The sequence below is a fragment of the Trichosurus vulpecula genome, chromosome 2, assembly GCF_011100635.1.
Source record: "Trichosurus vulpecula isolate mTriVul1 chromosome 2, mTriVul1.pri, whole genome shotgun sequence".
Taxonomy (NCBI): domain Eukaryota; kingdom Metazoa; phylum Chordata; class Mammalia; order Diprotodontia; family Phalangeridae; genus Trichosurus; species Trichosurus vulpecula.
This window is the reverse complement of record NC_050574.1, coordinates 51,173-123,261: the sequence shown is the minus strand read 5'-3', so window position 1 is coordinate 123,261 and position 72,089 is coordinate 51,173. Positions and strand designations below refer to the sequence as shown.

Genomic DNA, 72,089 nt, shown 5'->3' with positions numbered 1-72,089 from the left:
AAAGCAGATCAAAAGAACCTGTGCTTGCAGCATTCTTGTTGTTGGGCTTGTGTTGGTCTTTCACCCCCACAGCAGCTGCTAGATGAATTGTTGCAACAGTATGCAAGACACAGCAGTTAATAACTATGGTAATCTTCTATTTGATAAATCCAAAGTCTCCACCTTTCAGGAAGAGAGCTCACTATTTAACAACAACAACAACAAAAATGCTGGGAAAACTGGAGAAAAAGTACGGCAGAAACTAGGCATAGACCAACATCTTACACAAAATACCAAGATAAAGTCAAAATGGGTGTAATGACTGATACTATAAGCAAACTAGGAGAGCAACGAATAATTTACCTCTCAGATCTACTGAGAAGGAAGAATTTATGACCAAAGGAGATAGAAAACATTATGAAAGGCAAAATGGATGATTTTGATTACCTTAAATTGAAAAGTTTGTGCACAAACAAAACCAATGCAACCATTATTAGAAGGGAAGCATAAAGCTCAAAAAAATTTTTACAACCAGTATCTCTGATAAAAGCCTCATTTCTAAAATATATAGAGAACTGAGTCAAATTCATGACTACAAGTCATTCCCCAATTGACAGATGGTAAAAAAATATGAGCAAGCAGTTTTCAGAGGAGGAAATTAACACTATAGTCAAATGAAAAAGTGCTCTAAATCACTATTAGAAATAGGCAAATCAAAATGACTCTGAGGTACCATATTACACCTATTAGATTGGCTAACATGACAAAACAGGAAAATTATAAATGTTGGAGAATATGTGGGGAAATTGGAACACCAATGCATTGTTGGTGGAAGAGTGAACTGATCCAACAATTCTGGAGAGCAATTTGAAACTATTCCCTAAGGGCCATAAAATTATGCATACCCATTGACCCAGCAATACCACTTCTATGTCTGTATCCCAAAGATATCATAAAACTGGAAAAAGGACCCATATGTACAAAAATACCTAGAGTAGCTCTTTTTGTGGTGGCCAAAAATTGGAAAGTGAGAGGATGTCCATTAACTGGGGAATGACTGAGCAAGTTGTAGTATATGAATGAAGTGGAATGCTATTGTGCTATAAGAAATTATGAGCAGAGAGACCTCAGAAGAACCTGGAAAGTCTTATATGAACTGATGCTGATTGAGGTGAGCAGAACCATGACAAAATTGTACACAGTAACAGCCACACAGTGCAATAACTGTGCTTTATGGACTTAGCTGTTCTCATCAGTGCAATTATCTAAGGCAACTCCAAAAGACTCATGTTGGAAAATTCTATCCATATCCAGGAAAGAACTTTGGAGTCAGAATGCAGATAGAAGCATACTATTTGCTCTCCTTGTCTGTTCTTGTTTTGTTTCTTCTTTCTTATGGTTCCTCTTATTAGTGCTAATTCTTTTTTATATCATGAATAATGTGGAAATATGTTTAATATGAATTTATGAGTAGAGTGTATTTCAGATTGCATGCTGCCTTGAGAAGGAAGGAGGAAAGGGTGGGGGAGAAAATTCAAAATTCAAAATCTTATGGAATTGAATGTTAAAAACTAAAAAGAAAATATGGAGAATTTTTTAAGAAGTATCATTAAGCAAAATTAAAAAAAACCCTTATGAATGTAATAAAAGTGGAAAGGCTTTTCCACAAAGGTGCCTTCTTATAGATTGGTTTAAAATTGGAGAAAGAGTACAACAAGGCTGTCTATGGCCACCTTATTTATTTCACATACACAGAGTACATCAGGTTAAATATTGGCCTGGCAAATCAAAAGACAGAATTCAGAATGCTGGGAGAAATGTTACACTGTCCCTGGAGTCAAGAGGACTTGAGTTCATGTCTGACCTCAGACACTTTTCCTATCTCTGTGACCCTGGGCCAGTCATTTGACCTTGACTGGCTTAATATCAAATATGTGGATGATTACACTCTGATGGCAGATGAAGAAGAATTAAGAAGCCTCTTGAAGAGGTTAAAAGAGGAAAGCGTTAAATCTAGCTTGAAGCACATTAAAATAAAAACCTAAGATCATGGCAACAGTTCCATTACCTCATGGTAGAGAGAGGGAGAAGAAATAAAGCAGTGTCAGATTTTATAGTCTTGGGCTCAAAGATCACTGTTAATGGCAACTGCAGCCATAAAATTAAAAGATGCTTTCTCCTTGTCAGTAGAAAGGAAAACCACATGTGACATTGAACATTGTCCCATTATAATTTAGTTTAGGACAATCTCAGTCCCATTGGATCTACAGTTGGGAAAGTGTTATTGAGATGAATATGGCAATTTTCTATGAGTTTACCATAAACAGACAGGTGCATTGGACACAGTGAGCCTGGTTGCTAAAGGTGCCAATCAAGAGCCTGCAGTGAGCCAGTCTTGCTCAGTCCCAGGTGCCTTTGCTGGTGTTCTCTGACCTTGCTGAGCTGTGGCCCAAAACAGCCTAGTGGTTAACTGTTCCTGCAAAACATCCTGTTTCTATGCTCCACCTGTTCTTGGGAATGACCGCCCAGTCTTCATGCTGAACCCTCTCCAAACCTCTCCTTTGTGGTTTTCAAGCATAAAATATTCTAGCCTCTCCTAGCTTGGGGGCTGTATGGAAATGGAATGATAATAGGTTTACCAATCAACATGATGGGCTTGAGCTCCCTCGTTATCCAGGAGAGGCAGAAATTAGCGAGAATTAAAATCAGCCAACAGGAGGTAGAATGAATGTTGCTCAAGCTAGAGATAGCAGCGATTCTTTGTGGCATCCAGGGAATGAGCCCAGAACTCTTCTAGTATGCCAGAAACCACAGGGTGGCTCAAGCTGGTCCATACTGGCCCCAAAGGGACAGAGCTTGGATATTCTGTTCCTGGGTACTTTGCATTCATCCTATCCTTCTTCCTGTCTTTGTTGTAAAACCATAGAAAGCACTCCCTGAGCCCTCAATCTGGGGAGCTGCCAGAATAGGTTCTCCTGTTCTCTGAGCAAGTGCATGTCCTGTACTCACCCAATACATGCTTCAGGTTTTGCACTTGAACTATGCCTCCGTTCCCTCTGGTCAGTGGACAGGTACCTCAATTACTCTTTTTGCCACAATTAATCAGATCCTTTGTACTTTGTACTGGGGCGCCTCTTCTTTAGTGTCTTATTTTCTTCCTAACAAAACTTTTTGGCTTTCAATTCATCTTGGACTCGTGCATTTGGAGGTGTGGGCTTTGCACAGTTGAAATTTTTGGTGTCAGAAGTGGGATTCATCATGATGAGGAGCTTCTTCCTGACCACTGGAGGGGTGGTTCAGGTGCTTTGGTCCTGGCTTGGAGCTTTTGATGTCTAGCCTTTCATCTCCCCCCTTGGGGATCTGGTAAATGCCTCCCTGCTTGAATCCCAAGCTCCTGTCTCTTTTCAGTCAAGTTCTTTTATTAGGAGGAAAAGAGGTGTCAGAAAGGATAAAGGCCTGGCAAGGGTAATGTTGATCAATGACTAAGGCCCAAAGGGCCCAGGTGTTTGTGGCCACAGAATGGATAAATCTTTGTGGGCTCCCCAGGGCAGATACCCTGTGAGTGGGGAACTGGTAAAGACCTGATGGTGGGGTCTAGTGAAAACCTGCAGTTCAGGACTGATGAGTCCCAGAGTTTACAATTTAGTCAGGGTTCGGACCTGACTATAGCTCCAGTTTTTAATTTACGTAGTCTGCATTACTTGGTGAAAATTCAAATTCTGGAATAAAATAAGATGTTAGCCAAGTTTCTAAGGGGAACCAAACTTCCCACAAGGCCAGTAGCTGGCCATATGTCTGTATTACGGGCTCCAAACCTGCAGGTGTTTAAAAACCAGGGAAAAGGCAATCACAATGAGGAAAAAGCAACTTAGAAAAGCAAAGACCATAGATTCTTACTATGGGGACAGGGAAGATCAAAATATGAATTCAGAAGAGGACATCATTGACACCATACCCACAACTGACTTGGAAAATAGTTCCAGGAGAGATAATTTAAGAATTATTGGTCTACCTGGAAGCTATGATGAAAAAATAAAGAGCCTGGACAGTATCTTCCAAGAAATCAAGGAAAACTGCCCCAAGGTTCTAGAACCAGAAGGTAAAATGGTCATTGAAATAATCCACTGATCACCTCATGAAAGGGATCCCAAATTCAAAACACTAAGGGATATTGTAGCCAGATTCCACAATTATCAGGTCATGGAGAAAATACTGCAAGTAGCCAGGAGAAACAATTCAAATATCATGGAACTACAGTCACGATCTCATAGGACCTTGCAGCTTCTACATTAAGAGATCAGAGGGCTTGAAATATGATATTCCATAAGGCAAAGGAACTTGGATTACAACCAAGGATCAACTACTCATCAAAACTGAGGAAAATCCTTTAGTCAAGGAGATGGATATTCAATGAAATAAGGGACTTCCAGACCTTCCTGATGTGACCAGAATGGCCTTTGTTTTCTTTGGGTGGCTCAGTTTATCTCATTGGGCCTTGCTGGGTGCTGGGCCTGCTGCTCCTCTTCCAGGGCAGGAAGCCCAGAGACCATGCCTGAGAGCAGAGAACTTCCTGTGTGATGTGTCATGGGGCTGGCTGAGGGGAGGTGTTGACTTCAGAGCCACACCCTATTGGGTGTTAACCTAGTCTACGCTAGGGGGAGGGGCCAACTCAAGAACCAATTGGCCCTGGTCATTCAGGTGGCACTTGATGATGTCAAAACTCTATAAGAGGGGAGAGGACAGCTTGAAGAGCCTCTTTTCCTTTTCCGGTTGGCACGGGAACAGTGGTGAGCATGACTCTGGGCCAGTCCGAGCTCTTGGGCTGAACCTAGATGTTGGTAACTATGAATTGTATTGGGTCTGTCTGTTGATATTTGTAATTTGTTTGTATTTTGGTTTTGAAGTTCAGGATACTGGTTCTTTTCCCCCGAACTAAATGAATGTTTTGAACCTCAGGGTGCTGACTTTTTCCCCTGAAGTAAGTGAATGAATCTGTATTTGGTCTGTCTCTTGATGCTTGTCTGTATGCTCCCCTGAACTAACTGAATGCTAACTGAAATTCCCCTGAACTAAATGAATGTTGTCTGTATGCTGCCTGAATGCTGGATTAAAGTGAGCTGGTGAACCCCTTCACCGTGCTTTCCTTGTTTAAGCAGATAAAAAGAACCTGTGCTTTCCCAGCATGCCGGCAGCCTCCTGGGTGCTGGCTGTGGGGGGATCTTATGCCCCCACAGAAGCTGCTAGCTGGATTGTTAAAACACCTGATGAAAAGACCAAAGCTTGGTGGCAGAGCCAAGATGGTAGAGTAAGAACAGGGACTTGATTGAGTTCTACCCCAAACCCCTTCAAATACCTGTAAAAAATGACTCTAAATAGATTCTAGAGCTACAGAAGCCACAAATCTCCAGCCTAAGACAGCCTGGAAAGTGGACCGGAAGGGTATATCACACCAGGTTAGGAGTGGAGCACAGTCCAGCATGGGACATGCCAGCCCAGACAGGACTGGAGCAGGCCTCGGGAGACTGAATCACTGGCAGCTGTGGCAGTTTCCAGGCTTCTCAACCCACAAATGCCCAAAGACAGCATAGAACGTTGGTGGGAAAACTCTGTGGGACCTGGGTGAAAGACGCGCTTGGTCCAGCTGGGGTCCAACCCCTGTCCTGGGGTGATAGAGGTGGCAGGGGTGGTGGAAGCTGCAGTGGCTGCTTCTGGAGCTCTGGACCCACAGAGGGACAGGAATCAAGTGGCTGATACAAAACCCCTGAAGCCTGGGACAGTACACTTTTATCAAGGAAAACTGCCCTGATGTTCTAGAACAAGAGGGTAAAATGCAAATTGAAAGAATTCACTGATCTCTTCTTTAAAGATATCCCCAAAGCAAAACTCCTAGGAATATTGTAGCCAAATTGCAGAGTTCCCAGATCAAGGAGAAAATATTGCAAGCAGCTAAAAAGAAACAATTAGAGTACTATGGAAATACAATCAGGATAACACAAGATCTAGCAGCTTCTACATTAAAGGATTGGCAGGCTTGGAATATGATATTCTAGAGATCAGAGGAGCTGGGATTAAAACCAAGAATCACATACCCAGAAAAACTGAGTATAATACTTCAGGAGAAAAAATGGATATTTAATGACCTGAAGACTTTCAAGCATTCTTGATGAAAAGACCAGAGATGAATAGTAAATTTGACTTTCAAATACAAGACTCAAGAAAAGCAGGAAAAGGCAAACAGGAAAGAGAAATCATAAGGGACTTATTAAAGTTGAAATGTTTACCCAGATAGATAGATAGATGGTACAGTATGAGTTGAATATGAAGGGATGATATCTAAAAAATAAAATGAAGATGTGAGAGGAATATATCGGGAGAAGAAAGGGAGAGATAGAATGGGGTAAATTATCTCAAATAAAAGAATCAAGAAAATGGTTCCACCATGGAGGAGAAGAGAAGGGTGATGATAGGGAATGAATGAACCTTACTCTCATTGGATTTGGATTAAGGAGTGAATAACATACACATTCAATTGGGTATCTTACCCTACAGGAAAGTAAGGGGGATGATGATCGGGGCAGGGAGAGGCATAAGAGATAGGAGGGTAGATTGGGGGAGGGGTGGTCAGAAGCAAACAGGTTTGAAAAGGGATGGGGTCATAGGAGAAAATAGAATAAGTGGGGGGCAGGATAGGATGCAGGCAAATATAGATGGTCTTTCACAACATGGATATTATGGAAATGTTTTACATAACTACACACGTATAACCTGTATTGAATTGCTTGCCTTCTTAATGGGAGAGAATTTGGTACTCAAAGTTTTAAAAACAAATGTTAAAAATTGTTTTTACATTCAACTGGGAAATAAGATATACAGGCAATGGGGTATACAAATCTATCTTGATTTACAATAAGGAACAAGGGAATAAGAGGGGGGATGTGATAGAAGGGTGGGCAGATTGGGGGAAGGGGTAATCAGAATGCATGCCATCTCAGGGTGGGGGAGGGGAGAGATGGGGAGAAAATTTGAAACTCAAAATCTTGTGGAAATGAATGTTCAAAACTAAAAATAAATAAATAAATAAAAAAGAAAGACCAGAGCTCAATGGAAAATTTGATCTTCAAATGTAAGACTCAAGAGAGGCATAAAAAGGCAAACAGCAAAAAAAGAGAAAAAAACTTGTTATTCAATAAGGGCAAACTGTTTACATCTCTACATGAGAAAATGATACTTGTAAATTTTGAGAATTGTATCTTTATTATGACATTTAAAAGGGATATACATAGAGAGTGTGGGTATAAATTAACTGATGTGATGGTAAAAAAAACCTAATTAAAGAATGAAAAGGGATTGTAATGGGAGAAGAGGAAAGGAGGAAGCAGAAAAGAGTAAATTACATAACAAGATGAGGCACAAAAATATATCATAGCAGAGAGAAAGAAGGGAGGGAGATGAGCATTGTTTGAACTTTACTCTCATTACATTTGGTTCAAAGAGGGAATAACATACTCTGTTAAGTACAGTAATCTAACTTGTCCTACAGGCAGTAGGAAGGGAAAGGAGAAAGAAAAGAGAGGGGGTGGTTAGAAGGGAAACAGTAGTAAAGGAAAAGGGAAAGAAAAGGGAGGGGTACTGATAGAAGGGAGGGAAACTTGAGGGAGGCAGTGGTTACAAGTAAAACTCTTGAGGAGGGAAAGGGAGAAGGGAGAAATAAAAGCATAAACAGGGGAGGAAATAGGATGGAGAGAAAAACACAGATAGTAATCACAACTGTGAAAATGAATGGAATGAACTCTCCCATAAAACAGAAGCAGATGGCAGAATGGATTAAAAATGATAATCCTACAATGTTGTAAACAACAAGAAACACATTTGAAATGGGATACACACAGGGTAAAGGCAAAAGGCTGGAGTAGAACATATTATGCCTCAGCTGAAGTAAAAAAAAAAAAGCAGGGGTAGCAATCCTAATCTCAGACAAAGAAAAAGGAAAGAGAGATCTCTTTAAAAGAGATAAGGAAGGAAACTATATGCTGCTAAAGGGCACCATAGACAATGAAGTAACATCGTTATTAAACATGTATGCAACAGGTTGTATAGCATCCAAATTCTTTATTCTTGTTTTCATAAATTAATAAATTTATTTTCGGATTATAACATTCAGTTCCATATGCTTTGAGTTCCAAATTTCCCTGCCCCTGCCATCCTCCCCCTCTCCTCCCAAGATAGCATGCAAACTGATATAGGTTCTACATATAGCTTCACGTTAAACATCTTTTTATACATGTGGGTCCTTTACCCATTTTTACGATCTCTTTGGGATACAGCCTTAGACGTGGTATTGCTGGGTTAATGGGTATGCATAATTTTATGGTCCTTAGAGTGTAGTTCCAAATTGCTCTCTAGAATGGTTGGATCAGTTTACAACTCCACCAACAATGCGTAAGTGTTCCAATTTTCCCACACCTTCTCCAGCATCTGTATTTTTTCCTGTTTTGTCATGTTAGCCAATCTGACAGGAGAGATGTGGTACCTAAGAGTTGTTTTGATTTGCATTTCCCTAATCAATAGTGATTTAGAACATTTTTTCATATGATTATAGATATGTTTAATTTCTTCCTCTGAAAACTGCCTGTTCATATCCTTTGACAATTTATTAATTGGTGATTGATTTGAATTCTTATAAATTTGACTCGGTTCTCTGTATATTTTAGAGATGAGGCCTTTATCAGAGATACTGGTTTTAAAAATTCATTCCCAATTTTCTGCTTCCCTCCTAATTTTTGCTGCATTGGCGTTGTTTGTACAAAACCTTTTCAATTTGGTGTAATCAAAATTATCCTATCTCTCTATCTCTTGTTTGGTCATAAATTCTTCCTTTCTCCATAAATCTGACAGTAAACTATTCTTTGCTCTCCCAAATTGCTTATAGTATCAGCCTATATATCTAAATTATGAACCTATTTTGACTTTATTTTGGTATACCGTGTAAGATATTGGTCTATGCCCAGTTTCTGCCATACTAGTTTCCAGTTTTCCCAGCAGTTTTTGAGAAATAGTGAGTTGTTATCCTAGAAGCTGGACTCTGTGGGTTCATCAAACAGTAGATTACTACAGTCTTTGACTACTGTGTCTTTTGTACCTAACCTATTCCACTGATCCACCACTCTATTTCTTTGCAGGACCAAGTAGTTTTGATGATTGCCTCTTTATAATACAATTTAAGATCTGTTACAGCTAGACGACCTTCCCAATATTGTAGACCTTTTGGTCTTCCAGATGAATTTTGTTATTATTTTATCTAGCTCAATAAAATAATTTTTTGATAGTTTGTTTGGTATGGCACTAAATAAGTAAATTAATTTAGATAAAATTGTAATTCTTATTAATTTCCATGAGCAACTGATATTTTCCGAACTACTTAGACCTTACTTTAGTTGTGTGGAAAGTGTTTTGTAACTGTGTTCGTATAGTTCTTGGCTTTGTTTTGGCAGATAGATTTCCAAATATTTTATAGTGTCTACAGTAACTTTTTTTTTCGTTCAAAAAACTTTTTTTTTATTTAATATATTTAGTTTTCAGCATTGATTTTCACAAGAGTTTGAATTACAAATTTTCTCCCCATTTCTACCCTCCCCCCACTCCAAGATGGCATATATTCTGGTTGCCCTGTTTCCCAATCAGCCCTCTCTTCTGTCACCCCACTCCCCTCCCATCCCCTTTTCCCTTCCTTTCTTGTAGGGCAAGATAAATTTCTATGCCCCATTGCCTGTGCCTCTTATTTTCTAGTTGCATGCAAAACCTTTTTTTTGTTTTTGAACATCTGTTTTTAAAACTTTGAGTTCCAAATTCTCCCCCCTCTTCCCGTCCCACCCACACTCCCTAAGAAGTCAAGCAATTCAACATAGGCCCCATGCGTATCATTATGTATAACCCTTCCACAATACTCATGTTGTGAAAGACTCACTATATTTTGCTCCTTCCTAACCTATCCCCTTTATTCAATTTTCTCCCTTGACCCCTGTCCACTTTCGAAAGGGTTTGTTTTTGATTACCTCCACCCCCATCTGCCCTCCCTTCTATCATCCCCCCTTTTTTATCTTCTTCCTCCTTTTTTCCTGTGGGGTAGTGTCTAAAGTAACTTTAAATGGAATTTCTATTTCTCTTTGTTGCTGTTGGGCTTCATCAGAAACATACAGGAATGTCAGGATTTATGTGGGTTTATTTTGTATGCCGCAACTTTGCTAAAGTTATTTATTATTTCAAGAATTTTTTTATTTGATTCTCTAGGATTCTCTAAGTATAGCATCACATCTTCTGCAAAGTGTGATAATGTAGTCTGTTTTTTGCCTATTCTGATTCCTTCAATTTCTTATTTTTTGTTATTACTAAAGCTAACATTTCTAATACCAAATTGAATAACAGGGGTGATAATGGACATCCTTATTTCACCCTCAATCTTATTGGAAATGAATCTAGCTTATCTTTGTTACATATAATACTTGCTGATGGCTTTAGGTAGTTGCTAACTTATCATTTTAAGGAAAACTCCATTTATTCCTATGCTTTCTAGAGTTTTTAATAAGAACGGATGTTGTATTTTGTCAAAAGCTTTTTCTGCTATCTATTAAGATAATCGTATGGTTTCTAGTAGTTTTTTTTGTTGATACTATCAATTATGCTGATAGATTTTCTAATATTGAGCCAGACTTGCATTCCTGGAATAAATCCTACCTAATCAAAGTGTATTATTCCCATTATAAGTTGCTGTAATCTTTTTGCTAATATTTTATTTAAGATTTTTTGCATCTATATTCATTAGTCTATAATTTTCTTTCTGTTTTGACTTTTCCCAGTTTAGGTATCAGTATCACATTTGTATCATAAAAAGTATTTGGTAGGACTCCTTCACCAATTTTCCCATATAGTCTATATAGTATTGGAATTAATTGTTCTTTAAAGAATTTGCTTGTAAATCCATCTGGCCCTGAAGATTTTTTCCTAGGGAGTTCATTGATGGTTTGTTTGATTTCTTTTTCTGAGATGCGGTCAAATTTCTGTAAATATTCATCCATTTCCCTAAGATTGTCAAATACATGGGCATACAATTGGGCAAAATAATTCCTAATTATTGTTTTAATTTCCTCTTCATTGAAAGTGAATTCACTGTTTTCATTTTTTGATACTGGTAATTTGGTTTTCTTCTTTGTTTTTTAATCAAATTGACTAAAGGTTTATCAATTTTATTTTTGTTTTTTTTCACACTCCTTGTTGTGTGAAAGCACTCCTTGGATCCTGGTGTTGGAGTTTGCTGGCTTCTCCCTCCCTCCCCTCCCCCTGCCCTGGGCTCAGGATCTCTTGCTGGTCCACTGAGGTGTGGCTTGCCAGGTTGCCTCCCATCCTGTACTGGTCTCCTTTAGGCACAGCAAGAGGGACTCTTCTTGTTGACCTCCCTAGCCTCCTGAGCTAAAATCTGCTGTATCCCTACTGCTGGCTCCCCTATTCTAGGATTTTTCCTGGTCAACAGGAGGGGATGACAGCACTTACAATTACTCCACTATCTTTGCTTCTGGAAGTTCAAGAAGGTGATTTTCAAACATTTAGTCCATTGGCTGACAGCCCCAGGAATAACTGCTGCTGCTGCTGCAGGCTCTGCACTTCTGTCTCGCTCAGCTCCTATAGATCTGGTCCTACGCTGAGAGGTTTGGGGACCACTACTGCTGCCAGTGATTCACTCTGCTGGAGCCCACTCCTGCTCCACTATGGCCAGGTGTAGACTCACATGCTCTGGACTCTCCCAGCCTGGTGCAACAGCTCCTTCTGTTTGACCATCTGGACTCTCCTGGGCTGGAAATTTGCCACACTTTGTCTCCCAATGGATTCTGCCACTTAAAATTTGTTCGGATTTAGTTTTTTAGAGGGATCTGAAAGAATTCGTGGGAGAAGTCAGGTATGTTCCTGCTTTCACTCCACCATCTTGACTGCTTATCATGCAAATTCTTAGAGGAGAAGGTAAGGGAGTTGCAGGAAGAAATAGACAGTAAAACTATGCTAGTAGGAGACCTCAACCTCTCCCTCTCTGAACTTGATAAATATAACCTAAAAACATACAAGAAAGTAATTAAGGAAGTGAATAGAATTTTAGAAATAGTAGATATGGTATATCTCTGCAGAAAATTGAATGGGAATAGGAAGGAATAAAACATTTTTTTCAGCGATACATGGCACATACACAAAAATTGACCGTGTATTACGGTATAAAAGCCTGACAATCTAGTACAGAAAGGAAGAAATATTAAGTGCATCCTTTTCAGATCATGATGTAATAAAAATTATATGAAACAAAGGGCCATAGAAAGATAGACTAAAAATTAATTGGAAGCTGAATAATCTAATCCTAAAGAAATCCAAAGAACAAATTATAAAATGAGTCAATAACTTGATCCAAAAAGATGACAATAATGAGACAACATAACAATGCAGCAAAAGCAGTTCTTAAGGGAATTTTTATATCTCTGAATGCTTACAGAATCTGTTTCTTCTTTCACAACTGTGCCCTTCTAGTGACAAAATTCGTGTTACAAATATCAACTTACCATATAGAAATACACACAGTTCAACCTTATCAAATCTATTATCTTTTCTCTTTTTTTATTACTTCATTTCTATTTCTCTTGAGTTTGAAGATCAAATTTTTTATTTAGTTATGGTCTTTTCATCAGGAATGCTTGAAAGTCTTTTATTTCATTAAATATTCATTTCCCCCCTGAAGACTTGTATTCAATTTTGTTGGGTAGGTGAGTCTTGGTTATAATCCTTATTTCTTTGCCTTCTAGATAATCATATTCCAAGTCCTCCACTTCTTTAATGTAGAAGCTGCTAAATCCCATGCAAAACTTACTGTGGCTCTACAATATTTGAATTATTTCTTTCTGACTGTTTGCAGTATTTTCTCTTTGGCTTGGGAGTTCTAGAATTTGGCTATGATATTTCTGGGAGTTTTCATTTTGGGATCTCTTTTAGGTGGTGATTGGTGGATTCTTTCCATTTCTATGTGGCCCTCTGGTTCTAGACATCAGGGCAGTTGTCTTTAATAATTTCTTGAAAGATGACATCCAGGCTCTTTTTGGACCCTGGCTTTCAAGGAGTCCAATAATTCTTAAATTATGTCTCCTCAATCTATTTTCCTGGTCATAAATTTTTCCAATGAGAAATTTCACATTTCCTTCCTTTTTTCATTCTCTTGATTTTATTTTGTTCTTTCTTGATGTGAGCTAGAGCTATTAGCATCCACTTTTCCAATTTTAATTTTTTAAAACATTTTTATTCAAAATTTTGAATTCCAAATTCTCTCCCTCCTTCCTTTCCTCCTGTCCTTCCTCTCTGAGATGGTATCAATCAAATATAAGTTACATAGATATTGGGTTCAAGAGGTCCAGGAACCCCAAAGGCTGGAGTTTTCAGACAGGGTCACCTGGGATGAATTCACAGACTCAAGCAGTTTTTAAGTCAAGCTGGTAAAAGTTTATTGTTGACACTATACAGTAGGCAAAACTTCTTAGAGAACCTGCAATGCAGAAGGGGTACATTTAAAGTTTATATAGAATATTCTATTGTAAAACATGTGCCAAATATGCTAAGTAGGTGACTCAGGGTGGGACTAGGGAGTGGTTAGTTCTTAAAGGAACATGAATCTTTAGTATCTACTTCCAAGGCATTTTACCCAGAATTCACTAGGACATAGCCCAGGGTGGGGGGGTGGGCTACATGGAGGTGTGGTTTTATGCCTGCAATGTCACTGAGTCAATTCATGGTCAGGGCTGACTGAGGAATGCCCAGGCTGCCACCCATCAATGTCTTGTTTGACAAGATAGATGTAGGGAGTATACATGTATCTAAGTCTAGGCTACACATACTGAGGAGTCCAGGATGTGTATAATGAGGTAGGGAGACGGTTATTGATGATCCAGTGTAACAACAATGTTGCTTGCACCTACTGTTGAGGTGTAAGACCCACCAAGACCAGCAACAAGAGCTGCCAGAACAGGTTCTTTGATCTGCTTTTCTAAGGAAAGCAACTTTAAGGGGTTAACAATCTCATTTTTTTATTATTATTTTTTAATTTCTTTATTTATTTTTAGTTTACCACACACGGTTCTACATAGTTTTGAGTTCCAGATTTTCTCCCCTCCCTCCCCCCTCCCTCCCCAAGACGGCATGGAATCTCATATAACTGTCATGTATAACTTCGCATTGAATTAATTTATGCACCAGTCAAGTTGTGGAGAAGAATTTTGACCAATGGAATGAATCATGAGAAAGAAGAAACAGAACCAAAAAAAAAAAAACCAACCCAAAAAAACAAAAGAGAAGCAAAAAAAAGGCAAGCATGTAGTGCGCCTCGATCTGTATTCAAACTTCACAGTTCTTTCTCTGGATGAAGACAGCATTCCCCATCGTGAGTCCCCTGGAGTTGTCCTTGCCCCTTAGGTTGCTGGGAAGAGTGCAGTATGTCAGGGTTGGTCCTCACGGAATCCATATATCTGTGGCTGTGCACAACGTTCTCCTGGCTCTGCTCCGCTCACTCAGCACTACGTCATGTAGGTTTTTCCAGGTTGTTATGAAGTCTGCATCATCCCCATTTCTTATGGCACAATAGTATTCCATCACCTTCATATACCACAGCTTGTTCAGCCATTCCCCAATTGATGGGCATCCCTTTGATTTCCAATTCTTGGCTACCACAAAAAGAGCTGCTATAAATATTTTTGTACATATGGGTCCTTTTCCCACTTGTGTGATTTCTTTGGGATACAACCCTAGAAGTAGTATTGCTGGGTCACAGGGTATGAACATTTCTATAGCCCTTTGGGCATAGTTCCAAACTGCTCTCCAAAATGGCTGGATCAGCTCACAACTCCACCAGCAATGCAACAATGTTCCAATTTCCCCACATCCTTTACAGCATTTATCATTTTCCTGTTTTGTTATTTTAGCCAATCTGACAGGAGAGATGTGGTATCAAAGAGTTGTTTTGATTTGCATTTCTCTAATCAGTAGTGATCCAGAGCATTTTTTCATATGCCTATAGATAGCTTTAATTTCTTCCTCTGAAAACTGCCTGTTCATATCCTTTGACCATTTCTCAATTGGGGAATGGCTTGTATTCCTATATATTTGGCTCAGTTCCCTGTATATTTTAGAAATGAGGCCTTTATCAGAGATACTAGTTGCAAAGATTTTCTCCCAATTTTCTGCTTCCCTCCTAATTCTTGTTGCATTGGCTTTTTTTGTACAAAAACATTTCAATTTGACGTAATCAAAATTATCCATTTTGTATTTTGTAATGCTCTCTATCTCTTGTTGGGTCATGAATTCTTTACTTTTCCACAAATCTGATAAGTAAACTATTCCTTGCTTTCCCAAATTACTTAGAGTATCAGCTTTTACTCCTAAATCATGAACCCATTTTGACTTTATTTTGGTATATGGTGTAAGATATTGGTCTATGCCCAGTTTTTGCCCTACCATTTTCCAATTTTCCCAACAGTTTTTGTGAAATAGTGAATTCTTAGCCCAGAAGCTGGCCTCTTTGGGTTTATCAAAGAGTAGATTGCTAAACTTGTTGATTTCACCTACTTGTGTACCTATCCTATTCCACTGATCCACACCCCTGTTTCTTAACCAGTACCAGGCAGTTTTGATGACTGCTGCTGTGTAGTACAGTTTAATATCTGGTGTGGCTAAGCCACCATCTCTAGCATGTCTTTTCATTAATATCCTAGATACTCTAGACCTCTTGTTTTTCCAAATTAATTTTGTTATTATTTTGTCCAGCTCAGTAAAAAAATTTTTTGGTAGTTTTATTGGTATGGCACTGAATAGCTAGATTAATTTAGGTAACAATCTCATTTTAATAAAACATCCATATGTCATTCATTTAGTCCAGAGGGAAAAAGCCAGCACCCTGAACTTCAGAGCAAATGTAAATAGAAATTACAAACATATGTTACATCAAAAGAGCAAATACACAAACCAGTCTATGCATAGCAATACAGTTACCAGAGAAGCACCAACATTTGTGTTTTTCCAAAGGTGAGGGGGTCTCTTAACAACAGCTGCCCAGAGTCTCCACACCAACACTCTTCCAATGAGTGAGCCCCAAACAAAATGCTAACCTCTGAGTTTATTTACCCTTCTTAGGGCCAGAAGGCTCCACATCTAATCAGCAAAACAGTGTGGGCCTGGGGCGTAGCACCTAGTTAGCGAAAGGGTGTGGGCCTGGGGCGTAGCACCTAGTTAGCGAAAGGGTGTGGGCCTGGGGCTTAGCACCTAGCAAGACTTAATCAAAGGCACTTGATTACTCTAGCATTCTAAACGAGAAAACATTAAAAAAAAGTCCCACTTTAATATTACATCTAGTGGGTATGAAGTATTTTTATGATTTGGTACAAAACCAGTTCAAACTAATAATACTACAGGTATAGTTTGCTACTCTACCAGGGAGAAAAAGAAAGGGTTTTCTGGGGTCCAGTCATGATCAATTGTTAGGCACAGTGTCTTTGGCCTGAGGAGAAACTGCAGGGATAGTGTTTTGAGGTTAGGAGAAATGAAATTTTGGAATTGGAATTGGGGTCCTAGCACAGGCACCCAAGCACAACATCATTCCTGTCTTAAACAGATGGGATCCAAAATCCCTCAAGGGGACAACAGGTGGGTGGCATGAGGAGCAGCCCAGGAATCCCCTGGTCCCAGACACAGGCTTAACCTCTTCCCAGATCCCTGAGGGAATGTGAGAGGCGTGGCTAGCAGGTTCAAAGGGATAGGGGAGTTTGGACTAAGGCGAGTTGGCTGCCCATGTCCGCATCAGATCCCTTCCAGATAGAAGGGCGGGACAGGAGAAGAGGATGAGGAAGGAGTGGTTCAACAGCAGACCCCCCATTGACAGGGTAAGGGATGTGACAACCCCTCCTTCTCCTTCAGTGACCACCAAGATGGGTGGGGCCACAATGGTCAAGATCACAGAGTGGGGTATGTATTGGTTAGCAAACTGATAGGCTGAGCTGTCCTGTGGGTGGTCCCCCATGGCTCAGCCAAGGAGATAGAGAATGTGGGAGCTGGTCAGCAGAGGACTGGAGGGCAGCACTGGGCTGAGGCTGATGGGGCCTTCTCCATAACTTCCTCTGCATGTCTGGGGACAACTGAGCAGTAAGATGCAGCAGCGGACGGCAGCTCCCGGGCATCAGGGCCAGGGGAGGGAAGGCTTGGAGGCTAGGCTGAGTGGTCCAGAGGGGCCAGGTCCTCCTCGCCCCCAGGGTGATGTTCCCCAGGGATCCTCACCCACAGCCTTTTTCATCCATTTTCACCCCTCCATCAGGCCTTGCAGCACGTGGCCCCTCTTCTCCCCCTGCCTCCCTTTGATCATCCTCCAGGATCGGGATCGGGTGGCTGTGGCTCCCAGAGGGGCCGGGGCCAGATCGTCCCCAGAGCTCGGGGCTCAGTCCCGGGTTCCCGTGCTCTCCTCAGGGGTGCAACAAGGGGAGATCATGGTGTTCTTGTGTGCCCGCGAAAAGTCTAACTGGAGTGGGATTGCTCTGAAGTCCTCGCAGACTGAGTGGGATTTTGAGTATAACGGCCGAGCTCTTCCTTAACCTGGGGGAGATCAGTTATTGAAAAACGAAGCTGCTCCTGAATCCTGGAATCTGCTACTTCCCGTAAGGGAAATAGTTTGGAGGGAAGGGACGAATCAGGAGCTGGGGATGGGGCGGGGGGAGGGGGGGATAGGAAGTTCCGCCCCTAGTAAGGGAAAGGACTACAGAGCGATGACTTCTGGGAATCCGAGTCCTGCTGAGGAGGCCTAGGAGACCAATGAGCAAGCGGATAGGTTAGGTGCAGAGCCTACTGGGAAATGAAGTCCAGAAGTGGAGCAGGCTTTGAACGCCCCGGAAGTGAAAGTTTAGGCTTCCAATGTGAAGGCGAGACCGGCTGAAAGGTGGAGCGACATCCTGTAGGAGTCTTTCAGTTTCCTTGTCTGCTCCCTGCCTGCTTGTGGAGGGAGAAGGGCCCGACAGAGGGACAGGCAGACGCGTGACTGCGAGGAAGCTCCGGGAGCCGAAACTCGCGGGCATCACAGAAGGGGATCCTCCAGCAGGAAAGGTAGGGCTCTGTTCCCCTTTGTCGGAGTGACTTGCACTAGGAGCCTCATCCGTCGCCCCGCGATTCTGGGTCCGGGGAAGAGCTCTCCGAGCCCAGATTCGGGGCGCTCTGCGGGGCCGCCTTCCCGGCGCTAAGATGGACCTGGCGGTGACAGGGCGCGATCTCTGAGCGCTCCCGACAGGCCCTCGCTCCTGCTCCTCCAGGAGAGCCTGGGGTTGCGCGGGGCTGCCAGACGACACGAGGTGCCTGTTCTCGGCGTCCACAAGACCGAGCTTGGTCTGGGGTTTGAGAGACACCCTCGGGTGGATCTCGGGTGTAGGAGGAGCCCGACTGGTCCTGGGGCCCCTGTAGGAGACGGTGACCGGCTAATGCTCCGTGACAAGGAGGCATATCCGAAATTTATAGGGTGCTGTGTAGGCAAACGGGGCCACGTACGCTACGAGGTGATGGGGGATTAGGGAGTGTTGAAGGAGTGGTCAGTGCTGAAAGGAACAGGCGCCGTTAATGTCCACTGTAGGCGCTTGACCCAGCATTCCCTGGGAAATGGGGGGAGGGGGTCCATGATAGGTGGTTTTAGTCCTGAACCCTCCCTGAGTCTCTAAGGGTCCCGGTGGACTGAGTAATGCCCAGGTGGCCCATCGAGGTCCAGTTAGACCAGGGACATGGAGCGTCCATGTGTGTAAGTCCAGCAGACACAGAAGGAGGAGGTCGGAAGGTGGGACGGCAGTGAGTAGGAAACAGGTGTCTGAGCCAGGGCAGAGCCAGGTCAGACCAGTGAATCTTACCGGAGCAGCTGGTGCTGGCTGGGCCTGCTGACCTGAGACTGTGGAGAAAGTGCGGGGCCTGTGTTGAGAGGATGGGGAGAGAAGGGATTTTGGAATTTGGTTCCCAGCACAGGCCCCCCAAGCACCCCATCAGACCCAGGTCTCCCTGCCCCAGCTCCTGCCTTCACACTGAGGACTCTGGGAGGATCCAGGAGCTCTGCCTGCCAGGAGGACCTGGCCACTATAAATCCCTGTTGGGGGGATGCCTGTGAGCCTAGGAGGAGAGGGGAAAGAGCTCTCCCTGTATGGGATCCTTCTTCTCAACTAGCTCAGTCTGCAGAGGACCAAGGATTGGCCCAAGCAGGGACTGGGTGAAATCCAGCCACCAAACCTGGAGGAAAATTAGAAGTTTTATTATAAGGTACAACAAATAGCAATCCCCTAGATTATGCGCATCAAGGCAGTCAGCTTGGGATTAAGGTTACAGGTAGGACCGAGGGGCTTTTCTTTGCAGAAGTAAAGAAGAGAAGGAATTTCCAGGTCGCTCTAGGCTGTCTCCTGGTTATCAGAAAGGCTCAAAATTGGGACATTCCATGATTAGTGGGGACATCTGTGAGGAAGAGCTTTGGCTGTGGGGCCATAGAGGGTGGGGGAGCAGGTCTCTGGGGTAGACAAGGACCAGGGATAAGATAGAGGAACTTTACAGAATGGATTCACTTTGGTTCCTTTGTCATCTACACAGGGAGCCTGGATTCAGAGGGAATGGTCCCTGGGAGCAGCCAAGGCCCAGCCCAGGTGAGTGCAGTCCATCCACAGGCTTGACCAACATCAGCAATCCAGCCATTTCCATAGACCTAGAGGATGGTCCATGAAGCTGGTAATACCTGTCTTATGGGTTGTTTCTTTACAAAAAGACCATGAAAGTGATTCTAGTACTAACAACACTGCCTTGCTCCCATCTTCTGTGTTTTAAGATGGTTCTTTAGAACCCAGGTGTCTTGAGCACTTCCTGCCCCAAACCCCCACACATGTTGCCATCTGACGTTCTTTTTGTGAAGCGATCAGTGTTAAGTGATTTAACCAGACTCACACAGTTAGTAAAGTCTCAAATGTCTGACGCTGGATTTTAATGTGCATCCTGCTGACCCTGGCCAGTGCTATATCTACTTTACCACCTCTTCCCCCATGTGTTTTTAAGTTCTGCTTCATTTCAGGTGATTGACAAGGGTGACCCCTGCATTCCTTAGTGTATTACTCAGGGATCCTGTCTTTGCTCTCTTAATGCCTGCCAGCATCCCCTCCACCTACACACAGCTCCTCCCCCTCCTCTCTCTTTCTGGTGGCCAAACTCTCCCTTGTAGTGACTGAAGGCCCATGAAACCCTTCACCCAGAGTCTTGTCTGGGCACACCTGGAGCAGAGCCCTGAAGTCTCCCCCAGCTCTCGTCCTTTGCTGTGGTGTCATCAGAGCAGAAATTGTGCTCCTGGTGCTGCTCATGTCCTCCTGCCTCAGCTCACACAAGGCTTCCCAGGTCCCTCTGAAGCCCTCTCCTTTACCAGTTCTCAGGTCAAGTCAATGAGGATTTAGAAAAGCCCTAGATATACAAGCCCAGGATTTCTTGTGCAGACTGCTCTGGGGCCATCCTGCTGCTCCTAGGTTCCTAAGACTTACCCTGGCACAGTGACTGAGTGATGGACGGCTTCTCTACTGTTTAAAAGAGGCTCCTGGGATTCTCACCCTTGTCCCTGTTGGTCCTGGGCACCAGGACTAGCTTCACCACATACCATCTTACTGTACAGATTGGCTTCCTGGAGGGATAATTTGGTCTCCCTGTGCAGAATGTCCCATGCCCTGACAGAGACCATGAGAGCAACAAGGAGAAAAAGGAGGACTGACGGAGTCAAATTAGTGTGTCAAGGTACCTCAGACAGCTTCTTGGAAAATCTGAGTCTCCCATAGGCTGCAGCAGGTCCTAGATTGACCTGGGAAGGGAATAATGCATGGACCTGACTCAGGGCAATACTCAGTTTAGATGTTAAGCAGAAATCAGACACTCCTAGGTCATTCAACAAGTAAAAGGAGCTTTATTTAAGTAGAGCATAAAAACTATGTTCAGTATGGATACCATAGTACTTTAGCTTGAGTAGACAAGACTCCCCTCACCTCCATGTGGGAGCCCACCTGGTTGTCAGAGCAAGGTGTGGCATTGTGCCATTGGGGGAAATCTGTCATGCCTGAGGGGCTCAGATTTCACATGGTTAGACTTTTATTCCTTTAGGTCCCCAGGTAACTGCACTGATTTGTCTAGAGACCCTCAGAATACTGCTTGAAGGGAGGCACATGGAGCCTTTGCCCACTATGGAAGTCAGGTCCTTGGGATGGCTTTGTCACCTTTAAGGGGAAAAAGACAAGCTGGCCTAATCATATGACAGGGGTAGGACAGAACTCCAGGAGTTAGTGGCCCCTTCACACGTGGGGAGGTTTCTGCCTTTGACAGCCATCAGGTGAGTGGTCAGTGTAATTTCAAGACTGGTTGAAGGAAGAAAACCAGCATTTTTGATCAACCAAGTGCCAGGCGCTGAGGTCAGCACCTTACCAATACCTCACTGACCCTCACAGCCAGCCCTCGACAGTAGCCATTGTTATTCCCATCTTATATTTACTTATGTAGTCTGGAATATTTTGAGGAAACCATTTTTTACCTCATTTTTAAATTCAAATTTTTTACATCAGATATTAGCCATCTCTCCCTTCCTTTTGTACCACACACCCCTCCTACCTATATTGGGAAAGCAAGAAAAACTTGCTTCTATTACAAGAATGTCTGTAGTCAAGCTAAACACAATTTCTCCATGGTTATAGCTGAAGAAAATTATATCAGGTGGTACTTTGAGTATCAACTCTTTCCAGAGGCAGGCAACATGTCATCATGACCCCTCAGGAACTGATGGATCATTGCATTGATCAGACTTCCAATGTTTGTGTATGAATACATGCATTTGTATTAGTCAAGGACCAGCTAATCATCCTTCCACCTGCTTGCTCCCCCACACTGATAACAAAAGCAAACCAAAACCCATTCCACACAGTATATAGTGAATCTAAAAAAAATGTATACTCCCTGTGCCCTAAAAAATATTTCTCGTTCTCTCCCTGAGTCCTTCCCCTCTAGGGTTAGGCAGTGTGTTTCTTCGTCATTGGCCCTCTGGAGTCTTGGTTGGTCGTTATGCTATTTCACGGTCAATGCCATAGTATTCCATTACATTTGTTAAACTTACTTGTTCATCGCTACCCCATTTATGAAGAATCCTCCAGATTCTCTTTCTTTGCCACCTGAAAAAGAGTAAAAAATTTATAAAAATTGAATTTGTTTTGTTTAGGCCTAATCTCTCCCATAATCTCTACTCCTTCTCATTCCCCGTCTCCTTTCTCTCCTTTCCCTCCTTTTCACTAATGAGTGAAATGTATTTCTATACAGAACTCTGTGTTGTGTATGTTCTTCATTCCTTTGACTAGAGGACTAAAGTTCAAGCATCAGATGTTCCCACTCACTGCCACCTCCTTGTTTGTATAGATGTCTGCTTGTGCCCCATCATTATGAGATAATATTTCCTAACCTTCCTTTCCATCCACTCCCTTTGGTTTATTCCTCTTCCTCTCTTTCCATCTTTTCCTTAAGATTAAGACATAATAGAACCCCTCCAAGATCTTCTCTAATATAAATCAGTGTATGAGCCCTGAGGGAGATCAGAGAGGACACATGCTCTCTCCCCATATTTGGAAGGCAGACCTTGTTTGGCATCCCAGGCCTGAGCCCCACCCCTGCTTTTGCAGACTTCTGCTCTTCCCCTATTCCTCTTTATCCCCCATTCTGCTTGGCACAGATTCCCTTTACCCTGGTTGTACGAGCTGGGCCTGGTAGTGGTGAGAGAGCTGCCAGTACATCATCTTCTTCTAGTTCCCTGATATGGGTCTGAATCTTCTTGTCCTGTTACTCAGGATTTCATTGCAGGAATGCCCCTTGTGCCGTGTCTTTCCTCACTGGAGTTGTTCCAAGTGTCCAGGGACCTCCCCTCTTACTGCATGTGCCAACCTGGACCAAGGACTCTCACGATTTTTCTGGTTTTCCCCATCAAGATTTGGTCTGGTACATTGTCCAGATCTTTTAGCTGTTTGTGGAGAGGAGTTCACTGCATGCTTCCTCACTTTGCCATCTTGACTCTGTTATGCCCAGAGACAGTATCCTCAATTTACATAAATGGAGAAAACTGACCCAGATGTTAAGGGATTTGCCCAGCATCCCATAGCTGTGAGTGTCTGAGGGTTGATGTGAGCCTGGGTCATCCCCAAGGTCAGTCTTCCTGACTCCTGGACCAGTGCTCTTGGCAGAGGAGGAAGATGAAAAGCTCCTGGAAGAAATCTGGCACTAAGATATTTGATCAAGAAACATTCATTAAGTGCTTGGGACACACAGAGAGGCTAGAGACAATACAGTTTCTCAAGGCCCTCACAGCCTATTGGGGAACTGTGCCAAATAGGAACTAATTAAAAGAGAGAAAGCACTAGAATTAAGAGGGGTTGGGAGAGGCTTCCATTGATGAGACTGAAGTTGGGACCTAAGACAGCCAGTGCAGCCAGTAGGGCAGCTAGGTGGTGTAGTGGATAGACTGCCAGGCCTGGAGTCAGGAAACCTGAATTCAAATCAGGCCTCAGACTCTTACAAGCTGTGTGACCCTGGGCAACTCAGTTGACCCTGTTTGCCTCAGTTTCCTCAGTAAAATGAGCAAGAGAAGGAAATAGCCAACCATCATGAAGAGGTGGACACAACTGAACAACAAAAGTAACATTATGGGAGGCAGGAGGCAGAGATGAGAAGGAAGAGTGTGACAATGGGACTGTCCAGTTAAATGAGTCTAGCTACTGAAAATGTGTGGAGCCCAGCCAGGAGGCCAGGGTCACTGGACAGAAGAGTACACATAGGGAGGGACTAAGTCATAAAGGGCTTTACATGACTTTTGTATTTGTATTTTATACTGGTGGTTATTGAGTGGAGGGGCAGGGTGGTGACCTGGTCAGAGCCTCCCTTTAGTGGCTGAAGAGAGGACAGATTGGAATGGGGAGAAGCTTGAGGCAGGTAGACCTACCAGCAGGGTATCACAATAGCCTAGGCATGAAGACCTGGGTTCGGGCAGTGATCATTTATGAGAGATGTTGTAAAGGTAGAATCTGCAGAGCTGGATAACAGATGTGATGTGGGCAGAAGTTCGGTGCTCAACCATAAGCGGTCTGCTTTCTGCTGGAAACTACCGGCACAGCCAAGGAAAACATGCCTTTCCAATACCCAGCATTGACACCAGAATAAAAGAAAGAACTGTCTGATATAGCTCACCAGATTGTTGCTCCGGGCAAGGGAATCTTGGTAGCAGATGAGTCCACTAGTAGCACTGCAAAGCGTCTGCCGTCCATTGGACCTGACAACCCAGAGGAAAATCTATGCCTCTATAAGCAGTTGCTTCTGACAGTAGATGATCGGGTGAATTCCTGTATTGGAGGTGTTATCCTTTTCCATGAGACACTCTACCAGAAAGCCAATGATGGCCATCCTTTCCCCAAAGTCATAAAGGCAAAGGGTGGTATTGTGGGCATCAAGGTGGACAAAGGTATAGTGCCCCTGGCAGGGATCAATGGCGAGACTACCACCCAACGTCTGGATGGGCTGAGTGAGTGCTGTGCCCAGTTTAAGAAGGATGGAGCTGACTTTGCCGAGTGGCGTTGAGTACTGAACGTTGGGGATAATACACCTTCCCCACTTGCCATCATGGAGAATGCCAGTGTGCTGGCCCGATTTGCCAGCAGAATGGCCAGAAATCCTCCCTGATGGAGAACATGATCTGACGCATTGTCAGTATGTCACTGAGAAGGTCCTGGCTGCTGTCTACAAAGCTCTGAGTGACCACCATATCTATCTGCAGGGGACCTCGCTGAAGCCTAACATGGTCACCCCTGGCCATGCCTGTACCTGGAAGTATTCACATGAGATCGCAATGGCAACTGTAACTGCCCTTTGCTGCACTGTGCCTCCTGCAGTCACTGGTATCACCTTCCTTCCTGGGGGTCAGAGTGAAGAAGATGCCTCCATCAACACCAACCCCTTGCACAAGCCATGGGCCCTGACCTTTTCTTGTGGCCAAGCCCTGCAGGCATCTGCCCTTAAGACCTGGGGTGGAAAGAAGTAAAATGTCAAGGCTGCCTAAGAGGAATATATTAAGTGGGCCACAGCTAACAGCCAAGCTGCTCAAGGCAAGTATACTCCAAGTGGAAAGTCAGGAGCTGCAGCAAGAGAGTCTCTTTGTCTCTAACCATGCCTGGTAACTAAGTCAAGGCCTTCCACCTGGTTATGCCCTAACACTCCAGGCCATCCCTCACAGTCCAGGAAGAGGCTGAGATCCCAGAGCTTTGTGCTGAACTCTCCCATCACTCCTAACTTGTGTGGTATTGTTCCTCTCTGGTGAATCTAGTGATCCCTCTTCAGCCCACTTTTTCCAATTAACAACTATTTAACAAGGAAAAAAAAACAGATGTGATGTGGGGGAGAGAGAGTATGAAGAGCAGAGGATGTAACCTAGCTTTGAACCCAAGTGATTTGGACCAGGTGCTAACTGACATTTGAGGTCAGGAGCATTTGGTGACTCTAGATGGAATACCTAGAGAGAAGCAGGTTCAGAATACATTGTTGGTGTGGGTCAGATCCCAGGATGGGAGCAGGGGCTCAATCCCAGCACCTAGCCCTGCCTGAAGTATTCACAAGAGTGTCTAGGTGAAACAGTAAGGCAGTAATAACAATGTAGATGATAATTGTCAAAATGTCTATGTAGTTCTGTATCCCAAAGTATACAAGACTCTCCACATGGAAGGAAGAAGAAGTAAACCATTTGTTCAGACACCAGAGAGCCATATCCCATAACCAAATGCTTAGCTTCCACAGCCAGTCAGTCCACTTCATCATAATAGCAAGGAACCCAAAACATTCAGTACAGAATATCACAACAGGGAGCCTGGCCATCCCGAAACCTCTCCAATCCCCCTCCTGGGGTCTTCCCCAAAACAAATTCACAGTACAGCTAAGTCAGCCTGTTCAGCTCTAACAATCACAAGGCCAGAAATTAGCAGCCATCAGCAGCCACAACATCTTCCTCTCTCTCTTTAAGCATTTTCTGTGACATAACTTCCTTTTCCTCTCAGGAAGCTCCTCCCACCATGTAGCTTAGGCTTCCTGTGATATAAGCAGGTCACATGGCCTATTAATGGGTGGCAAAGATCTTCAAATCAAAATTGCAACTACATTAGGGCAGGAATCACAGTCTAACATGGGGCCTGCAGAGCTTTCCAGCTGGCTGAAAGTAGACAAGTTCAGTAGATTTACTGTTGCCAAGAAGGCCAAAAATCAGATCGGGAGCCTGCAGAAGTAGGATCCCATTGTGGGCAAGGGAAGCCTTTATCAACTTTGCCACAGATCAGACCTCTTGAGGAGTACTGAAAGCTTACAGGTCCCCAGACTGAGCTGTCCTTGAGATCCTGGAATGAGGCAGCATTCACTATCACCAAGAGAGCAGGAAGACCCAGGAGAACACAAGCTCAGCCCAGACACTCCTGCAGGAGGGCACAGAAACTGGCTTTAAGTTGAACACTGAAATCAGTGGTGATACAGAAATGTGAGGGAGGAATGTTGGGCTGTAAGAAGGGATGAAGGGCTGGTTTTAGAATAGTCTGGGAAGATGTGTATGAAGTGATGCATAGGAAAGGGAAGAGAACCAGGATAAGTTTATATGGAGACAATGCTATAAAGCTTACCTTGGAAACCTGGGAATCCTGATGTGTGTCATGATCTGCCAGTATTCCAGAGGACTAATCAAACATGCCACCTGCCTCCTTTTCTGATATATGTGAAGGACACAGTGCAGAATGAAACTTTTGGATGTGGCCAATGTGAAATTGGGTTACACATGTTTATACATGTTGAAAATGGCTTGGTTTTTCAGTTAATTTTCAGTGAGGTTGGGGATGAGAGCTGTTTCAACAGTCCAGCTAGCAGCTACTGTGGGGATGAAAAACCAACAACAACCAGCTCACAGAACGTTGCAAGACCAGGTTATTTTGATCTGCTTTACTAAGGAAAGCAATGTAAAGGGGTTAACAATCTTACTTTAATCCAGCATACAAATATCATTCACTTAGTTCAAGGGAAAAACCCAGCACCCTGAACTTTAGAGCACATGCAAACAAATTACAAACATCAACAGACAGACCAAATACAGTTCATAGTTACCAACATCTGAGTTCAGCCGGGAGCTCAACAAGGGCTGGCCCAGAGTCATGCAATACTCCTGCTGTGGGTCAGAGCTCTGGAAAAAGAAAGCCAACCCTTGGTTTTATATCTTTTTCAGGGTCAAGGGTGAGTCACACATATCACTCATCCACGTGGCCTAAAATCATCACAAAAATGTGACTCAAAGTCACGTGGTCTAAAAGCCTCTAATGTCACAAACATGTTACTCAAACCCATGTAAACTAGGCTTTCCCCGAGGCAAGGAGGTCATCAAGGACTCCTAATTTAATCAAGGAAATAAAGGCCAGACTCTTCAAGGGCACTTGGTTGAATTAAGTGCTAAGAGCCCATTTTGATTGCCAATACAAGCACAAAAGAAGGGGATTTTTTCCCTAATAGAAAAAAAAAAACCCCTATTTATTATCTATAGGATAGTGCTTATTTCCTTCCCAACTTCCTTAAGGCTTTAGGGAGAATCATTTTTTTTTTTTGTCTCCAGACTTGAGAGCCAAGAGATAGACACATTGAGAAATGGTAGCTTCAGAACCACTCTGACCCCTGAAGCCCAACCAAGAGCTATATCCCAGGGGAACGACCTGCGGACTCTGGGGAAGGAGAAGAGAATTTGCATTCATGAAGTGGCTTTGAATGTGCCCTGGGAGATCCAAGCTTGGGGTCTCTTTTCCCTGGACTCCGAATGCACTTGTGGTCCAGTGTGCCAGACTCTTGGGGATGCTTGTATACTTTGGTCCTTGCTATACTTCTAAAGGAAACAGCTTTAAAAAATAAAATAGGAACAAACACTTTTAACTTGCCTGGCTTCCCCTTGTCCAATTCTGATTTTCAAGGAGTTGCTTTCTCCTTTAAGATTCTGGATCTCTCATAAAATTGGGAAAAAGACCCAGATGTACAAAAAATATTCATAGCAGCTCTTTTTGTGGTGGCCAAGAACTGGAAAATGAGGGGATGCCCATCAAGCGGGGAGTGGCTGAACGAGTTGTGGTGTATGAATGTGATGGAATACTATTTTGTTATAAGAAATGATGAGCAGGCAGAGTTCAGAAAAACTCTTGTGAAGTGTGCAGAACCAGGAGAACATTGTACACAGTAAGAGCCACATTGCGTGATGACTGACTTTGATACACTTAACTCTTCTCAGTAATGTAAGGACCTAAAACAACTCCAAAAGACTCATGATGGGAAATGCCATCCGCATCCACAGAAATAAATAAATAAGTAGTCTGAATGTGGAGTGAAACAGACTATTTGCTCTCCTTTTTTGTTTTGGTTTTTCTTTCTCGTGGTTCCTCCCATTCATTCTCATTCTTCTATATACAACATGACTAATGTGAAAATATGTTTAAAAAAATGTATATGTAGAGCCTATATCAGATTACATGTTGTCCTAGGGAGTAGAGAGGCAAGGGAGATAGAGAAAATTTAAAACTTGTGGAAGTGAATGTGGAAAACTAAAAGTAAAGTAATTAACAAGAAAAGATTCTGGATCTCCTTTTCTAATTGCTTGACCTTCTTTTCATAATACTATTTTTCTTGAATTGTTCTTATTTTTCTTTTTAGCTTTTCCTCAACCTTTCTCATTTGATTTTTAAAGTCTTGTTTGAGTTCTTCTATACATTCTTTTTGGCTATTGACTATTTGACATTATTGGTTTCAATATCTTCCTCTGAAGAATAATGTTGGTCTTCTCTGCTCACGTAGTAATGCTCTATGGGGGGATTCTTTCTCCTCTGGCTGCGCATTTTTTTGTAATTGTTTAATTTTTGCCAGCATCTCTAGTCCTGGGGTATGGGTATAATGCCTCAGGCCTCAGATCCTCTTTCAGCTCTCCCCTCTGACCTCCAGCTGAAAGCAAGACCTACAGCCTCTTGCCAGTACCCACAGCCCCACTGCTTCTGCACACACAAGATGTGTCTTGGTACCTTCCTGCCCCTATAGGGCCTCTTCAGCACAGCTTAGTTTGAACCTCTTTGTCAGCAGAGGTTCCCTTGATCTTTCCAGGCTGAGACACCCAACTCACCTCAGTGTCTCAGGGTAAAAATTCCTGGGGCTGGGGTAGCCTCCCAACCCAGCTGACCCCAGGGCTTGCTTCATCTTATTTAAACTGACCAAGGACTTAGCCTGGAGGTGTTTACTCTTCATAGGGACTGAAACTCATCCTGGGATTCTTCTTCAGTTCTTATCTGATTGTCCCATGATGACCAATGTTCTGCCAGTAATATTATTTAGTTTCATTTTTCTGTGTTCACCCTGAGTTGCTATTGTTTCTCTTTGGGGGAGAAAAATCTTGAGAGCTTGAAATTTTCTGATCTACTTGGCCTTCTCCTGAGAATCCTCTCCATATCTGACTCTTAAGTGAAAAATGAGTGACTCAGGGAACCCCAGAGGAAAGAAAATACTTAGAAATTCTTGGGAATCTCAAGAATTATGAAAGAACAATAAATTTCTCTATTGTTCCAAAGTAAAATAATAGAATAAAGAAGTGAATGGTGAAACATGGGTTATAAGTAGACCCTAAATCAGATGTTTTAAAGAAGAAATCACAATGATGAAAAATGAATCAGCACAGGATGGAGGGTTGATCCCAAATATCAGAATGTTTGGTTAGGTGAATTCTGTGTTTATGGTTGAAATGGAAGAACATCAGATTCCAAACTCATTTGTGAAACATAAGTTGTGAATGTAGGAGGCTGGAAATATAAGTGACCTCTCCCAAGTATCAGAATATTCTCAGATCTGGCCAACCTCTCCTATATCTGTATGGCCCATCAGTCGGCCCCTTAACTCATTCTCTTGAGTCTCGTTCACCCAAGTTTCTACAGTTCTAGAGATGTGGTTAGATGATTTATTTCTCAGAAAGAAACTGGCTAAATTTTTCTGATGAATTATTTCAAACAAACCCAAGATAATTAAATATTGCTTTTCTTTTTGAAGCAATAAGAGATCCTTCCTTTCTCCTTCATTGTTGTTCTTAAGTAACTTAGTAAACCCACTAGGGCTTTTCTGGGCAAAGATACCGGAGTAGTTTGTCATTTCCTTCTCCAATTCATTGTAGAGGTGAAGAAATGGAGGCAAACAAGATAGAGTAACTGGCCCAGGGTTAGAGAACTAATACACTTCTGAGGTTATATTTGAATTCATAACGATGAATCTTCCTCATTCCAAGCCCAGGGCTCTCTCCACTAGGCCACTTAGCTTGCTTTTCTCCATCATAGTTACTCTTATTACCAAGTAATTAATTATGTAATTAAGGAATATATGCTATAGATAATGGAAAGCAACATCATAAACTGTTCTGTCTATAACAACCTCATACCCAGAGTGACCTCAAGCTCTCAATGTAACAACAGATAAGGCTCCTTCACTTGCTGGGAACCATCTCATACCACTAAGTGCAGTCCAGATTCTGATACATATCTTTCTAAAATCCTCTTCATGTTTTCATGTAGATAAGACTTTATTTCAGCCATTCAGGAAGCAAACTAGATCTTTTCTTTATCTTTATTCTCTTTTCAATGATCATGTTTACTGTTTGTTTTTCCTCCAGAATGCACTTATAGCTGTCATCTCCTCATAGACTTTTCTTTAGAATATATCACTTAACACCAGTTCTGATAAGGAAGGAATTTCACATCACCCATTCTTTCTTTTTCCTCCACCAATGAACCTCCCTCACAGATAGAACACACAGTTTCTCCCTGATTCTGCAGGGAGACACATTCCATAATAAGATATTTCTCAGCCTTTTTCCAACTGATGGTATAAAATGCTTCCCTCAAAATTCTATCAGGATCTTACTGTGGTTTCAAAAGGTGACTCTGACACTCATAATTATGAGTATGATCTTTGTGCCAATCACTTCTCTCTGATTGAATTTCTTCCTATAAATGAATGGGGTTTGGATTATTTAACCCTGAAGTGTTTCTCATTTTATATGATTACATTCTATAACTTTTGATGATTTAGGAGACAGTGACTTTTAAGGATGTGGCTGTGGACTTCACCCAGGAGGAGTGGGACATTTTGGACCATCCTCAGAAAGAGCTGTACAAGGAGGTCATGCTGGAAAATGCCTGGAACCTGCTTTCCCTGGGTAAGGACACTTCCCCTGCTGACTCTGAGTCTGCAGTTAATGGGAGTATCTTCATTCCTTGGTATGCAGGCTTTGGAGCATTTATCTATTATAAGAGAAAAGTGCATGTCTCCTGTGTCCGAGAGACAGACTCCTCATGCTACCTTGTTTTCCTATAGAAAGTCTTTGCATTGTTTCATAGGAAGCTGAGGGTTTCTTTTGTTGCTCCTGATGCTCTTACCGATTCTATGGAGATCCAGGTGAAAGATCCCATCAGTGTGGAAGAATCTCAGACATGTAACCAATCTCAGGGGTTGTTTGATCTGCTACCAAATGTCAGAAAACTGCTCAGGCAGTTTTTCCTTGCAACCCCTTCCTCTTTGGGATGGGTCTAATATTTGGAATATACTTCTGTTTAACAAGCATGCATTGGTAGTTCAGAGCTCTCACTTGTGGCTGGTGTAGCAGGTTTGTCCTTGATCTTTCTTCATGTTTCCCTAAACTTCCAGCACAGATGGTGGGAAAGGAAGGGAAGGGAAGAAACATTTACATTCACCTGCTGTTTACCAGGGGCTGGAACAAGGGCTTTCTTTACAATATTATGTCACTTCATCCTCATAATAACCTTCCAGGTTAGGAGATATTATTATGCCCATTTTATGCTTGGGACACTGAAGCAAACAGATGTTAAGTGACTTGTCCAGGGGCACACAGCTACTAAGTGTCTGAGGCTTCATTTAAAGCAGGCATTCCTGAGTCCAGGTCCAGAGCTCTCTCCACTGCACTACCAGCTGATTCTGACTTCTAAACAATGGAAACCACGCAATGAGCCCATCCTTTCTTGAAGAAGGTGCACAACATCAAATTCTCTGATTCCCAACTGTTTCCAATGTTTTCTTCCCCACCTTTCCCCAGAACTCCCCAAAATGAATGCTATGGAAACTTTCCATGAGGATTCCTGGGAACCACCCTGAAGTCCTTGCTAGCATGCCCCTTGTGAATGCCAGGAATAACTGAGACTGACTGAGAAATAGAATTTGGACCACCTTGGGAGACTGTCACCCAAAGAGTCCCTGGATGAACAGTACACAATGTTTATATAGGGGTTTAGGGACTGAGGAGCCAGGTAGGCAGACTGGGCTAAGGCTGATTCATCAAGGTACTTGTTGATTGGGCTTGAGGCTGATCTGACACAATTACCCTTTTATCTTGTTTTGGGTCTAGGAGTTTCTAGAATGGAGCACAACAGGATGGGGGCAGAGGGTTTGGCTGTTTCTCAGAACAGGTTGTACAACACATCCTACTTTGGGTTACTTGCATCACAAACACTAATGGGTCAGTACAGACTCCTACGTGTGACCACAGTGGAGTGATCCTCAAAATGGAGCAGCTCTGTATCCACAGACCTTTCTCTAAAGAGAACTAAATGACAAGTTTCTCTCCATGCTCATCCCTACCTGACTCCCCATGCCCAGGGCTTCCAGTTCCCAGAGAAGATGTGATCTCTTACTTTGAGCAAAGGGAAGCGCCATGGATGCTGGAGCAAGAAGGTCTGAGGAGCCTCTTTCCAGGTGAGTGAGGTGAAAGCAGGTGTTTGAGAGCTGTGATTATGAGAGGCTGCTATGTGTTGTGGTGAAGGAAGTACTAGATTTGGGGGCAGGAAGACCTGTCTGGGAATTCTTTTTCATTTGTTTTATTAGGAGGGCTTCCTGGGCCAGTCACTGTACTATGGAGCCTCAGTTTCCCCATCTGCAAAATGAGAGACTTTGGCTCCATGGCCTTTCAGCTCCCTTCCATGGATAAATCTATCATCTTATAAGAAGTTGCCATTTGGAATTTGTGGAATGAAATCTGCTGGAAGTGCCAAAAGGTGTTAGGCTGTCCAATATGAGTTCTTTCTTAGATTTTCTTCAAACCCACAAACATTAAAATCTTGCTTCATGCCAGGCCCTTTGCTAAGCACTGAGATCATAAAGAGTTGCAAAGGATGTCCTCAGCCCTCCTGGATTTCAGTCTGGTGAACAGTCCAACAGCTGTGTAGAAAGCCAATATGGACTGTTTAAATTGGAGCTGGACAAGAAAGGGAAGACCCTAATGTGGGGGTCCTGGGAAAGGCGTATTGTGGAAGGTAGGCTCTAGCTGGGGCTTCAGGGAAGCCAGGATGAGCATTCTAGGCCAAAGGGATAGTGAGAAAAACCCAGGGAGTGAGGAGTTGGGGTGTCCTGTTCACAGAACAGAGAGGAGGCCCATACCCCTGAATTATGGCATATGTGGCGGGAGAAATAGGGTGAAAGAAGACTGGAGGAGTAGGAGATATGAAGGTAATGGAGTGATTTAGCAACCCTAGGAAGCATTTTACATTGGATCCTTTTGCTGGGGAGGTTGTTGAGTGGGTGGTGATGTGGTCAGGTGAGAATTTGGGAAGATGAACTTGACAACTTGGTTGAACTGGACTGTGGGGACATGAAGCAGCCAGAACAACCAACAGGCTCTGAAATTCCCCAGATGTGAGGTGATTGGGGCCTGACCCAAGACAGTGAGAGTGTTGGGAGAGGAGGGGGTGTATGGGAGAGATATCACACAAGTGGACTCCCAGGAGTTTGCTCTAGAATGAATATGGGGTCAAGAGTGTGAGGAGTGCATGAGGATGTCTCAGATAACATTAGGAATGTAGGGTGATGGGAGGGTTGAGGAAAGAGAATGGGTTTCATTTTGCAGAAGGTAAAAGGAGGAGCAGGAGAGAGTAGTGTCACTAAAGCTTTGAGTGGAGGATATCAAGAAAAAGGGTGACTGACAGTGTCAAAGCCTGCAGAGAAGTCAAGAAGAATGAGGATCAAGAAAGGGCTATAGAATTGAGCAGTTTCAGGGTTATTGCTAATTTGAGAGAAATAAGTTTTAGCAAAACAAAAATGTTGGGAGCCAGACTGCAGAGAGTTTCAAAGAAAGCAAAGGAAAGGAGTTGGAGACACTAGTTGTTAATGGCCTTCTCTAGCTGTTTGGCTATCAAATGGAGGAAAGATATTGGACAATATCTCATGATGATTCATAGATCCTGACGCTGAGGCCAAAAAGGAAAAGAAGGCATTTGAGTGAGATGAGATAAGGAGAATAAGACAGTCCTTGATAAATATCCAGCTTCTTCAATGAAATAGGAGCAAGAAGGTGTGGATAGGTGGGGTGGGGGGAAGAGAACAAGCCATAAGGGAGTTCTGGATGAAAAAAGGTTTGGAAAAGCTGCTGTGGTGAGTGGCATGGGGAATCAGTTAGGGAGATGTCAAAGGATTTCCTTTCCACAATGAGAGTCCACCTGGAATTGTGTAGCCTAAGTTTGTAGTGGACCCAGGCACCCTGGTTTCATGGTTTTCTCCCTCTCATCCAGCAGCACACAAGTAGGAGTGAAACCTGCTGCCTTACTTGGAAGTAATCCAAGGCTAAGCTTTTTATAAATCATCACTCAAGTCTCGTTCCTGATCTGTATGACTTATTCTCTGTCTCATTCTTGGAGAATCATTGATCAGGTTCATGTAGGTGATGACCACCTCCTTTTAGGGAGTTGGGAGGTGGAGACTTGAAGGTGTCCCCTTGAATGAGACCATTCAGGAGCCTACAAAGAAGCTGGGGCCCTATGTCAGCCCTGGGCCCAGTCAGGAAATCAGTGAAGATTGATTGAGCCCCTTCTGTATTGATTGAGCACAGCTTAGCACTGTGCCAAGCTCTGAGGCTACAAAGAGAGGCCAAAGAAAGTCTCTGCTGTCAGGGAGCCCCCATTATAGTATGAAAACATGGAGATAGCTGGAGAAGAAGCAACTGAAAATGAACCTTACTCTTAGTTGATCTACTTGAAAAGAGACTGTTTTGGACTGAAAATATATTTAGTTCAATGGGAAAATGAGAGAATACAAGGAATGAGGATAATGACAGTCTGAGAAGGAGAAAAGAATTGGGGGGAAATAGTCTAAATCAAAATCATAGTGATATAACTAGTATCAATAGTCATATGAAATAATATTCTAATTCTGTATTGATCAGAGAGATGCAAATGAAAACAGCACCAAGGTACTAACTCACACCAATCAGAGGGGCTACAATCACAAAAAGGGAAAATGTTGGATATTGGAGGGGATGTGAGAAAACTGGGACATCACTACACTGTTGGTGAAATTGTGAACAGATCCAGCCATTCTGGAGAGCAATTTGGAACTTTGCTGTAAGTGCTATAACCCTGTGGATACTCCTTGATCCACCAATACCACTGCTAGGTCTGTATTCCAAAGATATCCCAAAAAAAGGGGACAAGGACCTATTTGCCCAAAAATATTTATAGCACCTCTTTTTGTGTGGAAAAGAGTTAGAAATTGAGTGAATGCTCTTCAATTGGGGAATGGCTAAACAAGCTTTATGATTGTAATGTAATATTATTGTGCTATAAGAAATGGTAAGCAGGATGATATCAGAAAAACCTGGAAAAACTCACATGAACTGATGCGTAGTGAAGTGAACAGAACAAGAAGAATGTTGCACATAGTAACAGCAATATTGTTCAATGAAGAACTATGAATGACTTAACTTTTCTCAGCAATGTGATGATCTAAGACAATCCCAAATGATGGAAATTCATTTTTTTAAAAATCCCTAACCAGTCAATGAAATGATTAGTGGTTACTCTTTAAAATATTTACTTTTCTAATTGCTCATGACAAGTAGTGTATTAAATGATAAATGTACTTTAAGGTTAATTGCACAGATTTTTTTAAAACAATGTTTACATTTAAAACCCCCTTTGTAAGGATAGAATTTCTTCAGATAAAACTTTCTTTTTCTTAGCAATGGAAAACCTATTATACTTTCATTGAAACTCTAATGAGTGAATAATCTGTGTTGCCAAACAGTTTCTTTGAGAAGCTGAAAGGGAGGTGAATAATAAAAGTTCCAATCAGAAAACAACCTGAACTCTGTAATGAGATACACTTTAAGGTTGGTTTTTATGGAAAGGTTGTGGGGGGTCCAGGATGGTTACATTGTGGCCTCTAATGTGCATGCATAGCAGTCCTGGGTCCAAAGAGCCTGTGATCTCGGCTGCAAGAATGTAAAGCCCAGTAACATCTTGATCAGGTCGTTACAGCTTTGATGAGATGCGATTACAAGGTAACCCAGGAAGGAGAGGACTACTCTGCTATAGTGGCAGTCAGCCGGTGTGGGTCTGTGCATGCCTGTGACATTGGCACATGAATATCCCACCTTCCTGCAAATTTGGAAACAATTTGATGTCGAATTGAGAAATAGAAAGAATGTGTTGTATGTAGTCAGAAGCAGTCAGAGTGTCATATTCTCACTGCATGAACCCCAAAAGGATTATATACCTGACCATCATGATATGGAATCACTGCAGAAAAAATCCCATTATAGTTGAAGTATGTATATGCTTGTTGTCCCAGAGGATAAATATCTCAGCCACAAAATTAGGCAGTTATTTACTGCTTAAGGTGCCATTGACAAATTTTTAGTTCAAATCCCTTGGACCACTGTCTGGAACCTCTCCTAAATGGGAAATGGTCTCAAGAGGACTTATACTGAATCATGCTGTCCACTTCCATGTAGAAGAATGATAGACCCAGCCAGATTCATGTATGAGACACATATATTCAGACATAGGAAATGCCATGCATTTTTAAAGGTATGATTATCATGAAGATTTTTTTTTAGTAAAAACAGATTTTATTTTTTAATATGATAGTTTATTTTCCCCTATTAGATATTAAAACAATTTTAAATACTTGAATAAATTTAAAATTCCAATTCCTTCAGTCTTTCCCCTCTCCCTTCCATGAGATGGTAAGCAATCTTACATGAGTTATACATGTGCAATCTTTGATCCAAGGATTTTCTTTTTATTGTAGTGAACAGAGGCATTTAGAGACAATTTTTTAAAGGAAATAAGTAATCACTATACAAATAAATTAATAGTCCAAGGGGCAGCTAGGTGGTGCAGTTGATAGAGTAGCAGCCCTGGAATCAGGAGGGTCCAAGTTTAAAACCAGCCAGAGACCCTTGAAACTTACTAGCTGTGAAACCCTGGACAATTCCCTTGACCCTGATTGCCTTGGCAAAAAAAAGGTTTGTTTTTTTTTTTTTTTTGAAAAAATTTAAATAGGCCAGAACAAAATCTTTTATGTTTTAGGTAGGCACATAAACCAGTACTGGTATTTTTCATGTGACCTCAAATACTGTAAAAGAAAAAAAAATGATTGAAAGTTGTTACTAGGGACATTACATCATATTTACAAATATGAGCAATGATGAAATAATTAGAGTATTTATGTGTACACCAAATCGTATAATATCTGTGAAGAAAGAATTGAAAGTGCAAAAGATGAGAGTGGGCAAGAAAAGAATGAGTAAAAGGAACCTTTCTAGTACTATGGACAGAGCTTGCTAAGTCACAGGTTTGAGTGCATGTCTCAATTTAGGATTTAGGGTCAAGTTACTCAGCCATTCTGAGCTTGTGGCCTTGGTTTTTGTAGAAAGGTTGTGGGGGGTCCATGATGGTTTCACTGTGGCAGTTTCAAATGTGATAAGAACATACTGTATCTGTCACAGGTTTGTTATGGGGATCCAGTGTAACCATGTGTGAAGCTCTTTGTAAACTAAATCATTTTGGCATTTTGAAATAATTGTTTCTGCTGATTTGAAGACTTTTGATGTTTGAAGACCTTTCTTGTGGCCTGAGGAAAGAGAATGTAAAGGATTTTATGTTCGGCCAATGAACAGAAGGGGATATAATTAGATATGTGTTTGTGTGTATATGTTTTCTTGCTTGTTTCTTTCAGAAGGAGAAATCAGACTTGAAGTGAAGAAGACTCCTTCAGTCCTAAGCCTTTCTGTGGAAGAAACTCAGGAGCCAAGATTCATGGGTGATGTTCCCTGTGACTTCACTTGGAGAGAAATCTCTTCTCTTCATCAGGGAATCTACACTGGAGAGAAACGTTATGGATGTCATCAATATGGAAAGGCTTCTACACAGAGGACTCATATTAACGAACATCAGAGAATCTACACTGGAGAGAAAACTTATGAATGTAATCAGTGTGGTAAAGCTTTTACACGGAGGGCCCATCTTATTATACATCAGAGAATCCACACTGGAGAGAAACCTTATGAATGTAATCAATGTGGAAAGGCTTTTACACGGAGGGCCTATCTTACCCTACATCAGAGAATCCACACTGGAGAGAAACCTTATGAATGTAATCAGTGTGGAAAGACCTTCAGAAGCAGCTCCAATCTTGCTGAACATCAGAGAATCCACACTGGAGAGAAACCTTATGAATGTCATCATTGTGGAAAGACTTTCAGAGGTAGCTCCCGTCTTGTTAATCATCAGAGAATCCACACTGGAGAGAAACCTTATGAATGTAATCAGTGTGGAAAGGCTTTTACACAGAGGGCCAATCTTACCCTACATCAGAGAATCCACACTGGAGAGAAACCTTTTGAATGTAGTCAGTGTGGAAAAGCTTTTAGAGAGAGCTCCAGTCTGGTTAAACATCAGAGAATCCACACTGGAGAAAAACCTTGTGAATGTAATAAGTGTGGTAAAGCTTTTACACAAAGGTCCAACCTTAGAGTACATTGGAGAATCCACACTGGAGAGAAACCTTTTGAATGTAATCAGTGTGGAAAAGCTTTTAGAGAGAGCTCCAGTTTTGTTAATCATCAGAAAATCCACAGTGGAGAGAAACCTTATGAATGTAATCAGTGTGGTAAAGCTTTTATAAGGAGGGCCCATCTTACTGTACATCAGAGAACCCACACTGGAGAGAAACCTTATGAATGTAATCAGTGTGGAAAGGCTTTTACAAGGAGGGCCTATCTTAGAGTGCATCAGAGAATCCACACTGGAGAGAAACCTTTTGTACTGTTAATGGAATAGGAACATCTTTCCCATCCATTAATAAGCCTATGTGACCTACTTTGAATCTGAGTAACAGGAGGCTGTGGTGGGAAGACTTTACTGAACTGGTGGAGCAGGAAGAGTGGGTGAGGCACACCTAGGAAAGAGAGCAGGCAGAGAGTTAGAGAAGCCAGTGGGAGTGAGACAGAGGGGAATTTTGCCTAAGAGAGCTTGTTTGTGGGCGGCCTGACAGAGAGAAGTCTTGGGGATGGCGGTGCTCCCTGCATTGGTAATGCGTACCAATTTCTTTGTTACTTTGGTGGATTTAGCTTTCTGGTATCAGAATAAATATCTTGGTTTCATCTTTGAGGAAGAGAGTCTGTTATATTTTGTGATTCAAACCTGGAAAAACTCCTGCATATTCATAGCATTTGCTATGGGTATCACATTGGCGAGCTACCCTTTTTTCTTTTTTTAATATTTTTTTCTTTTTAGGTTAGAACACTCAGTTCCACAAGGACTTTTGTTCCAAATTTTTCCCCCTCCCTCTCCTCTCCCCTCACTCCCCCCAAGACAACATATAATCTGATATAGATTCCACATATACCTTCACATTAAAAGTTATTTTCACAATAGTCAGGTTGTAAAGAAGAATTATAACTGATGGAATGAGCCACGAGAAAGAAGAAACAAAACCAATAAAGAAGAAAAAACATGAGAGCAAGTAGTTTGCCTCCATCTGCATTCAGACTCCGTAATTCGTTCTCTGGATGTGCACAGCTTTTTCCATCATGAGTCTTTTGGAGCTTAGAACCTTGTATTGCTGAGAAGAGTCAAGTTTATCAAAGTTAGTCATCACAGAGACTGTGTGTCTGTAATCCTGTATAGTGTTCTCCTGATTATGCTCCCTGCAACTCAGCATCAGATCATGTAAGTCTTTCTAGGTTATTATGAAGTCTGTTTGCTCCTCGTTTCTTATAGCACAGTAATAATTCCATTTGTTTCATATACTACAATTTTTTTAGCCATTCCCAAATTGATGGGCATCCCCTTGATTTCGAATTCTCTGCCGCCACAAAAAGAGCTACTACAAATATTTTTGTACGTACTAGTCCAATAGCCACTTGTGTGATTTCTTTGGGATACAGCCCTACAAGTGGTTTTACTGGGTCAAAGGGCACGCACATTTTTATAGCCCTTTGGACATAGTTCCAAATTGCTCTCCAGAATGGCTGGATCAGTTCACAACTCCACCAACAATGTAGTGGTGTTCCTATTTTCCCACATCTCCAGCATTTATCATTTTCCTGTTTTGTCATGTTAGCCAATCTGACAGGAAAGATGTGGTACCTAAGAGCTATTTTGATTTGCATTTCTCTAATCAGTAGTGATTTAGAGCCTTTATTTCATATGACTATAGATATCTTCTCTTTCTTCTTCTGAAAACTGCCAGTTCATATCCTTTGACCATTTATCAATTGGGGAATGACTTGTATTCTTATAAATTTGACTCAGTTCTCTGCGTATTTTAGAGATGAGGCCTTTATCAGAGATACTGGTTTTAAAAATTCTTTCCGAATTTTCTGCTTCCCTTCTAATTTTTGCTTCATTGGCTCTGTACAAAAAGTTTTCAATTTCATGTAATTAAAATTATCCATTTTGCATTTCTTAATGCTCTCTATCTCTTATTTGGTCATAAATTCTTCCCTTCTCTATAAATCTGTGAGGTAAACTATTCCTTGCTTTCCCAAATTGCTTATGAACTCATTTTGACTTTATTTTTTAATATGGTGTAACATATTGGTCTATCCCCAGTTTCTGCCATACTGTTTTCCAATTTTTCCAGCAGTTTTTGTGAAATTCTGAATTCTTAACCCAGAAGTTGGTCTCTTTGGGTTTATCAATGAGTATCATTGCCTACTGTGTCTTGTGTATCTAACTTATTCCACTGATCCACCACTCTATTTCTTGGCCAGTATCAACTAGTTTTGATGATTGCTGCTTTTTGATTCAGTTTAATATCTGTTATGGCTAGGCCACCTTTCTTAGCACTTATTTTCATTAATTCTCTTGATATTCTGGACCTTTTGTTTTTCCAGATGAATTTTGTTATTATTTTATCCAGCTCCATAAAATTTTTTTTGGTAATTTGATTGGTATAGCACTAAATAAGCAAATTGAATTAGGTAAAATTGTTGTTTTTATTATATTAGCTCGGCCTAACCATGAGCAACTGATGTTTTTCCATTTATTTAGATCTGACTTTATTTGTGTGAAAAGTGTTTTCTAATTGTTCCTACAGTTCCTGAGTTTGTCTTGGCCAGTATACTTCCAAATATTTTATGGTGTCTACAGTAACTTTAAATGGAATTTCTCCTTCTACCCCTTGCTGTTGGGCTTTGTTAGTAATACATAGGATTGCTGAGGATTTATGGGGCTTTATTTTATATTCTGCAGCTTTGCTAAAGTTATTTATTATTTCAGATAGTTTTTTACTTGATTCTCTAGGGTTCTCTAAGTATATCATTATATCATCAGCAAAGAGTGATTATTCTAATTCCTTCAATTTCTTTTTCTTCTCTTATTGCTAAAGCTAACATTTCTAGTATCAAATTGAACAGTAAGGGTGATAATGGATATCCTTGTTTCACCCCAGATCTTATTGGAAATGAATCTATCTTATACCCATTCCATATAATGCTTGCTGATGGTTTTAGGTATATACTACTTATTATTTTAAGGAAGACTGTTTATTCCTGTGCTTTCAAGTGTTAAGGAATGGATGTTGTATTTTGTCAAAAGCTTTTTCCGCATCTATTGAGATAATTATATGATTCCTGCTAGGTTTCTTTTGTTGATATGATCAATTATGCTGATATTTTTCCTAATATTGAACCAGACTTGCGTTCCTGGAATAAATCTTATCTGGTCATAGTGTATTATTCCCTTGATATATATATAATCTTTTGACTAATATTTTATTTAAAATTTTTCATCTGTATTCATTAGGGAAATTGGTCTATAATTTTCTTTCTCTATTTTGATTCTTCCTGGTTTAGATATTAGTACCTTGTTTGTGTCATAAAAAGAGTTTGGTAGGACTTCTTCCTCACTTATTTTCCCAAATAGTCTATATAGTATTGGAATCAGTTGTTCTTTAAATGTTTGATAGAATTTGCTTATAAATCCATCTGGCCCTGGAGATATTTTCTTAGGGAGTTCATTGATGGCTTGTCCAATTTCTTTTTCTAGGATGAGGTTAATTAAAAATTTTACTTCCTCTTCTGTTAATCTGTGCAATTTATATTTTTGTAAATATTTTCATTTCACCTTTTTTTTTTTTGGAGTGGGAAGGCAGGGCAATGGGGTTAAGTGACTTGTCCAAGGTCACACAGCCAGTAAGTGTGTCAAGTGTCTGAGGCTGGATTTGAACTCAGGTCCTCCTGCCTCCAGGGCTAGTGCTCTACTAATGTGCCACCTAGCTGCCCCTATTTTTGTAAATATTCATCCATTTCCCTAAGATTATCAAATTTATGGGCATGCAATTGGGCAAAATAATTCCTAATTATTATTTTAATTTCCTCTTCATTGGAGTTGAATTCATATTTTTCATTTTTGATACTGATAATTTCATTTTCTTCTTTCTTTTTTAAAGTCAAATTGACCAAAGATTTATCAATTTTATTGTTTTTTTCATAAAACCACCTCTTAGTTTTATTTATTAGTTTAATAGTTTTCTTGGTTTCAGTTTTACTAATCTCTCCTTTAGTTTTACAGCATTTCTTATTTGGTATTTAATTGGAAGTTTTCAATTTGTTCTTTTTCTAGGTTTTTCAGTTGCATGCCCAATTACTTCATTGATCTCCTTTTTCTCTATTTTATTCATGTAATCATTTAGAGATATAAAGCTTCCCCTAAGAACTGCTTTTGCTGCATCCCACAAGTTTTGGTATGTTGTCTCATTATCATTATTCTCTTCAATGAAGTTATTGATTGTTTCTGTAATGTGTTGTTTGACCCACTCATTCTTTAGTATTACATTATTTATTTTCCACTTAAGTTTTATTCACAAATAATTTTTATTGCATCATGATCTGAAAAAGGATGTGTTTACTATATCTAGCTTTCTGCACTGGATTTTGAGGTTTCCTGCCCTAGTACATGGTCAGTTTTTGGGTATGTGCCATGTTCCACTGAGAAAAAAGGTATATTCCTTTCTATCCCCATTTAGTTTTCTCCAGAGGTCTATCATATTTACCTTTTCTAATACTTTGTTCACCTCCTTAACTTCTTCTTGTTTATTTCGAGGTTAGATTTATCAAGTTCAGACAGGGGGAGGTTTATGTCCCCCACTAGTATAGTTTTGCTGTCTGTTTCTTCCTGTAACTCATTTAACTTCTCCTCTAAGAATTTGGGTGCTATACCACTTGGTGCAGATATGTTTAGTAATGATATTACTTCATGGTCTCTGGGTCCTTTTAGCAGGATGTAGTTTTTGCTTATCTCTTTTAATCAGATCTGACTTTGCTTTTGCTTTGTCTGAGATTAGCATTGCTACCCCTGCTTTTTTTACTTGAGCTGAAGAATATATTATGATATATGCTACTCCAGCCTTTTACCTTTACCCTGTGTGTATCCTCCTGTTTCAGATGTGTTTCTTGTAAGTAACATATTGTAAGATTATGATTTTTAATCCTTTCTGCTATCTGCCTCTTTTTTATGGGAGAGTTCATCCCATTCACATTCATGGTTATAATTACTATCTGTGTCTTTTTCTCAGTCCTGTTTCCCCCCCACTCCCACTCTGTTTATGCTTTTATGTCTCCCTTCCCCTCCTCAAAAGTTTTGCTTTCGACCACTGCCTCCCTCAATATTCCCTCCCTGTCAGTCCCCCCTCCCCACCATTTTACCCTTTTCCCTTACTATTTTTTCCTTTCCTTCTAACCACCCTCCTGTTTTCTTTCCCTTTTCCCTTCCTACTGCCTGTAGGGCAGGTTTGATTTTGATACTTAACAGAGTATGTTATTCCCTCCTTTAATCAAATCCAATGAGAGTAAAACTCAAACACTGCTCTTCTCCCTCCCTTCTTTCCCTCTACTATGATATGTTTTTGTGCCTCTTCATGTGATGTAATTTACCCTTTTCTGCCTTCTCCTTACCTCTTCTCCCATTACGGTCCTTTGATACCCCTTAATTAGGTTTTTTTATCCTCACATCAGTTAATTTATTTATTTTTTTTGACATTTTTTTAATTTAAATTTATTTAACATATTTGGTTTTCAGCATTGATTTTCACAACAGTTTGAATTACAAATTTTCTCCCCATTTCTACCCTCCCCCCCACTCCAAGATGGCATATATTCTGGTTGCCCTGTTCCCCAGTCAGCCCTCCCCTCTATCACCCCCCTCCCCTCTCATCCCCTTTTCCCTTCCTTTCTTGTAGGGCAAGATAAATTTCTACGCCCCATTGCCTGTGTATCTTATTTTCTAGTTGCATGCAAAAACTTTTTTTTGTTGTTTTTGAACATCTGTTTTTAAAACTTTGAGTTCCAAATTCTCTCCCTTCTTCCCTTCCCACCCACCCTCCCTAAGAAGTCGAGCACTTCAACCTAGGCCACGCATGTATCATTATGTATAACCCTTCCACAATACTCATGTTGTGAAAGGCTAACTACATTTTGCTCCTTCCCAACCCATCCCGCTTTATTGAATTTTCTCCCTTGACCCTGTCCCCTTTCCAAAGTGTTTGTTTTGATTACCTCCACCCCCATCTGCCCTCCCCTCCATCATCCCCCCGCTTTTATTTTTTTTTTTTTATCTTCCTCCCTCTTCTTTCCTGTGGGGTAAGATACCCAACTGAGTATGTATGGTATTCCCTCCTCAGGCCAAATCTGATGAGAGCAAGGTTCACTCATTCCCTTCTCACCTGCCCTCTCCCCTCCTCCCACAGAAACTGCTTCCTCTTGCCACCTTTATGCGAGATAATCCACCCCATTCTATCTCTCCCTATCTCCCTCTCTCAGTATGTTGCTCTCTCATCCCTTAATTTCATTTTATTTCTTTTAAATATCTTCCCTTCATCTTCAACTCACCCTGTGTCTGCTCTCTCTCTTTTACATATATGTATATATATATATAAACACATATATATATATACATATACATACATACACATGCATACATATACACATAAATACATACATACATACACATTCACTTATATATATACATATACATATATATATATACATATATATATATATATATATATATATATATATATATATATATATATATATGCATATTCCCTTCAACTACCCTAATACTGAGGTCTCATGAATCATACACATCATCTTTCCATGTAGGAATATAAACAAAACAGTTCAACTTTAGTAAGTCCCTTGCAATTTCCGTTTCTTGATTACCTTTTCATGCTTCTCTTGATTCTTGTGTATGAAAGTCAAATTTTCTATTCAGTTCTGGTCTTTTCACTGAGAAAGCTTGAAATTACTCTATTTTATTGAAAGCCCATATTTTGCCTTGGAACATGATACTCAGTTTTGCTGGGTAGGTGATTCTAGGTTTTAATCCTAGCTCCATTGACCTCCGGAATATCTCATTCCAAGCCCTTCGATCTCTTAATGTAGAAGCTGCCAGATCTTGGGTTATTCTGATTGGGTTTCCACAATATTCAAATTGTTTCTTTCTGGCTGCTTGCAGTATTTTCTCCTTGATTTGGGAGCTCTGGAATTTGGCAACAATATTCCTAGGAGATTTCTTTTCGGGATCTATTTGAGGAGGTGATCGATGGATTCTTTCAATTTCTATTTTGCCGTGTGGCTCTAGAATATCAGGGTAGTTCTCCTTGATAATTTCTTGAAAGATGGTATCTAGGCTCTTTTTTTGATTATGGCTTTCAAGTAGTCCAATAATTTTTAAATTATCTCTCCTGGATCTATTTTCCAGGTCAGTGGTTTTTCCAAGGAGATATTTCACATTGTCTTCCATTTTTTCATTCCTTTGGTTCTGTTTTATAATATCCTGATTTCTCATAAAGTCACTAGCTTCCACTTGCTCCAATCTAATTTTTAAAGTAGTATTTTCTTCAGTGGTCTTTTGGACCTCCTTTTCCATTTGGCTAATTCTGCCTTTCAAGGCATTCTTCTCCTCACTGGCTTTTTGGAGCTCTTTTGCCATTTGAGTTAGTCTGTTTTTTAAGGTGTTGTTTTCTTTAGTGTATTTTTCAGTATTTTTTTGGGTCTCCTTTAGCAAGTCATTGACTTGTTTTTCATGGTTTTCTCACATCCTTCTCATTTCTCTTCCCAATTTTTCCTCTACTTCTCTAACTTGCTTTTCCAACTCCTTTTTGAGCTCTTCCATGGCCTGGGACCAGTTCCTGTTTTTCTTGGAGGTTTCTGTTGTAGGCTCTTTGACTTTATTAATTTCTTCTGTCTGTATGTTTTGGTCTTCTTTGTCAGCAAAGAAAGATTCCAAAGTCTGAGACTGGTCGGTGTGTTTTCGCTGCCTGGCCGTATTCCCAGCCAACTAACTTGACCCTTGAGTTTTTCAGTGGGGTATGACTGCTTGTAGATTACAGAGTTCTATGTTCCACGTTTGGGGGGGGAGGTGCCAGCTCTGCCACTCCAACACTGCTCCTTCCCCAAGAACCCCCAGTCCAGACTGGGCTTAGATCTTTGGCAGGCTGTGCACCCCTGCTCTGATCCCCTGCTTAATTCCTCCCACTAGGTGGGCCTGGAGCCAGAAGTAACAACAGCTGTAGCTGCCCGACCTCTGCTGCCCCCGGGGCTGGAAGCCGAACCTCGAACTCCTTCCACTCCCGCAGCTTTTCCCACTAACCTTCTCCACAGTCTTTGGTGTTTGTGGGTTGAGAAGTCTCGTAACTGCCGTAGCTCACTGAATCAGGGCGCTAGGGCCCCCTCCGCCCGGCTTCTGGTCTGGATGGTCCCCGCCGCTCAGGCTGGGCTCTGCTCCACTCCGTTCCCAGCTCCCAGCTCCCAGCTCCGAGCTCCGTGTGGGATAGACCTCACCCAGAGACCATCCAGGCTGTCCTGGGCTGGAGCCCTGCTTCCCTCTGCTGTTTTGTGGGTTCTGCCATTCTAGAATTGGTTCAGAGCCATTTTTTATAAGTTTTTGGAGGGTCTCGGTAGGGAGCTCACACTATTCCCTGCTTACCAGCCGCCATCTTGGCTCCACCCCTCCACATCAGTTAATTTATACCCGCATCCTCTGTCTGTGTATATCCCTTTTAGATGTTGTAATAACTGTACCATTCTCAAGATTAACAAGTATCATGCTCCTATATAGGGATTTAAACAATTTGCCCTTGTTGAATAATGAAATTTTTTTTTCTTCTTTTTTTCCCATTTACCTTTTTATGCCTCTCTTGAGTCTTGTGTTTGAAGATCAAATTTTCCATTGTGCTCTGGCCTTTTCATCAGGAAGGTCCGGCATTCCCATATTTCATTGAATCTCCATCTCCTTGCCTCAAAGATTATGCTCAATTTTGCTGGACAGTTGATCCCTGGTTTTAGTCCAAGTTCCTTTGGCTTTCGGAATATCATATTCCAATCCCTCCAGTCTTTTAATGTAGAAACTACAAGGTCCTCTGTGATCCTTTTTCTGTGATATTTGAATTGTTTCTTTCTGGCTGCTTGAAGTATTTTTTCCTTGACCTGGTAATTCTGGAGTTTGGCTACAATATTCTTTGGAATTTTCAATTTGGAATCTCTTTCAGGGGGTGATTGGTAGATTCGTTCAATGACTATTTTAGCTTCTTGTTCTAGGACTTTGGGGCAATTTTCCTTTATGATTTCTTGGAAGATACTGTCCAGGCTCTCTTTTTCATAATGGCTTTCTGGTAGACCAGTAATTCTTAGATTATCTCTCCTGGATCTATTTTCCACATCAGTTGTTTTTCCAATGATGTATTTTATGTTTTCTGTTATTTTTTCATTCTTTAGATTTTGTTTGACTGATTCTCGATGTCTTATAGAGGTGTTCTTCTATTTGCCCAATTCTAATTTTTAAAAAAATTATTTTCTTCAGATACCTTTCTTCAGATACCGATTCTTCTGTACCTCTTTCCATTTGGCCAATTCTACTTTCCCAGGAATTATTTTCTCCTGATAGGTTCTGTAATTTGTCTTTTACCTCTCTAATTTGGCTTACAAAATGTTCCAGGAATGCTTTTTGGGCTTGAGACCAGATCATACTCCCTTTTGAGGTTTCTTATCCTCCCATCAGAGGATTCTGTTAACAGGATTTTTACTGAGCCAGTCTCTAATCTGAGAATGCTTGGAGCCACACAAAGCAAGCCTAGAAACAGGAGTGTCAGTAATCAAGTTGTTTAATTAATCAGTGTCAGAGTGAGGAATGTTTCCTTAGCTGAAGTAAAAGCATAGGTTTTATAATTAAGTCACAACTAGGGAAGGAGAGGGGAAGGAGGATTATGAACAATCTTTTAGTGGTTTCCCAGGAGAAAGCCACAAGTCCCACAACACCACAGTTCTGGAGTCATGTCTTTGGGGGTTGTGACCATGTCCCCTAAAGGAGAGAACCAGAGTTCTGTGAAGGGAACAGGTTCTACAATCTTTGACTCACTCCAATGATTGTGACCCTTGTCAGAGTTTTCATTAACCAGTTTAAGCTACCTTGTGAGCTCTGCCTCCCATGCCAGAGAGCCAGCTCTTGAAAAAATTAAATTACTCACATATTCATTACACATATCATATAGATTAATATGAAAGTCATAAGTTCCTTTCTCAAAACATACTAGGAAGAAACCTTATGAATGTGCCTCTTGTGCATGTCCAATTCTGTGAGAAGCTGGGGTACTCATTACCCAAGTCATAATTGGAATTCCATGCCTTAATACCACTTCATGACCCAGAGTTAGTTGCTCAGTTTCTACTAAAGCCTAATATGCAGCTAACAGCTGCTTCTCAAAAGGTGTATATTGCACTCCAGATGAGGGCAATTTCCTTGACCAAAAGCCTAAAGGTACACTTCGGCTTTGTTGTTTTTGCCACAGACTCCAATTTGCATAGTCATCTTGTACAGTCACTTGTAATTCCACTGGCCCATTTTGCATAGGCCATAAGTCTAGAGCTAATTGGATAGCAGCCTTTGCTTCCTCAAAAGCTCTACTTTGTTCAAGTCCCCAATCAAATTCATATTTCTTTCTGGTGACTTTATACAAGGGTTTTAAAATCTGTCCCAAATGTGGGATGTGGTGTCTCCAATAACCAAATAGCCCTATGAACTTTTGGGACTCTTTCTTATTGGTAGGGTGGGGAAATCCTGGATTTTTTGTCGAGCTTGTGGGAGAATTTCTCGCAGTCCTCTATTCCACTGTATCCCCAAGAATTTTACAGTTTGAGCTGGCCCTTGAACCTTTGCGGGGTTGATTTCCCATCCTTTGCTTTTCATATGGTCAATTAATAATGCTAAACTCTCCTCCACTTCCTTTATATTCTTTCCCTGTATCATGATGTCATCTATGTAATGTGTAAGTTGTACACCAGGTAACTTTAATTCATCCAAATGTTCAGCTACAATCCTGTGGCAAATAGTTGGGCTATGAATATATCCTTGTGGCAGGCGTGTAAATGTATACTGTCGGCCTTGCCAAGTAAAAGCAAACTGGTTCCATTGCTTGGGGTCTATTGGGATTGTAAAGAAGGCATTGGCCAAATCAATAACTGCATACCAAGTCCCTTCATGTTTTTGTATTCTCTCTATTAAAGTAACCGTGTCTGGAACAGCAGCATACAAGGGAGGAGTCACTTTGTTCAGCTGTCTATAATCTACTGTCATCCTCCATGTCCCATCTGACTTTCGGACTGGCCAGACAGGGTTGTTCCATTGAGTAGTTGTAGGGACTAACACTCCTGCCTCAACACATTCTCTTATAGTGTTGGCAATTTCATCTTGCCCACCTGGCACACGATATTGCCTCAAAGTAATTATTTTAGAAGGTTCGGGCAAAGTGATTGGATCCATTTTGATTTTCCACACTAAGACTGCATTAATGCCCATTTTCCTCACAGCAAATTGGTATTTCCCTTCAGGTAAATTTAAGGTCATACCCTTCAATATGTCTATTCCAATGATATATTCGGGAATAGGCACAATAACCACAGTATATTCTTTCTTGGGCAACTGTCCAATTTTCATCATTAATTTAACTTGCCTGGCTGATATTTCAGTCCCTCCTAGTCCTGTAATGGTAATAGGAGTTCCTTGGCTTAACTTGTCTGGATTTCCATAAATAAGGGTGGCCTCGACCCCAGTATCTATTAATGCCTCAGTTACCGTACTTGACCCGTTTTTCCAATATATGGTCAAGTTAATGTGAGGTCTGCAATCCAGCCTGTGTGTTTCCTTAATTTGGACTGGAGCTCGGCCTGTTCCCTAGTATTCCCTTTCATGTGATTCACTTGGGTTTGAAGTTTCAATGTCTGTAGCATTTGCAGGAGCAGTTCTTATTTCCCTATCTCTCCTGTTATCAAGTCCTTTATCCTGGTATATTCTGTACGATTCATTGGTTGGAATGCCATCTATCATTTCAAAACCTACCCCTGCTCTCAATAGTGCAGTAAACATTTCTTTCCTTGTTACTCTCTTTTGGCGCCAAGTTTGCTGGTTATTCACCCTTCTCTCTCTCTCGAGATGATCTGTCCCTTCCCCAGTCACCTAAGTCATGTAACTGTAAAATCTTATTTATCACTGTTGTAAGACGGCTCGCTACTTCCCCAAGTAATAAATTCAAAATTAGTCGTTTATAAGCAGGGGGAGCTGTCCTAATTATTAAATTCCTATGAGGCAGTCCCATTGGATCATTGTAATATTTGTCTGTGGTTCCTATCATAATGGCAGTCTTCATCACCTCCTCCTTTAGTCTCATGATACAATCTCTAAGTGAATACCAGGGTCTGTGCTCAGTGGGCCACATAGAATCAGTAGCATATCTCTTATTGCATCCCACAGCGGCTAACACCAACAGAGTAGTCCTGCTATCACCATCTCCTTGCTGATGATGTTCCCTAAAAGCTTGTTGAACTAGAGGATCATGGCTGATACCTATAAATCTCATACAGTCTGTCCTATCTACTGATATTCCACTGGCCCCTTGATCACTGAGTCTTACCATCCAAGATATTAATGGTTCTCCTATTCTTTGGCTGAATCTACTCAAAATATCTGTGACCTCTTGCGGTGAGAAGTCTTCCTGAATTTTCCTTGTAACTGAATCTTCACCTCGGGTTTCTGTCTTCCTCCTTTGTATGGGTCGAGCCCTTGTCTGATCATTTAACCATCTCCCATTCTCTGTGTGAGGGATGTCCTGAACCCTAGTAGTGTTTTGTGCCTCAGCCCCTAACGTTGTCTCATTTTCCCCCCACTCACTTCCCCTGCCACCATGGCAAGGACAAAGCAGGCAGTCAGGCTCTTTCTGGGCTGGGTTGGAATGCACTCTTGGCTTATTTGGTCTCCTGTTGCTCCTAGCCACATTAATAGAAAAGTTCTCATTTGAGTCAGTTTGTTCTCTTGCTATCTGAGATTCCCCTTTTTTGCCGTGGGGTGGGAGTGCCCCCATCTCTTTCACTTAATCTCAATCTTTCGTATACTAGCCGGTAGGCTGATAACACTATCCAGCTTTGCCTAGATAGTGATGTCCCTGACTGAATCCCAACTTCTTGTAAACACCTTTCCAAATCCCTAGGATCTCCTCTCCGTAGCCTTGGTTCCCAGTTTTCACAGGGTCCAGCTTTTTTAGCCAATTCTTTTGCTGGGGAGGAATAAAATGGATCCTCCCACCCTGGGATATTCATCTCTTCCTCTGAAATTCTTCTGCTTCTAAGTAGAGATCTTATACCTAGCGATCCCATCCTCATCGCCAAATGTATTAGGAGGGCAGAGTTTATAATCTCAAAGAGGATCATATATATGTCTGAAAGGTTCGGAACCGCTGGATATAAGAAACTCTCAAAGTAGGCGGCAGAAGAATCAAAGCATATATTTAGGCTCCACAGTAACCAACCTATGAACCAGCATCCCCATTTTGACATATTGATCAAAAGCTTCCAAGCCCAATAAGTACGCCTCACAAGAATAACCAGGAGGCTACAGAGAAGCATGATGGTGTAAAACAAAATTATGCTTCCCCCTCTATGGTAAAAAGATTACCCACTGGCCTCAAGTCCTTGTTCAGCTTCCTCCCATAGGTCAGCTCTGCTACTGGCAGCTCCTGCTTCAGCTGTGGCTGTGGCTGTGGCTGTAGCTATAGCAGCCTCTGGCTCCAATGGAAGCTGTTTTTAACCATCCAGCTTCTGCGGGGGTGTAAGGTATGCCGGGGAAAGCACAGGTTCTTTCAGTCTGCTTAAGCAAGATGAAGGGGTTGACCAGGAAAGCACAGGTTCTTTCCATCAGCTTAAGCAAGGGAAGCAAGGTGAAGGGGCCGACAAGCTTACTCCAGTCCAACATACAAACAGCATTCAGTTCAGGGGAAAAAGCCAAACTAGTCAAGGGCACTTGTTGACTAAGTGCTAAGGAGCCCATTTTTGGTTGCCAACACATAATTCAAGATGTTTTTTGTTTGCTTTTGTTGTTAACAAAATCCTTAAAGTCTGAGAATTCATTAAATATATATTGTCATTCAGAATTAGGCCTAGCTTTGCTGGGTATGATATTTTTAGCTGGAGCTCCAGTTCTTTTGCTCTTTGATATATAATGTTCCAAGACTCGTGGTCTTTTAGTGTTTTCCTCATAGGATCTCTTTCGCGTGGTGATCAGTGGATTTTTTCTATTTCTGCTTTTCCCTCTTCCAATACTTCAGGACAATTTTTAAAATTATTTCTTGTATTATTGTATCAAGATGCTTTTTTTGATCATAACTTTCAGGCAGTGCACTTATTCTTATGTTTTCTTTTCTTGATCTGTTCTCCAGATCAGTTGTTTCTCTTTTGTGATATTTCACATCCTCTTCTATTTTTTTTCATTCTTTATATTTTGTTTTATGATTTCTTGATCTCTTATAATTTCTCTGGCTTCCCCTTGCCAAATTTTGATATTCAAGTAGTCATTTTCTTCCTTAAGATTCTCGATCTCATTTTCTGGTTGGTTAACTTTCTTTACATAATCTTGTTTTTCTTGGATTGTTCTTATTTTTCCTTTTAATTTTTCCTCAGTCTCTCTCCTTTGATTTTAAAGTCTTCTTTAAATTCTTCTCTTAATTTATTTTCTCTGTTCTATGTTCACCCTGATGTGCTGTTTTATTTCTTTTGTGTAGGAAAATCTTGAGAGCTTGAACTTTTGTAACCTAACCTGCCATCTTCCCAGAATCCTCTCCATGTCTGACTCTTATCTAAAAAACAAGTGACTCAAGGGACCCTAGAGAAAAGAAAAGATTTAGAAATTCTTGAGAATCTCAAAAAATATAAAAGAGCAATAAATTCTTCAATTGTTCCCGAGTTAAATAAAGGAGTTGAAAAGTGAAAGGTGAAACATGGATTACAAATAGATGCTAAATTAGATGTTTTTTTTAAATATCACAATTAAAACATAAACCTGCAATTTTATGCACAGACTGGAGGATTGTTCTCAAATATCAGAATCTCTGATAATGTGAATCCTATGCTCATGACTCAAATGGAAGAAAATGAAATGGAAGACCATTGGATTCCAAGCTCATTGGCTAAACGTGTTGTGAAGTGAATCTATAAGACTGGAAACATAGATGACCCCTCCCAAGTATCAGAATATTCTCAGATCTGGCCAACCTCTCCTATATATGGCTCATCAGACAGCCCCTTAGCTCCTTCTCTTGACTCTTGTTCACCCAAGTTTCTAGAGTTCTAGAGGTATGTTTAGATTATTCATTTCTCATAAAGAAACTGGCTAAACTTTTCTAATAAATTAGCTCAAACAAAATCCAAGTTAATGAAATATTGCTTTTCTTGAGCAACAATAGAGGAACCCTCCTTATTCATCGTTGTTGTCGAGTCATTTCATTCATGTTCAACACTTAGTAAACCCATTAAGACTTTTTTTGGCAAAGATACTGGAGTAGTTTGTCATTTCCTTCTCCAGTCTATTTTAGAGATGAAGAAATGGAGACAAACAAGGTAGAGTGACTGGCCCAGGGTTACACAGCTAGTATACTTCTGAGGCCACATTTGAACTCATAAAGATGAGACTTCTTGATTCCAAGCCCAGTGCTCTCTCCACTAGGTCACCTAGCTTGCCTTTCTCCAGCATAGTTATTCTTATTACAAAGTAATTATGTAATCAAGGAATATATGCTATGCACAAAGGAAAGCAATGGCATAAGCTGTTTTGTCTCATACCTCATACCCAGAGTGACCTCAAGCCCTCAATGTAAGAACAGATAAGGCTCCTTCACTTGCTGGGAACCATATCATACCACTCAGTGCAGTCCAGATTCCGATGAATATCTTTTTAGAATTTTCTTCGTATTTACATCTAGATAAGACTTTATTTCAGACATTCAGGAAACAAATGAGATCTTTTCTTTAACTTTATTCTCTTTTCAGTGATCATATTTAATGTTTGTTTTTTCCCTCCAGAATGCACTGTTACCTGCCATCTTCTCATAGACTTTTCTTTAGAATATATCACTTACACTGGTTCTGAGAAGGAAGAAATTTCACATCACCCATTCTTTCTTTTTCTTCCACCAATGAACCTAACTCGCAATTAGAATATACACTTTCTCCCTGATTCCACAGGGAGACACATTCCATAATGACATTTCTCAGCTTTATTCCACCTGACGATATAAAATACTTGTCTTAAAATTCCATTAGGATCTTACTCTCTAGTTTCAAGAGTTGATTCTGACACTCATAAAGGGTATGATCTTTGGGCAAATCTCTTTTCTTGGCTTCAGTTCCCTCCTATAAATTAATGGCTATCGGATTTTTAGCCCTGAAGTGTCTTTCAACTTTATATTCTATAACTTTTGATGATTTAGGGGACAGTGACGTTTAAGGATGTGGCTGTGGGCTTCACCCAGGAGGAGTGGGGCCTCTTGGACCATCATCAGAAGGAGATGTACAGGGAGGTCCTGCTGGAAAATGCGTGGAACCTGTTCTCCCTGGGTGAGGAAACTTCCCCTGCTGACTCTGAGTCTTCAATCAAAGGGAATATCTTCATTCTCTGGTATGTAAGCTTTAGAGCATCTAAGAATTATTAGGGAAAACTGCATGTCTCCTGTGTCCAAGAGACAGACTCCTCATGCTACCTGGTTTTCCTATAGAAAGTCTCTGCATTGTGTGATAGGAAGCTGAGGGTTTCCTTTGTTGTTCCTGATGTTGTGTCTTACCAGTTCTAGGCAGCTTCAGGTCAAAGATCCAATCAGTGTGGAATGATCTCAGAAGTGGAACTAGTTGTGCCAAGAGGAAAGGAGTCCTTAGTGTGGGAGAGAGTGAAAATTACTGGAAAAATGGAGATACTAGAAGAAGAATATCCCAAGGTTGATGAGAGACAGAATAGGATTATATCCACACACACAGAGATTTGCTTGACCAAGCAAAAGGATGAACTTTTCATCAGATTCTGGGGCCAAGAAGGAAAAGAAGGCATCTGTTTTATGTGAGATCAGGAGAATGGGATAGGTCTTGATTAATGTCTAGTTTTTCAATGAAATAAAAGACCCAGTTCTGAAGTAAGAGGATGTGGATGGGTTGGGTGGGGTAAGAGAATAAGCCATAAGGGGGGTTTAGAGTTGAATGAAAAGATTTGGAAAAGCTGCTGTGGTGAGTGGCATGGGGAGTTCATCAGGGAGATGTCAAAGGATTATCTTGCCACAATGAGGGTCCAGCTGAGATTATGGAGCCTACATTTGTGGTGGACCCAAGCAACCTGCCTCCATGATTTTCTGATTCTCATCCAGCAGCATATGAGTAGGAGTGAAGGCTGCTTATTTGGAAGTAATGTGAGGGTGAACTCCTTTCCTGATCTCTATGGCTCAGCCTCTGTCCCATTCTTGGGCAATCATTGAACAGGGTCATGCAGGTGACGATCACTTCCCTTTAGGGAGCTGGGAAGTAGAGACTTGCAGGTGCCCCATGGTGTGACACCCTTCAGGGGCCTAGAATGAAGCCTCTGCGATCTTCAGTGTTGGGTCTGGTCAGGTTCCATCAGGCTTAGAACCTAACAAAGGTGACTACTGAGAGGTGACAGAACCATGACTGAAGCCAGAATATGGATTTGACAAGTAGAAGAGAAACCAGAATGCAACGATTGAGGTATAGGCTGGGGCCTGCTGTCAGCCCTGGGCCCTGTCAGGCATAGCAATCATGGACCCAAAGAGTCTGTTTTCTGTCCTGCAAGAATGCCAACTGGAGTAACATCTTGATCTGGTGATTACAGCTTTGATGAGATGTGATTACAAGGTAACCCAGAAGTGAGAGGACAACTTTGGTGCAGTGACAGACAGTCAGTGAAGGTCTGTGCATACATGTGATCATTTGCACATGAATATCCAACCTTCCTGCAAGTTTGGAAACAATTTGATGTTGAGTTGAGAAATGGAAAGAACATGTTGCGTATAGTAAGAAGAAATCAGAGTGTGATGTTCTCATTGCATGAAGCCCAAAAACATTAAAGAATCCTATTGTGGTTGAAGTATACACATGCTTGTTGTCCCAGAGGATAAATATCTTAGCAACAAAATTGAGTGTTTATTTACTGCTTAAGGTGCCACTGACAAATTTTTAGTTCAAATCCATTGTACCATTGTCTATAACATTTTTGGAGATGGGAAATGCCATACATTTTTAAAGTTCTGTTTATTACAAGGACTTTTTATTTTTAGTGCAAACAGATTTTATTTTTAACATAATGTTTTATTTCCCCTATTAGATATTAAAGCAATTTTTAAGAATTTGTTTAAATTTAAAATTCCAAATTCTTTCCCTCCTTCATCTCTCCCCTCCTTTTTTTTCCTTTCTCTTTTTTTAAAATTTATTTAATATATTTAGTTTTCAGCATTGATTTTCCACAAGAGTTTGAATTACAAATTTTCTCCTCATTTCTACCCTCCTGCCCACTCCAAGATGGCTTATATTATGGTTGCCCTGTTCCCCAGTCAGCTCTCCCTTCTGTCACTCCACTCCCCTCCCATCCCCCTTTCACTTCTTCTCTTGTAGGGCAAGATAAATTTCTACACCCCATTGCCTGTGTATCTTATTTCCTAGTTGAATGCAAAAACTTTTTTTCATTTGTTTTTGAACATCTGTTTTTAAAACTTTGAGCTCCAAATTCTCCCCCTTCTTCCCTCCCTGCCCACCCTCCCTAAGAAGGCAAGCAATTCAACATAGGCCGCATACGTATCATTATGTAAAACCCTTCCACAATACTCATGTTGTGAAAGATTAACTATGTTTTGCTCCTTCCTAACCTATCCCCCTTTATTGAATTTTCTCCCTTGAGCCTGTCCCTTTTCAAAAGTGTTTGTTTTTGATTACCTCCTCCCCTTGTCTGCCCTCCCTTCTATCATTCCCCCTTTTTTATCTTCTTCCTCCTTCTTTCCTGTGGGGTAAGATACCCAGTTGAATGTGTATGGTATTCCCTCCTCAGGTCAAATCCGATGAGAGCAAGATTTACTCATTCTTCCTCACCTGCCCCCTCTTCCCTTCCTACAGAACCCTTTTTTCTTGCCACTTTTATGTGAGATAATTTACCCCATTCTATCTCCCTCTCTCAATATATTCCTCTCTTATCCCTTAATTTGATTTTTTTTTAAGATATCATCCCTTCATATTCAACTCACCCTGTGCTCTCTGTCTATATATATATATATATATATACACACACATATACATATATATGCCTACTTATATGCATATTCCTTTCAGCTACTATGATACTGAAGTCTCATGAATCATACATATCATCTTTTCATGTAGGAATGTAAACAAAACAGTTCAACTTTAGTAAGTCCCTTATGATTTCTCTTTCTTTTTTACTTTTTCATGCTTCTCTTGATTCTTGTGTTTGAAAGTCAAATTTTCTATTCAGCTCTGGGCTGTTCACTGAGAAAGCTTGAAAGTCCTCTATTTTGTTGAAAGTTCATATTTTGCCTTGGAGCATGATCCTCAGTTTTGCTGAGTAGGTGATTCTTGGTTTTAATCCTAGCTCCATTGACCTCCGGAATATTGTATTCCATGCTGTTCAGTCCCTTAATGTGGAAGCTGCTAGATCCTGTGTTATCCTAATTGTTTTTCCACAATATTCAAATTGTTTCTTTCTGGCTGCTTGCAGTATTTTCTCCTTGACCTAGGAGCTCTGGAATTTGGCAACAATATTCATAGGAGTTTTCTTTTTGGGATCTTTTTGAGGAGGCGATCTGTGGATTCTTTCAATTTCTACTTTACCCTCTGGCTCTAGAATATCAAGGCAGTTCTCCTTGATAATTTCTTGAAAGATCTAGGCTCTTTTTTTGATCATGGCTTTCAGGTAGTCCAATAATTTTTAAAGTATCTCTCCTGGATCTATTTTCCAGGTCAATGGTTTTTCCAATGAGATATTTCACATTGTCTTCCACTTTTTCATACCTTTGGTTCTGTTTTATAATATCTTGATTTCTCAAAGTCACGAGCTTCCACTTGCTCCAGTCTAATTTTTAAGGTAGTATTTTCTTCAGTGGTCTTTTGGACCTCCTTTTCCATTTGGCTAATTCTGCCTTTCAAGGCATTCTTCTCCTTATTGGCTTTTTGGAGCTCTTTTGCCATTTGAGTTAGTCTATTTTTTAAGGTGTTGTTTTCTTCAATATTTTTTTCAGTACTTTTTTGGGTCTCCTTTAGCAATTCATTGACTTGTTTTTCATGGTTTTCTTGCATCATTCTCATTTCTCATCCCAAGTTTTCCTCTACTTCTCTAACTTGCTTTTCCAACTCCTTTTTGAGCTCTTCTATGACCTGAGACCAGTTCATGTTTTTCTTGGAGGCTTTTGGTGTAGGCTCTTTGACTTTGTTGACTTCTTCTGGCTGTATGTTTTGGTTTTCTTTGTCACCAAAGAAAGATTCCAAAGTCTGAGACTGAATCTGAGTGCGTTTTTGCTGCCTGGCCATGTTGCCAGCCAACTTACTTGACCATTGAGTTTTTCAGTGGGGTATGACTGCTTGTAGAGTAAAGAGTACTTTGTTCCAAGGTTGAGGGGATGCGCTGTTGATTTCAGAGCTATTTCTATACAGCCAGCTCTGCCATACCGGCACTCCTCCTTCCCCCAGAACCGGCAACCCAGACCTGATGCAAATCTTAAGCAAGCTCTGCACTCTCGCTCTGATCCCCTGCTTAATTCCTCCCACCAGGTGGGCCTGGGGCCAGAAGCAACAGCAGCTATAGTTCTGTAGCTACACCACCCCCACTGCCCCTGGGGCAGTGGCTGAACCGCAAACTCTTTTCACTCTGTTCCCCTAACCTTCTCTGTTGTCTTTGGTGTTTGTGGGTCGCGAAGTCTGGTGACTGCCATAGCTCACTGATTCAGGGCGCTAGGGCCTGTTCTGCCTGGCTCCTGGTCTGGTTGGTCCTGCTGCTTCCGCCCACACTGGGCTCCTCACCCCTCCGCTCCGTGCGCGATAGACGTCATCCAGCAATCATCGAGCCTATCCGGTGCCTGGGTCCCTGCTTCCCTCTGCTATTTTGTGGGTTCTGCAGTTCTAGAGTTTGTTCAGTCAGAGCCATTTTTTATAGGTTTTTGGAGGGACCTGGTGGGGAGTTCCCACAAGTCCCTGCTTTCCAGCCGCCATCCTCTTCACTCCTTCTGATGGTAAACAATCTGATATAGGTTCTACATGTGCAATTATTATTAGAAGGATTTTATTTTTATTTTAGTGATCAGAGGCATTTAGAGACAATTTTTTTTTTTAAAAAAGAACTAAGTAATTGCAAAAAATTAATAGGCCAATAACAGCTAGAGGGTACAGTCGATAGAGGGCCAGCCCTGGAATTAGGAGGTCCTAAATTCATATCCGGCCTCAGAAACTAGACATTTACTGATGTGTGAACCTGGACAAGCCATTGAACCTGATTGCATTGCACATTTTTTTTAAAATTATTAGGCCAAACAACATCTTTTATGCCTTTAGTAAATGCAAAAAACAATACAGGTATACTTCATGTCACCTCAAATAATGCAACAGAAAAAAACGATTGAAAGTTATTACTGGGAAATTTCATTATACTTACAGATATGAGAGGTCATGAAATAATTCGAATATTAAGTATATATGCACCAAATGTCATAATATCCATGAAGAAAGGATTGAATAAACAAACAATGAAAGTGAAAGTGAAAAAGAAAGATTGAAAGTGGAAACAAATGTGTCTAGTATTGTGGACAGAGCATGCCCAGTCACAGGATTGAGTTTGTGCCTCAGCCCCTGGAATTTGGGTCAAATCACTCAGCTATTTTTATTTTTTTTAGAATATCAGAGGATTTTATTTTTATTTTTTATAATTAAGATTTTTTATTTTTAGTTTACAACACTCAGTTCCACATAACTTTGAGTTCCAGATTTTCTTCACCCCACCCCCCTTTCTCCCCCTCCTTCCCCAAGACAGTATGGAATCCGATATATCTTCTACATATAACTTCACATTGAACTTCTTTACACAATAGTCAAGTTTTAAAGAAGAATAATGACCAATGGAATGAATCATGAGAAAGAAGAAACAAAACAAAACAAAAAAAACCAAGACAAAAACAAAAGAGAAAAAAAAAAGGCGAGCATAAAGTGTGCCTCAATCTGCATTCAGACTCCATAGTTCTTTCTCTGGATGTAGATAGCTCTCTCCATCATGAGTCCTTTGGAGTTGTCTTTGCATTTTGTATTGCTGAGAAGAATGAAGTCTATCAGGGTTAGTCATCACAGAATCCATATATCTGTGGCTGTGTATAGTGTTCTCCTGGTTCTGCTCCCCTTGCTCAGCATTATTTCATGTAGGTTTTTCCAAGTTATTATGAAGTCTGTATCATCCCCATTTCTTATAGCACAGTAGTATTCCATTACTTTCAGAAACCACAACTTTTTCAGCCATTCCCCAATTGATGGGCATCCCCTTGATCTCCAATTTTCTGCCACCACAAAAAGAGCTGCTATAAATATTTTTGTACATATGGGTCCTTTTCCCATTTGTGTGATCTCTTTGGCATACAACCCTAGAAGTGGTATTCAAAGGGTATGAACGTTTTTATAGCCTTTTGGGCATAGTTCCAAATTGCTCTCCAGAATGGCTGGATCAATTCACAACTCCACCAGCAATGTAACAATGTTCTAATTTTCCCACATCCTCTCCAGCATTTGTCATTTTCCTGTTTTGTCATTTTAGTCAATCTGACAGGAGAGATGTGGTATCTAAGAGTTGTTTTGATTTGCATTTCTCTAATCAGTAGTGATTTAGAGCATTTTTTTTCATATGCCTACAGATATCTTTAATTTTTTCCTCTGAAAACTGCCTGTTCATATTCTTTGACCATTTTTCAACCAGGGAATGGCATGTATTCCTATAAATTTGGTTCAGTTCCCTGTGTATTTTAGAGATGGGGCCTTTATCAGAGACACTAGTTGTAAAGATTTTCTCCCAGTTTTCTGTTTCCCTCCTAATCTTTGTTGCATTGGCTTTTTTTTTTTTTTGTACAAAAACATTTCAATTCGGGGCAGCTAGGTGGCGCAGTGAGTAGAGCACCGGCCCTGGAGTCAGGAGGACCTGAGTTCAAATCCGGCCTCAGACACTTGACACATTTACTAGCTGTGTGACCTTGGGCAAGTCACTTAACCCCAATTGCCCTGCTAAAAAGCAAAAAAATAAAAAAAATAAAATAAAAAAAAACATTTCAATTTAACATAATCAAAATGATCTATTTTGCATTTTGTAATGGTCCCTATCTCTTGTCATGTCATGAATTCTTTGCTTTTCCATAAATCTGATAGGTAAACTATTCCTTGCTCTCCCAAACTGCTTATAGTATCAGCCTTTATTCCTAAATCATGAACCCATTTTTACTTTATTTTGGTATATGGTGTAAGATGTTGGTCTATGCCCAGTTTCTGTCTGACCATTTTCCGATTTTCCCAGAAGTTTTTGTGAAATAATCACTCAGCTATTCTGAACTCATGACCTGAGTTGTGAATGTGCCAAGAATGCTCTGCCTCCATCACAGATTCTTTTGTGACGATCCAATACAATTGCGTGTGAAGCTCTTTGCAAATAAAATCATCCTTAGGATGTAAACTAATGGCATTTTGAAAGAATTGGTTCTGCCCATTTAAAGACTTGAAGTTTGAAGACTTTTCTCTTTGCCTGGGGAAAGAGAATGTAAAGGAGTTTATGTTCTGCCAATGAACAGAAGGGTATATGATCATATATGTGTCTGTGTCTCTATATTTTATTGCTTGTTTCTTTCAGAAGGAGAGATCAGAAGGGAAGTGAAGAAGACTTCTGCAGAGCTAAGCCTTTTTGTGGAAGAAACTCATGAGCAAAGATTCATGGGTGACATTCCCTGTGACTTCACTTGGAGAGAAATCTGTGCTCTTCATCAGGGAATCCATACTGGAAAGAAACCTTATGGAAGTAGTCAGTGTGGAAAGGATTTCAGAAGCACCTCTAGTCTTACTGAACATCAGAGAATCAATACTGGAGAGAAAACTTATGAATATATTCAGTGTAGAAAGGCTTTTAGAAGCAGGTCCACTCTTGCCAAACATCAGAGAATCCACACTGGAGAGAAAACTTATAAATGTAATCAGTGTGGAAAGGTTTTCAGATTCACATCCATTCATATTGTACATCAGAGAATCCACAATGGTGAGAAGCTGTTTGAATGTAATCAGCCTGGAAAGCTTTCAGAGGCAGTTCCAATTTTGCTAACATAATAGAATCCATACTAGAGCAAACCCTTATGAATGGAATCAGTATGGAAAGGTTTTCAGAGGCAGCTCCTATTTTGCTAACCATTGGAGAATACACACCAGAGAAAAATCTTATTAATGTAATCAGTGTGGAAAATCTTTCCTAAAGGGGGCCAATATTGCTTTACCTGAAAGAATCCTCACTGGAGAGATACCTTAGGAATGCCATCAGTACGGAAAGACTTTTACACAGAGGGGCTGTCTTACTACATCCAAGAATCCACACTGAAGGGAAATCTTATGAATATAATCTATGTTGAAAGGTTTTCAGGAAGATGCTGAGTCTTGCTGAACATCAGAACTACACTGGAAAGAAACTCATAAGTGTAACCAGTGCAGAAACAGTTTCAGACTGAGATCCGTTCTTAATGTATATCAGAGAATAAACACTGGAGAAAAACCTTATGAGTGTCCACAGCAATAAAACTAACAGAAATCATATGATCATCTCAATAGATGCAGAAAAAGCATTTGACAAAATGGAAGACCCATTCCTATGAAAAAACACTAGAGAGCACAGGAATAATTGAAGGCTTCCTTAAAATGATAGGTAGCAGCTATCTAAAACTATCAGAAAACATTATGTGTAATGGGGATAAGCTAGAAGCATTTCTGATAAGATCTGGGAGAAACAAGGTTGTCCATTATCACCACTGTTATTCAATATTGTACTAGAAATGCTAGCTCTGGCAATGAGAAAAGAAAAAGGAATGGAAGGAATTAGAATAGGCAAAGAAACAAAGGTATCACTCTTTGCAGATGATATGGTGATATATTCAGAGAATCTTAGAAAATGAAGTACAAAATGACATGAAATAATAAACAACTTTAGCAAAGTTGCAGGATATAAAAGAAACACATAAATCACAGTTTTGAGATATAATTAACAGAGACTAACAGTAACAGAAAGAGAAATTCCTTTTAAAGTTACTGTAAACATTAGAAAATAATTGGGAATCTACTTGCCAAAACAAACCCAGGAAGTATATGAACACAATTAGAAAGCACTTTTCACACTAATAAAGTCAGATCTAAATAATTGGAAAAAAATTTCAGTTGCTCATTCATAGGCTGAGCTAATGTTATAAAAATGACAATTCTACCTAAATTAAATTAGTTATTCAGTGCCATACTAATCAAACTACCAAAAGATTATTTTGTAGAGCTGGAAAAAACAACAAGAAAATTCATCTGGAAGAAAAAAGGTCCAGAATCCCAGGGGAATTAATGAAAAGAAATGCAAGGGACGGTGGTCTAGCTGTACCAGATCTTAAATTGTATTATAAATCAACAATAATCAAAGCTATTTGGTACTCACTAAGAAACAGAGTGGTGGATCAGTGGAATAAGTTAGGTATGCAAGACACAGCAGTCAACAACTATAGTAATCTTCTCTTTGAGAAATCCAAAGTCTCCAGCTTCTGAGAAAAGAACTCAGTATTTAACAAAAAAAAACTGCTGGAAAAACGGGAAAAAGTGTATGGTAGGAACTAGGCATAAACCAATATCTTACACACTATACCAAGGTAAAGTCAAAATGGGTATAAAGACTGATACTATAAAGAAACTGGGAGAGCAAGGAATAATTTACCTGTCAGATCTATGGAGGAGGGAAGAATTTATGACCAAAGAAGAGATAGAAAACAAAATGGATGATTTTGATTACCTTAAATTGAAAAGTTTGTGCACAAACGAAACCAATGCAACCATTATTAAAAGGGGAGCAGAAAGCTCAAAAAAAATTTACAACCGGTATCTCTGATAAAAGCCTCATTTCTAAAATATATAGAGAACTGAGTCAAATTTACAAGAATACAAGTCATTCCCCAATTGATAAATGGTCAAACGATATGAATATGCAGTTTTCAGAGGAGGAAATTAAAGCAATATTCATATAAAAATGCTCTAAGTCATTATTAGAAAATGCAAATCAAAATGACTGAGGTACCATATCATACATATCAGATTGGCTAACATGAAAAAACAGGAAAATTATAAATGTTGGAGAAGATGTGGGGAAATTGGAACACTAATGCTTTGTTCGTGGTGGAGTGAACTGATCTAACCATTCTGGAGGGCAATTTGGAACTATTCCCTAAAGGCCATAAAATTATGCATACTCATTGACCCAGAAATACCACTTCTGTGTCTGTTTCACAAAGATATCATAAAATTGGGAACAGGACCCACATGTACAAAAATATAGCAGCTCTTTTTGTAGTGGCAAAAAAAACTGGCAGTTGAGGGGATGTCCATTAGTTGGAGAATGGCTGTACAAGTTGTGGTATATTAATGTAATGGAATTCTATTGTGCTAAAAGAAATTATGAGCAGGTAGACTTCAGGAAAACTTCCATCTTATATGAACTGATGTTGAGTAAGGTCAGCAGAACCAGGAGAACATTGTACACAATAACAGCTACATTGTACAATAACTGACTTTTATGGACTTAGCTATTCTCAGCAATGCAAGAGTCTAAGTCAACTCCAAAAGACTCATGATGGAAAATTCTATCTACATCTGGAAAAGAACTTAGGAGTCCTAATGGAGATGGAAGCATACTATTTGCCCTCCTTGTCAACTTGTTTCATTTCTTCTTTCTCATGGTTCTTCCCATTAGTGCTCATTCTTCTTTACATCATGGATAATGTGAAAATATGTTTAATATGAATGCAAAAGTAAAACTTATGTCAGATTGCATGCCTTCTTGAGGTGGAGGGAGGAAAGGGTAGGGGAGAAAATTCAAAACTCAAAATCTTATGGAAGTGAATGTTAAAAATGAAAAAAATACATTATACAGAATTTGTCTAAAGAATAGTTAAGCAAAAATTTTTAAAAAAGTTATGAATGTAATAAAAGTGGAAAGGCTTTTACAAAAAGGTGCATTCTTAGTGATTTGTCTGAGATTGGAGAAGGCGTACAATAAGGCTGTCTATGGCCATCTCTTACTTATTTCACATATAAAGAGTACATCAGGTTAAATGCTGGTCTGGACAAATTGAAAGACAACTAAGATTGCTGGGAGAAATGTTACCAATATCAGAGGCAGTTAGGTGGCCACAGTTAGGGCACTGGCCCTAAAATCAAGAGGACTTGAGTTCATATCTGACCTCAGACACTTACTAGCTGTGAACACTGGACCAGTCACTTGGCCCTGATTGGCTGAATGTCAGATATGCAGTTGATTACACTTTCGTGCCAGAAAGTGAAGAAGAATTAAGGAGCCTCTTGAAGAGGATAAAAGAGGAAAGTGTTAAAGCTAGCTTGAAGCTTAGCATTAAAAAAAAAGAAAAGATCATTGCCATGATTCCATTACCTCCTGGAAGAGAGAGGAAGAAATGAAATGTCACATTTCATATTCTTGGGCTCCAAGATCACTGTAAATGGCAACTGTGGCCATAAATTTTAAAAGATGTTTCCTCCTTGTCAGGAAATCTATGGCTAATCTAGACAGCATACCGAAAAGCAGAGACATCATCTCAGCAATGAAGGTACATTTAGTCAAAGCCGTTGTTTTTGCAGTAGCAACGTATGGCTCTTAAGAGTTGGATTCTAAGTGAGCTGATCACCACAGAATTGACACTTTCAAATTGTGGTGCTGCAGAAGACTTTTGAGAATCCCTGGAACTGCAAGGAAATCAAATCCAATTATTTCATACTATTCACCTGAAGGTCAAATACTGAAGTTGAAGCTTAAATACTTGGGCAACATAATGAGTAGATAGGAAGAATTAAAAGCAGAAGGAGAAGGAGATGGCCGAGGATGAGGTGGGCAGTGTCATGGAAGCAATGAGCTGGAGCTTGGAAGAAACTTGGGGAGACACTGAAGCATGGAAAGTCCTGGCATGCTGTGATCCACAGGATCACAAAGTGTCAGAAATGACTGAACAACAAAAGGAATTGCATCACATTTCAGAAATCATTTTAAAATTAGCAGCATGTCATATACATTAGTTTCCCAAATATCCCAATATATGGAAAAGTAGGAGATAATAGCAAAATGATGTTATGGATTTAAAAAAAATGAATTATTGGAAGAATTATTGGAAATGTAATGACACCAATTTCTTACATTTCCAAATTGTTTTACATACAAAATCACTTCATCAAGAAATCTCTCAATTTCACCCTCTGCGCTGATTGCATTCAGATACCAGTGTAGTAGAATTTTGGTCCAATTATACTTTTTTTCTTATCCTCACAATTTCTAAACATCACCTTCATATCAAATTTTATACATATTTTGCGTTAAGATCTGACCTACTGTGAGAAATCATTCATTTGGACCCCTGCTCTATTCCAGCCAGTATTAATCAATTTGATATTATTCATAAATCATATAGGGTTAGCTAGGTTCTCATAGTGGGCCTCAAACTTTAGTGTAATGTGCACTACTTGTTTACCAAGTTCTGAGGCTCACTTGGGCAATGCACAAAAATGCTGACAGAGATCTCCATCCCATTTTATTTAAATTCCATGTCCAAAACCAGGATGGGTGGGATTGCTTGATTCCTTGGAAAGGCCCCCAAGTTATTTTTGTCTCATTATAATTTAGTTTAGGACAATCTCATTTCCATTGGATTTACAGTTGGGAAGGTGCCACTGAGATGAATATGGCACTTTTCTGAGTTGATCATAAACAGATAGATGCATTGGACACAGAGTGAGCCTAGTTGCTAAAGGTGCCAATCAGGAGCCTGCAATGAGCCAGTCTTGCTGAGTCCCAGGTGCCTTTGCTGGTGTTCTGCTGAGGTGTGGCCCAAAAGAGCCAAGTGGTTAACTCTTCCTGCAAAACAACCTATTTCTATACCCCACCTGTTGCTGAGAATGACTGGCCACCCTTTATGCTGAACCCTCCCCAAACCTCCCGTTTGTGGTTTTCGAGCATAAAATACTCAAGTCTCTCCTAGCCTTGGAGAAGCTGTGTGAAAATGGAATAATAACTTTACTAATCAACATGATGTGCTTGAGCTCCCTCATTATCCAGGAGAGGCAGAAATAACCTGGGAATCAAATTCAGCCAATCAGGAAGTAGAATGAGTGTTGCTCAAGCTGAAGATAGCAGTGATTCTCTGTGGCATCCAGAGGGTGAGTCCAGAACACCTCTAGTGTGCCAGCAACCACAGGGTGGCTCAAACTTGTCCACACTGCCCCCAAATGGACAGCTTGGACAAACATTCTGTTCCTGGGTGCACTGCATTCACCCTGTCCTCCTGCCTCTCTTTGTTGTAAAACCATAGAAAGCACTCCCTGAGCCCTCAATCTGAGGAGCTGCCAGAATAGGCTCTTCTTTTTTCTGAGCACATGCATGTCCTGTAGTCACCCAATACCTGCTTCAGGTTTTGCACTTGAGCTATGCCTCTATTCCTTCTGGTCAGTGGACAGGTATCTCAGTTACTCTTTTTGCCACAATGAAGCAGGTCCTTTGTACTTTGTACTGGGGTGCCTTGGCTTTAGTGCCTTATTTTCCTGTTAATAAGACTTTTATGCTTTCAAAGCATGTTGAGTTTTCTGCATTTGGAGGAGTGGGCTTTGCCCAGTTGATATATCTGGTGTCAGAAGTGGGATTCATCATGATGAGGAACTTCTTCATGACCATTGGAGGGGTGATTCAGGTGCTTTGGTCCTGGCTTGAAATTTTATTGTCCAGCCTGCCATCTCCCCCTTGGGGGTCTGGTAAATGCCTCCCTGCTTGAATCCCAAGCTCCTGTCTCTTTTCAGTCAAGTTCGTTTATTAGGAGGAAAAGAGGTGCCAGAGCAAATTAAGGCCTTTCAAAGGTGATGTTGATCAATGACTAAGGCTCAAAGTGCTCAGGCATTTGTGGCCACAGTGGGGAGGTAGTTTTGTGGGCTCCCCAGGGCAGATACCCTGTGCATGGGGAATTGGTAAAGACCCTGTTGGTGGGATGTGGTGAAAACCTACAGTTCAGGACTGATGAGTCCCAGAGTTTACATTTTAGTCTAGGAACTTATTATAGCTCCAGTTTTTAATTTACATAGTCTGCATTACTTGGTGAGAAATCAAATTCCAAAATAAAATAAGATCTTGGCCAAGTTTCCAAGGGGAAACAAACATCCCACAAGGCCAGTAGCCAGCCATATATCTGTATTATGGGCCCCAGACCTGCAAGTATTTAAAGGTCAGGGAAAAGGCAATCACAATGAGGAAAAAGCAACTTAGAAAAGCAAAGACCATAGATTCTTACTGTGGGGACAGGGAAGATCAAAATATGAATTCAGAAGAGGACATCATTGACACTATACCCACAACTATAACCTCAAAGGGGAATATGAACTGGTATCAGGCCCAAAAAGCATTCTTGGAAGAGCTCAAGAAGGATTTTCAAAGTCATGTTAGAGAGGTAGAAGAAAAAATGATCAATTCCTTGGGCCAACATTCTCTGGGTTTTTCAAGGTCAACAAGGGAGGGATGAGAGCACTTATAATTACTCCACTATCTGCTTCTGGAAGTTCAAGAAGGTGACTTTCAAACGTTTAGTCTGTGGACTGATAGCCCCAGGAGTAGCTGCTGCTGCTGCTGCAGGCTCTGCACTTCTGTCTCCCCCAGCTTCTACAGATCTGATCCTACACTGAGAGGTTTGGGAATCACCACTGCTGCCAGTGATTAATTCTGCCAAAGCCCACTCCTCCTCCACTATGGTCAGGTGTGGACCCACATGCTTTGGACTCTCCCAGCCTGGTGCAACAGATCCTTCCCTTTGACCATCTGGACTCTCCTGGGCTGGAAATCTGCCACACTTTGTCTCCTATTGGATTCTGCCATGTAAAATTTGTTCATATTCAGTTTTTTAGAACTGAAAGAACTTGTGAGAGAGCTCAGGTATGTCCCCGCTTTCACTCCATCATCTTGACTCCCTATTATCCAAATTCTTAGAGGAGAAGTTTTAGCAACAATTCAACTAGCAGCTCCTGTGGGGGTGAAAGACAAACAGAAGCCCAACAACAAGAATGCTGCCAGCACAGATTCTTTAGCTTTACTACAAGATCTGCTTTACTAAGGAAAGCAATGTTAAGGGGTTATCAGTCTTACATTAATCCAGCATATACATATAAACTCATTTAGCTCAGTAGGAAAAGCTAGCACACTGAACCTCAGAGCAAGTATAAACAAATTGCAAAAATTCACAATATAAACAGACCAAGTCACAATTCATAGTTACCAGGAAAGCATCAACATCTTGGTTGACAAGCTGGGAGGCTCTTAGAGCAGCTGCTCAGAGTCTCCACATCAACGCCCCTCTAGGAGTGTGAGCAAACAACTCTGTTCTTTCTTTTTATGCAGTCTTTAGAGGTCATCAAACATCATCTGATCGACCAGAACTTAGGCGCATACTATTGGCTCTGGTCTTAGCAACTCTCTTTAGGACCCTAGGGGCTTCCCACCTCTCTCAGACTAGGGAACTAGTTTGTTAAACAACCTGAGGCTTTGCACCTAGTAAGACTCAAAAACAGTTAATTAATTTAGCATTCTAAACAGTAAGAAAGTCCCACCTTAATTACCAATAGAGAAGCTAAGGGAGTTACAGGAAGAAAAAGACAGCAAAACTACACTAGTGGGGGACCTCAACCTCCCCCTCTCTGAAGTTGATAAATATAACAAAAAAACAAACAAGCAGTTAAGGAGGTGAATAGAATTTTAGAAATGGTAGATATGGTATATCTCTGGAGAAAATTGAAGGGGGATAGAAAGCAATATACCATTTTTTTTTTCAGCGATACATGGCCCATAGACAAAAAACTGACCTAGTAGGGCATAAAAGCCTAACAATCCAGTGCAGAAAGACAGAAATATTAAATGCATCCTTTTCAGATCATGATGCAATAAAATTATATGTAATAAAGGGTCATGGAAAGATAGACTAAAAATTAATTGGAAACTAAATAATCTAATCCTGAAGAATGAATTCTAAAGAAATCCAAAGAACAAATCATAAAATCAGTCAATAACTTCATCCAAAAGAATGTCAATAATGAGACAACATAACAATGCAGCAAAAGCAATTCTTAGGGGAAGTTTTATATCTCTGAGTGCTTACAGAATCTGTTTCTTCTTTCACAACTGTGCCCTTCTAGTGACAAAATTCTTAAGTGTTTCCAATATCAACTTACCATATAGGAATACACACAGTTCAACCTTATCAAATCTATTATCTTTTCTCTTTTTTTATTATTTCATTTCTATTTCTCTTGAGTCTTGTATTTGAAGATCAAATTTTTTATTTAGTTACGGTCTTTTCATCAGGAATGCTTGAAAGTCCTTTATTTCATTAAATATTCATTTCCCCCCTGAAGACTTGTATTCAATTTTGTTGGGTAGGTGAGTCTTGGTTATAATCCTTATTTCTTTGCCTTCTGGATAATCATATTCCAAGTCCTCCACTTCTTTAATGTAGAAGCTGCTAAATCCCACGCAAAACTTACTGTGGCTCTACAATATTTGAATTATTTCTTTCTGACTGTTTGCAGTATTTTCTCTTTGGCTTGGGAGTTCTAGAATTTGGCTATGATGTTTCTGGGAGTTTTCATTTTGGGATCTCTTTTAGGTGGTGATTGGTGGATCCTTTCCATTTCTATGTGGCCCTCTGGTTCTAGACATCAGGGCAGTTGTCTTTAATAATTTCTTGAAAGATGACATCCAGGCTCTTTTTGGACCCTGGCTTTCAAGGAGTCCAATAATTCTTAAATTATGTCTCCTCAATCTATTTTCCAGGTCATAAATTTTTCCAATGAGAAATTTCACATTTCCTTCCTTTTTTCATTCTCTTGACTTTGCTTTGTTCTTTCTTGATGCGTGCTAGAGCTATTAGCATCCACTTTTCCAATTTTAATTTTTTAAAACATTTTTATTCAAAATTTTGAATTCCAAATTCCCTCCCTCCTTCCTTTCCTCCTGTCCTTCCTCTCTGAGATG

General features: G+C 40.7%; 2 protein-coding genes and 1 pseudogene across 2 annotated transcripts; all 3 read left to right on the top strand.

The window, feature by feature from the left end:
* Positions 1-18,022: 18,022 nt before the first annotated feature.
* LOC118839861 (zinc finger protein OZF-like) lies at positions 18,023-39,570 on the top strand. The gene is made up of 5 exons (XM_036747371.1): positions 18,023-18,132; positions 19,639-19,691; positions 31,207-31,333; positions 32,788-32,883; positions 38,140-39,570. The coding sequence occupies exons 2-5, from the start codon at positions 19,659-19,661 to the stop codon at positions 39,240-39,242; spliced, it is 1,359 nt and encodes a 452-aa protein (XP_036603266.1). The 5' UTR covers positions 18,023-18,132; positions 19,639-19,658; the 3' UTR covers positions 39,243-39,570.
* LOC118839863 lies at positions 24,223-25,268 on the top strand (annotated as a pseudogene).
* A 15,607-nt stretch (positions 39,571-55,177) lies between the features above and the next one.
* On the top strand, positions 55,178-63,557 carry LOC118839864 (zinc finger protein 461-like). Its single transcript, XM_036747372.1, has 2 exons — positions 55,178-55,403; positions 62,655-63,557. Exons 1-2 carry the CDS (start codon positions 55,235-55,237, stop codon positions 63,119-63,121), a joined length of 636 nt encoding a protein of 211 aa, XP_036603267.1. The 5' UTR covers positions 55,178-55,234; the 3' UTR covers positions 63,122-63,557.
* The last annotated feature ends 8,532 nt before the right edge of the window (positions 63,558-72,089 follow it).

Excerpts from the sequence above, each read along its gene's own strand:
- LOC118839861 (XM_036747371.1), top strand. The coding sequence starts at position 19,659 with ATGGTCCCTGGGAGCAGCCAAGGCCCAGCCCAG. Across the intron at positions 19,692-31,206 it reads GCAGCCAAGGCCCAGCCCAG|GAGACAGTGACTTTTAAGGA; the intron begins GTGAGTGCAGTC and ends TTGATGATTTAG. Across the intron at positions 31,334-32,787 it reads CTGGAACCTGCTTTCCCTGG|GGCTTCCAGTTCCCAGAGAA; the intron begins GTAAGGACACTT and ends CCCCATGCCCAG.
- LOC118839864 (XM_036747372.1), top strand. The coding sequence starts at position 55,235 with ATGTGGCTGTGGGCTTCACCCAGGAGGAGTGGGGCCTCTTGGACCATC. Across the intron at positions 55,404-62,654 it reads GGGAATATCTTCATTCTCTG|AAGGAGAGATCAGAAGGGAA; the intron begins GTATGTAAGCTT and ends TGTTTCTTTCAG.